At 32.3% G+C, this 65932-nt stretch overlaps 3 protein-coding genes and 2 long non-coding RNA genes across 5 annotated transcripts; 2 read left to right on the top strand and 3 right to left on the bottom strand.

The window, feature by feature from the left end:
• Positions 1-8037: 8037 nt before the first annotated feature.
• Positions 8038-15661, bottom strand: LOC150038289 (uncharacterized). The gene is made up of 2 exons (XR_016528589.1): positions 8406-15661; positions 8038-8276 (listed from the first exon to the last, which is right to left on the bottom strand). It is a non-coding gene; the product is annotated as an uncharacterized LOC150038289 (long non-coding RNA).
• Positions 15662-20282: 4621 nt separating this feature from the next.
• On the top strand, positions 20283-23631 carry LOC120083574 (ATP sulfurylase 1, chloroplastic-like). Its single transcript, XM_039039398.2, has 5 exons — positions 20283-21160; positions 21781-22186; positions 22277-22537; positions 22626-22712; positions 23116-23631. Exons 1-5 carry the CDS (start codon positions 20655-20657, stop codon positions 23257-23259), a joined length of 1404 nt encoding a protein of 467 aa, XP_038895326.1. The 5' UTR covers positions 20283-20654; the 3' UTR covers positions 23260-23631.
• Positions 23114-28781, bottom strand: LOC150038288 (uncharacterized). The gene is made up of 3 exons (XR_016528586.1): positions 28645-28781; positions 28456-28575; positions 23114-24963 (listed from the first exon to the last, which is right to left on the bottom strand). It is a non-coding gene; the product is annotated as an uncharacterized LOC150038288 (long non-coding RNA).
• LOC120072973 (uncharacterized) lies at positions 24970-29097 on the top strand. The gene is made up of 6 exons (XM_090312221.1): positions 24970-25811; positions 25914-25973; positions 26052-26210; positions 26300-26488; positions 26608-26694; positions 26752-29097. Exons 2-6 carry the CDS (start codon positions 25931-25933, stop codon positions 28731-28733), a joined length of 2460 nt encoding a protein of 819 aa, XP_090168347.1. The 5' UTR covers positions 24970-25811; positions 25914-25930; the 3' UTR covers positions 28734-29097.
• Positions 29098-54287: 25190 nt separating this feature from the next.
• CML11 (calmodulin-like 11) lies at positions 54288-57600 on the bottom strand. Its single transcript, XM_039046363.2, has 4 exons — positions 55819-57600; positions 55574-55731; positions 55401-55481; positions 54288-54614 (listed from the first exon to the last, which is right to left on the bottom strand). The coding sequence occupies exons 1-4, from the start codon at positions 55892-55894 to the stop codon at positions 54477-54479; spliced, it is 453 nt and encodes a 150-aa protein (XP_038902291.1). The 5' UTR covers positions 55895-57600; the 3' UTR covers positions 54288-54476.
• Between the last annotated feature and the right edge of the window lie 8332 nt (positions 57601-65932).

Here is a 65932-nt window from a genome sequence, read left to right as displayed (position 1 = left end):
GGCCCAGCTGTACTTACGAGTGATCTGTGAAGGGTTGTCGCACTGCTCATTGGTTAAGATGGATACATATTATATCTGTGGTAAGGATAGTTTAGCTGTCGGTCTTTAGTGGAGTGCTGGCAATTAACGGATGGTGGATCCCGTGACTAAAGAGTTTAGTAAGTTACAGGTCCATGAGGTTCCTTTGGTAGCTCAATGGATTCAGTTGAGGATCAGTTCTTAGTGTTGATTTGAAATGTTCAAATTGACAAGAGGTATTTTAATTATATATGATATAATCGGTTTGATGTATGAGATACATCTAGTGGAGGATTGATGTAAATGAGATTTACATTAAGTACTATGGAATAGAAAAAGAACTATGGTTTATATGTTTCATGAGATGAAATATTAAAACTATAGGTTATAAATATAGTACGATAAGTTGGTTATCATTTATGTTTATAATAATATTAATTATTGGATAATTAATTCTTTTTATTTTAAATAACCATAGTAGTGGGTGGTTATTGGATCATGGTAACCGTGAGTTTAGAAGGAAAGTGGTTTCCTATTTTAAAAAAGAATTTTAGATAAACGATGAAAAAAGCTTTGAGTTTTCTTTCCACGCAAAAGAAACTCACGAAGTCGTCAAGTAAATTCGGATTTACTAAACGATGGTTGGGCGAGCTAAACATCGTGCAGTATTTACTAAACGATCGCATAGTTTTGCTAGACAATCGCTGGCCCAAGGTAAATGATCGTGTAGAGTCTGTAGGTGACAAACGAAGCTAAACGATCGCATAGCTTTTGCTAGACGATCACTTAGCTTTATCTAAACAATTGGACATTGACGTATACGATAGGTCTCCGCCATCTCCCACTTGCCTAGTCGTGTACGCGATCGATGTTTTCCTCCTTCTCTGCCTCATATCAAGTCCGAACAGAGCCCACCCTCTGGTTTCTCACACCGAGTATACCAAGGTCACCTTGTTGGTGGTGTCAGACTCAACTCGACACCGTCGAGGTTTTTTGGAGGCCGTTCGTGTTACGGAGTCTGTGACCAAGGAGATCATTGAGGACGCACGCAAAGTGTTCGTGCAGTGTTGCAGTCGTGTAGAACTTGCATTCGTGGTTGCTGTTGTTCGAGCGATCAGAGTGCACAACGGAGTGTAAAGACACTTCTGTCATTGTGTGTAGAGTTTTCTCTTATGCATTTGAGTTTATTCATGTTGTAATTTCTCTGTATGAATTATATAACCGCTTGTTTAAAGTCGACTGTAAATATATGTTCATTCATGATTGTAATTTGGAATAGTCTTGTTCCGCTGCTCATGGAAATCTCGCTTCCGATTTCCTTCAATTGGTATCAGAGACAGGTTCTCTAATATTCAAAATTACAGATCTGAATCGAATGCATTTTTCAGTCGCTGTGGGTTTCTGCATTTGTGGATGAAATCTCATGGACTTGTAGCTTGAAGCTCCAACGATACGTGAATAACTAACTAAACTCTTTAGTTACGGGATCCACCATCCATTAACTGCCAGGCACTCCACTAAAGACCGACAACTGAACTTTCCTTACTACAGATATACTATGTGTCCATCTTAACCAATCAATAGCGCGACAACCCTTCATAGATCGCTCGTAAGTACAGCTTGGCCAATAACCGTTATGCCCCTGTAGTTATATTTGTCTCCTTAAGTACCACTGATCCCTCTAATGAACATAAATCATAGTCCTACTATGACTGAGTAGTCTACTCTTCCAAAGAGAAGTTGTGACCACTATGTTCAAGCCCCGGAATCAGTTCTTAAGGGAGCAATCTCTCTACTTATCCCTACTTCAGGAAAGGAGGAATTTCATCTTGTGGATTGAGTTCCCAGCTCCTAGATCAGACAAGTCCCCAAAAAGGTAGGCATGTTGAATTGGCAATCTGGCCACTCTCATCCATACTAATCAAAGGACTGCCCTCAAAGGCAGGAGTTCCCAAAACACTCAGGATTGAGGTCGTGTCACCTATGGTCGTTTAGGTGAAATGTAAGTCTCTATTATCAACGACATTATATACAGAGTCTAGTCATTTCGTGGTCCAGGTATTATACAAACTCTTTGTATAGGACACCCCCGCTCCACGTCTCCACATGAATGGTCAGGATCAACCATCTGTAGTAGTTTACAACACTTGCAAACTTCTACAAAGCGGGGTGTATCCGTAGTGTCACCAGAATCAGGTATCTCACCTTAATCCTTATACCACTGACCTATTAGGTTATCACTTAAGGCATGATCCACTTGTATATCACATACATGCTTGAGTTCACATAAGATAACCAAGGAGCTTTGTTTATTGGATATGAGTAAATGCCAGAATTAAATAACAATTATTTTATTCATTGAACAATTTGTATCTTTACAAAAAAACGAGATTCCGGGAGAATTAGGACACAAATCCCAACAGACTTATGGCTTGAAACTCCAACAGTACGTGAATAGTTGACTAAACTCTTTAGCCACAAGTCTACCATCCGTTAACTACTAGACATTCCACTAAAGACTGACAGCTGCACTCTTCTTACCACAGATATATTTCTGTGTCCATTGGATATAATCAATCAACAGTACGATAACCCTTCACAAATGCTCGTAAGTACAGCTGGGCCAATTTACCATTTTGCCCCTGTAGTTACATCTAACTCCTCAAGTATCACTGGTCCCTTTAATGAACAATACAACATAGTCTTACTATATGTGGACATCTCTTGAGCCATGAGAAGGTATGTGGCGCAACATCGTTCTAGCCCCGAAATTAACCCTTAAGGGAGCAATCTATCTACTTACCCCTGCTTTGGAAAAAGATTGAATTTCATCTTGTGTAGCTGAGTTCCCAGCTCCCAAATCAGACGAATCCCCAAAGTGGTAGGTTTGAGTCGGTGGTCTGGCCACTCGCACCCGTGCAAATCAAAGGACCACCCTCAAAAGCAAGAGTTCCCAACTCACTCAGGATTGAGGTCATGTTACCTATGGTCATCCTATGAAGTGAAGTCTCTGTCATGAATGACGTTATATAACAAGACCATAATACTTCGTGATCCGGTCTTATACAAACTCCTTTGTATAGGATGCCCCTGCTCGCATGTCTCAACATGAATTATCAGGATCATACCATTTGTAGCAAGTCACAACACTTGTAACTATTCTACAAAATGGGCCGCATCCGTAGCGTTATCAGGATAAGGTTTCCCTCCTATATCCATATTCTACAGATCATTTTGGTTATCACTTAAGACATGATCCACCTATATGTCTCCACATACATGCTTAAATTACAATGACAACCAGGGATCTTAGTTTATTGATTTGTTGTAAAGCAATTAAAACATCCAATGTTCCATAGACAATAGTGAAGAAAATATCATATATTATTACATCACAAACGTTTGTTCAATACAATGTTTACAAACTACAGAATCCAACAAGAGTTTAGGACATCATTCCCAACAGAAACAAAGCTGCCTAACTGATTAAATCGTGAAAATCGCAACTGGTTTTGACTGGTTCAAATTCTGGGAATTTAGGGCTCACTAATGTGGGTGCGTCACTTTACTACTGCAGGCGCATTAGATAGAAAATTTGCAAAAACATGAAGAAAAAAAAACCTGCCAAAATTTATCAGATCAGCACTAAATCAGCAAATAACATCATTTAAGCATAGTTATTCCCCATTGCGCTCAATTTAACATATTATAACTAAATTTAGAGGAAAACACATGCGTGAATCCATTTTTTTTTTTAATAGTAAAAGTGCACAAAAATAAGCTCAAAATCATGCATTTCATGGCATGAATCACACCCTCAAACTTAAGCCTTTTCTTGTCCCCAGAAAAATATATCATAAACAACTCACATGGCCAAAATCATGCACACTTAGTTGGATAAATGCAAATATAACAACTTTCAGATGGGGTCTCCAATCTAATAACTTGCTTAACTATAAGCACTTCGGGAATCCGCACAAGTGTTTCACTTGGCTAAAGGCTCAACATCTTTCGACTATCTACCCAAACATGTCTATGAACCTAGTTACTATTCATTGAACCTGAAGGGATCGAATCCTGAGTGGAAGCATGTGAACGCCTTGCATCTCGAAAATCGATTTTTGAATAAACAAAAACAGTGTTCTAAAATAGAACCCATGAAGGATAAGTATGTTAAAAGCATGCTTTCATGAAGGAAAACTAAGAGGGAGAACTATTTCTTACCTTTAAAGATTCCCGAGTTTTTAGAAAGATCCTCTCGATTTTCCAATGAATGTCTCCTCAATTGATCTTAAACACGAACGTCCCCTCAATCGATCTTGAACACTACCACGAGAATAACCTTATTGTTATTCTTTAGAATTCCAATAGAAAGATAGGTGGAATCTAACTATTAGAAGAGGAAGAGGTATAGAGATTTCTTTGGAGAGAGTAGAGAGAATTTTCTTTCGTTGGCTAGGTTAAAATTCACCAAATGAATTCATGCCCTAAAAGGGCCATAAGGAAGAATTTATGTGGAGAAGGGTTAACCCCTTCTCCAACTTTTTCACAATTTACCCTTATGCTTAATTAATTAAATAACGTATATATTTAATTAACATAAATAAACATCGCATGTTTATGTTTATGTGCACATAAATAAACATCGTTGGTTTAAAATTCAATCAATTACGTTTTCCTCTTTAAGAATGAAAACTTCCCTATAATTTTTCCAAAGTGAAACTTCAATTTAACCAAACTTATCCCATGTTCGAAAATGTATCAACAAAAATCAAATTCTCCCTTTGCTAATTTCAGTACTTAATTTTAATGGGATGACACTCAATAAAATTTGATTTCATATTTGTATTTTATAGTTTGAATCCTTATTTGCAATTTGAGCTTATTTCATTACAATTTATTTTGTAATATCTTTACCGTATGATTTATATCTAAAAGTAATCTATTTTTTCTTTCCAAAACTTTTATCAAATTGCAATCAAACACATTGAAAATTTTGTCCATCTCACAAACATGAATTATAAATATAAAAGAATACTATGATTGCACAAAACATTTGGTCGCAAAAGAGAAAAAGGGTGATTAAAAAAGTATTTCATTAAGGCAGAAAAGTTATAGTAAATCTTTGAATTCAACAAATTGCTGCTCAAAAAACATTAAAAAATTGAAACAAAAACAATAATAAAATGGTGGCGGCTGCAGGCTATTTGATTTGTAAGCCATTAGATTCCCAAAGTTTGGCAAAATCCAAAGACTTAGCTCCAACATGCTGGCCCAATTCAAATTCATAATTAATGTGGAAATTTTGTAAAGTGACAATTGTCTAATTCCTTCATAAATTTTGGGTCTAGATTTTAAAATAATACTCTACTGTGTGAGTTATATTTTGGGTCTCAGCATAAAATTCATGGTTTTTTTCTTTGGCAGTGAACCCACAAATTTCTTAAATCAGAAGTAAGAGTTGGCCAAATACATTTTAAAGTTTGATTTATTATTAAATACTCATTTTAATTTTTGATGTTAATGTCTATTAATTAACATAAGAGTGAAATTCTTATAATTAAATTAGTCTTCACTAATTTTTTGTCCCTATTTAAATTTAATTAAAAATTTCACATCATAATTATTTTAAATTAGTTAACTTAAAACGAGATTAAAATATCAATGTTGATATTGATATCAAGATTTTTATTTTATGACATATATCGATAAAATATTGATATGAACGGATATTTTTGTAACTCAAAAAATTTAGTAAATTTGTTTTCATTAAAATTTAACTTGTTTTTACTCTCAAACTAAGTTATGGATATTATTATTAGTATTTTTGTTCATATTAGATTACATAAATACATTTTGTTATGTTGCATGAGTAAAGATATCCATAGATATTTAATATTAATGTCGTATTTTTAGATTTACGAGTATATCGACGGATATTCTCATCTTTAACCGAAAGTTAACGAGATATACAAAATTCAACATTAATAAAAACTCAAGATAAAAGTATAAAATATTGATATATAAACTCAAAACACAAAAAATGAAAACACAATATTTTGAAATTTGGAGGCAAACCAAAACCTACTTTTTTTCCTTTTAAAACAATAAAAAGTGGAAAAATTGTTCTAAAAATAAAAATAAAAATAAAAAGAGGAAAATTTAAAATTGGGTTCTCCTTGTGTTAAGGTTTGTGGAGTTTGAATTTAGGCGACAAAACGGGGAAAGTTCAACTAGACAAAATCTAATAAAGAGATCATGCTTTAGTATTATTTGGGAGATTGTGAGATTCTTTGAATTCAAAGAATAAGAAGATTCCAGGAACGTGAACTGGCATCTTTATCTAACACTTTGGCCTTATCTTCCCATTAATTAATTTTTCATTAAATTAACTTTACATTTCTTAAAAAATAAAAGATTGAATTACACTTCTCTTGTTACATCTTCATCGTCTTTATATTACACTACTAATAATTTCTCTGATTAATTTTTAGATTATGAAGTTCTTGCTTGTTTTTCAAACATACTATGTCCAATCTATAGCTTAACATCTCTCGTTATTAATGTTCGTTAGACATGTGTCATTTATCCATTTCCTCATGTATTGTTCACGTGTCTTAAAATTACACATCATTATTATCCATGTAATTCACCCCCTACTTGTCAAAGTACCTATAAATAGTAGCCTTTGGTGGATTTTGAAAGACACATCGGATAGAGGTGTTTAAAAAACCCAATGACCCAAAAAAATCGATCAACTCAACCCAATCCATGCGGTTTGTTGGGTTCAAATAAATGAAAATTTGGGTTGGGTTGGTTCATAGGCTCACCTAATATAACCCAAACTAACCCGAGCCAACCTAAATTTATTATTAACTTTAAAAAATATATTTTTATTACTTATAACACAATTATTTATACATATATTGATTTTAATTTTATTTAATTCCAATATTTTTTGAATAATTTGTTTTTCAACAACTCTTAAAAGTAGCTTTTTTGTACTTTAGAAAGAAAATTTTCACTATATAAATTGAAATTGAGTTGTTAATCTTAATTCAATATATGAAAATAATTAAATTATATTTTTACATATTTACATTTTACTTCTTTTTAGAACAAAATTTTAAATAAATGACCCGATTAACCCGAACCAACTCAACCCAAATATTTCATGGTTGGGTTGGGTTGGGTTCATTTTTTAATAACCATTATTTGGGTTAAAAAATTTACAATCCGAACAATTGGGTTAGGTCTAAAAAATCTTTCAACCCAACCCAACCCAACCCAACCCAACCCATGAACACCCCTAACATCAGAGAAAATAGAGAAATTCATTTTTTGATATTTTATTTATTTATTGTTATTTATTTATTTTATGTATTCATATATTATATTATATTTATTTTAATATTTATTTATTTTATTATATATTATTATCATATTATATTTTCTTCATATATGTGTCTTATTGTGCGCCGTTGCGCTCCTCAAATTCACAATACATTATCAGTACGAGCTTCTATCGTTTTCCTCGCTAAATGTATGTCCTAAAAGTATGTCGGTTCGTCTCTCTTCGTTATAATTAATAAATTTAAAGTTATTTTGCATATCTAATATCTATTAAATTTCTAATATAAATATAATATTTTATGATAGTGTTGTCATGACAAATCTTATAAAATTAGAATTTGCCGCCCTTGATACTAAAGATAGTAATTATTTGTCATGAGTACTTGATGCTGAAATCCACCTGGATGCTATGAATCTTGGAGAGATTATTAAGGAAGAAAATACGACATCCACTCAGAACAAAGTAAAAGCTATGATCTTCCTTTGTTATCATCTCCACTAGGGATTGAAAATGAAATTTCTTACAATAAAAGATCCCGTATCTTGTGAAAAAATTTGAAAGAGAGGCATGATCATAAAAAAATAGTTATTCTTCCTGAAGCTCGTTATGAGTGGATGCACTTGAGGCTACAAGATTTCAAATCAACAAGTGATTACAAGTCCACATTATTTAAAATCAGTTCAAAACTGTTGTTGAACGAAGAGAAAATTACTGATGTTGATATGTTAGAGAAGATATTTTCTAACCTTCATGTCTCGAATATGCTCATACAATAACAATATTAAGAGAAAGGTTTTAAACAACATTCTAAACTAATTTCATATCTTCTCGTGACATAACAAGTTATTAATAAAAAATCATGAATCTCGACCAATCGGGACAACGTCATTCCTTGAAGTGAATGCTGTAAATTTTATGTTAGAGTTAGCAAACACATAGCGGAAGAAAAATGGATCATTAAGCATTATAATTCATTAATTTTGACTTTAAATTAAACATGCTCATAAACTAATAAGAGGGTTTCATGACATACCTTTGAAGAAACACTTGAATCTCAATTCCAACTGCAAATCTTCTCCAAATCAGCTTGTGAACCACTTCAAGACCTTCCCTACTATCTTCTTGGTGCCTTAGATTGAGTTGTGAGACTCAAAATAAGCTTGAATTGAGGGGAAAATGGAGAAGAGGTTATGGTTTATCAGCTGAAGACTCTTCTTCAACCTTTGAAGTTTTTTCAGCTTAATCCACTCAAATGCATGCCCAATTCCACTAAGATTCTTCAGTATTTATTACATGACTTTCATGCACAAAGAATTGTTGCATGAATTACAGCTCATGCTTGGTTTAATGACTGAAAAATATGGTGGAGTGTGCGTGAGCTAGTCGAATAGAAAGTGGAAAAATCCCACTTTTTGGGATTTTCCATTTTATATTCTTTTCATTTTTTGTAATTGATTTCTAATATCAATTTTAATTTTCAAAAATGAAATCTTTATTAATTTTACAAAATTAATTCAATAATTATTTTTCTAATAAAATTAATAATAAATAAATAATTAAATAATTTAATTAATTCAATACCACACTAATTCCACCATCATGAATCCCTACTCACAAATTTAATATTAAAATCATATTTAAATATTAATTGATTCTCCAATTTCGTTTAATTCCAAAGTTAACACGTAATCATATAATTACTAATTCTCTTAATTCGAATTTGAACATTTCAAATCAATTTATCACGCTACTCTAAGGCTATCCATTTTTGATCTAGTAGGGAGACCTCATGGACCTACAGATCATTGTGCTTTAACGATCCGAAATTAATTGGCTAAACTCTTTACACCAAATTAACCCTCATTCGTTAACTACTGGGTCACTCCACTAAAGCCCAGAGTTGCATTCCCTCACTGTACATATATTATGTCCACTCGATATAACCATGATTAGTAAGTTAACCCTCCACAGGTTGTTCGTAATAACGGCTGGGTCAAATGATTGTTTTACCCCCGAGATTACCTCTTGTTCCTTAAGTCCTACCGATCGTCTAATGAACAATTGGTTTGTGATCCGATCAACAAATTGAGTCTCTCTCGGGCCAATGAGAGGTTGTGGCCCCTTGTTCAAGACCCGAAGTCAGCACTTAAGGAAACAACCTCTCTACTATCTCTGAAAGCGGGTAGGAGTGAATTCCATCTTGCACCCTATATTCCCAGCTATCTACCCGGTCTTACCCCTAAAATGGAGGTTTATTGAGCCAACCCTCACCTATGCAAATCTAAGGATAATCCTGAATAAACAGGAGTTCATAGTTAGCTCAGGATTAAAGTCAAGTTACCTAGGTCATTGCTTTGAAATAGTTAATTTTAAAACGTTAACAATGTTATAAAGTAAGAGTAACTTATTTCGTGGTCCAATCTTGTGCAAACTTATTGCACAGGACACCCCCATTCCTCATGCCATGACATGTACGAATTAGGATGACTTCGTCTGTAGCACTTTACAACTCCTTGTAACAACTGCAGAGTGAGCCACATCCAATAGTGTTACTAGAATAAGACACCCAACCTTATTCTTATACTATAGATCATTTATACTATTTACTCTAACCTGATCCACTTTTATGTCTCCGCATAAAGTTCAAGTACTCATGTAATAGTCATGAATCTTTCAGTTTATTGGATTTATTTCTAAAACGAAATAAACAATTCATATATTCAATAACAACTTATTGAATTTTCAGAATAAGTTTTATTGCTTACAAACCATGAGATTTAGGACATAAAACCCAACATTTTAATAATAATCGTGGTTGAGGTCGTGGTCATGGTTGAGGTTATGACTGTAGCAGAGGAAAAAATAATTATTATTTTCGTGGTGGTTGTTCTAATCATTCAAATTTCAAAAGCTCCACAAAATAAAAGTTCAAAAAGTGTGACTGGACATTGGTCACGTACCTTTCGTACGTCAAAATACTTAGCTGATCTCTATCAAGCATCCTTGACGGAAAAAGAGAAAAATATGAAAGCAAATTTTGTACACCAAGATAATGACATATTTGACTCATCCCATATGAAAAATTTGTATGTAGCAGACTTCTTTGAATCTTCTGAAGATAACATCGATAGAATTGATGAAATATCAAGTGTTTCTTTTGACTTTGAAAATATCTAGACTTGAGTTTTTTTTTTTTTTTTTTTTTTAATTTTTTATTATTCATCTCCATATTTTTTTTCTCTTATTAGATGTTAACCTTTGTATATTCCAAATGTTGTTTTTCTTATTGTAATATTTTCTTTTAGTGAAGAAACGTGAATCATTTTCATATGTTGATTGACTAAAAAATGAGTAAAGAATATCTATATCTGGCTGACAGTGCAACTACACATATAATACTTACATGTAGAAAATATTTTCCAAATTGATAATGCTGGTAGTAAAAGTCAATACAATATTAGATTATGCAAACCTAATTGAATGGTTTAGAAAAGCAAATATTATTTTGCATAGAGGAACAAAATTTATAATTGACAATGCATTGTTCTCGAGTCAATCAAAGAGAAATCTACTTAGTTTTAAAGATATATGTTGTAGTGGTTATATATTGAGACTGATGGAAAGAATAATATTGAGTATATTTATATCATATCTACAATCTCACATAAAAAACATATACTGGAAAAGTTGCCTACTTTATCTTCTGGATTATATTATACTCATATACAAGTAATTGAAACAAATGCAACAATGAACCTGAAGTTCATGAATCCAAACATATTTACAATTTAGCACGATAGATTAGGTCATCCAAGGTCTATAATGATGAGAAGAATTATTGAGAATTCAAATGGACATCCATTTAAGAGCCAAAAGATTCTTCAATCTAATGAATTATCATGTGATGATTACTCTCAAGGCAAATTAATCATTATACTATCACCAGTCAAAGTGGGGGACTGAATCACCTACATTTTTAAAACGAATTCATGGTGATATATGTGAACCTATTAACCCACCAAGTGGATCATTTAGATATTTTACAGTATTAATAGACGCATCCAGTAGATGGTCACATGTGTGCTTATTATCAAGTCAAAATCTTACATTTGCAAGATTACTTGCTCAAATAATTAAGTTAAGAGGATAATTTTTTGATTATACAATTAAGACCATTCATCTTGATAATGCTATTGAATTATATCCCAAACTTTTGATAATTATTATATGTCAATTAGAATAAGTGTTGAACATCCTGTAGCTCATGTTCATACACAAAATTTTTTAGCAGAATCATCCATAAAATGTTTGTAGTTAATTGCTAGACTATTGCTTATGAGAGCTAAGCTTTCTACATCTATATGGAGACATGTTATTTTGCATGCAGCGTCACTTGTAAGCATTATTCCAGTATCTTATCATAAGTACTTTTCGTTACAATTAGCTTATGACGATGAGTCAATTTCCCATCTGAGATTTTTTTGATGTGTAGATATTTTCCAATTGCTCCACCACAACATACTAAGATGAGTCCTCAAAGGAGGTTAGAAATATATATTGGATATGATTCCTCATCAATTATCAAATATCTTGAACCTCTAACGGGTGATGTATTTACTGCATGATTTGCTGATTGTCATTTTAATGAGACAAATGTTCTAACATTAGGGGGAGGAATTAAGAAGTTGGAAAAGGAAATTACATGGAATACATCATTATTGTGTCATTTAGATCACAGTATAGACCAATATGAACTTGAAATTCAGAAATTAATTCATTTTCAAAATATAACAAATCAATTACTAGATGCATTTATAAATACAAAGAAAGTAACTAAGTCACATATACCAGCTGCAAATGTTCTATAGAAAATTAATATCCCAACACAACAAATTGATAGACCAATAGGTTCCAAAGCTAATAATTCTCGAAAAAGAAAAATAATTAATGTCATGAAGACTTGGTTGAATATGTAAATACCCATGAAGAAATTCATGACATGACTAATGAGGAAGGTGGAATACATGAAGATAATAATGAGATTTCAATAAACTATGTCATGACAGAAAAAAGATGAAACCAAACTCAGACAACATTTTTGCGTATAATGTTGCTCTTGATATTATATCTGAAAAATGAGGATTCTGAACCAAAATCTGTTGAAGAATTTCGACATAGAAAAGATTGGCTTTAGTGGAAAGAAGCAATCGAGACAAAATTAAACTCACTTTTAAAACGTTGGGTTTTTGGACCAGTAGTCTGAACATAAGAAGGTGTCAAACCTGTGGGATACAAATGGGTATTTGTGTGGAAAAGAAATGAAAAGAATGAGGTCAAAAGCTATAAAGCAAGACTAGTTGCACAAGGTTTTTCACAAAGATCTGATATTGATAATGAAAAGACGTATTCCTCGGTGGTTGAATATTTAATTGGTCTGACTATGTATGAAAGTTTGAATATGCATCTTATGGATGTACTCACTGCATATTGATATGGATATCTTGATAATGATATTTATATGAAAATCTCAAAAGGATTTAAGATATCTGAAACATATAAATCAAATTTCCGATAATGATATTCAATAAAGTTACAGAGATCGCTCTATGGATTGAAACATGCAGAACAAATGTGGTACAATTTCCTGAGTGGATATTTGTTGAAAGAAAGATATCAAAACAATCCAATATGTCCATGTGTTTTTATAAAGAAATCATAGTCAGGATTTGCTATTATAACTGTATGTTGACGACTTAAATATAACTGGGACTCCTGAAGAGCTTTCAAAGGCAATAGAATATTTTAAGAAAGAATTTGAGATGAAAGATCTCGAAAAAACAAATTTTTTCATTGGCACAAATTGAGCATTTAGTAGATGACATATTTGTTCATCAGTCAACTTATACAAGAAAATTTTTGAAAAGATTTTATATGAACAAAGCACATCCATTGAACATTTCAATGGAAGTTCGTATACTAGATGTGAAGAAAGATATACTTCGACCACGAGATGATAATGAAGAACTTCTTGGTCTAAAAGTACCATATCTTAGTACAATTGGTGCATTTATATATCTTACTAATAATACAAGACCAAATATTACATTTTCAGTAAATTAATTAGCAAATAATAGTTCTTTTCCAACAAAAAGACATTGGAACAGAATTAAGCATATACTCCTGAGTGGATATTTGTTGAAAGAAAGATATCAAAACAATCCAATATGTCCATGTTTTTTTATAAAGAAATCATAGTCATGATTTGCTATTATAACTGTATATATTGATGACTTAAATATAACTGGGACTCCTGAAGAGTTTTCAAAGGCAATAGAATGTCTTACAAAAGAATTTGAGATGAAAGATCTCAGAAAAATAAAATTTTGCATTGGTGCAAATTAGATGACATATTTGTTCATCAGTCAACTTATACAAGAAATTTTTTTAAAAGATTTTATATGAACAAAGCACATCCATTGAATATTTCAATGGAAGTTCGATCACTAGATGTGAAGAAAGATATACTTCAACCTCGAGATGATAATGAAGAACTTCTTGGTCTTAAAGTACCATATTTTAGTACAATTGGTGCACTTATATATCTTGATAATAATACAAGACCAAATATTACATTTTCAGTAAATTTATTAGCAAAATATAGTTCTTTTCCAACATAAAGACATTGGAACAGAATTAAGCATATACTCTGTTATCTTCGAGGAACGATCAACATGGGTTTGTTTTATTCAAATAAATGATATTTTGATCTAATTGGTTATGCAAATTCTAGATATTTATTTGATCCACACAAAGCTAGATATCAAACAGGTTATCTGTTCACATGTGGAAGTACTGCTATATCATGACAATTGGTGAAACAGACCATAACAACCACTTTCTCAAATCATGTTGAAATTCTTGTAATTCACGAGGCTAATCGAGAATGTGTATTGTTAAGATCAATGACTCAACACAAGTTGTGATTGGTTGGATTCGTGTGTGGTAGTATGATCGATATGCCAATCCCAGTGAAACACCAACCATGCCCCTTCCCTTTCTCCGATCATAAAGCCCCCTGATCCCTTTGCCTTGCTCCATTTTCCTTTGATGATTGAAAGTAGCAAGCCACTCCACTACTAGTTAGTACAGAGGTTCATGGACCATGTGGTTTGTCTTCTAGTAAAAATCTCCCAACGATAATATATGAAGACAACACAATGTACATATCCTAAATCAAAGGAGGATATATTAAAGAAGATAAAACAAAACATATTTCACCGAAGCTTTTCTACACTCGTGATCTTGAAGAAAATGACAACACCACTGTACAACAAATTTGTTCGAAAGATAACTTGACAAACTTATTTACAAAGGCATTACCTACCGCAACTTTTAAAAAATCGGTGCACAACATTAGAGTGTGGCGACTCAGAGATCTCAAGTGAAGTTTCTATGAGGGGAGTAAATATAATTTTTAAGATTATCATATTATATGAAATATATACTCTTTTTTCTTCACTATGATTTTTTTTCCATATATAATGGGCATCTGAGAGGAGTATTATAAATATGTTAAATTAGGTATAATATAGATCCCCATTATTAGTATCCATTGGCAATGTGTCACTTATCCATTACCCCATGTGTTGTCCATGTAAGATTGTATCAGCAATAATGGAAGCACAGGGATCATCTAAGCATCTAAATTCACTAATTTTAGCAAAATAAAAAGCATGCTTTTGTAGAAACAAGTGAGTTTCAAGACATATCTCTTATAGAACTTCTTCAAATCTCCTTCATTAGCTGCTATCTTCTCCAAATCTTGTTGTAGACCAACTCAAGATCTTCCCCACTTGGTGCTCTAGATTGAGTTGTAAGACTCAAAACAAGCTTGAATCAAGGGAAGAAGGAGAAATGCTCACTACAGAAAAATAGCTGAAGAACTTTTTCTTCAAATCGAATTTTCTCTCAAAATCTCTATAGATTGCATGCCCAATTTTCACTCCAATCTTTTCATTATATTGCAGATCAACATGTAAAGAAAAGAGTTACATGAGTTACAACTCATGCTAGGAGAAGACAAAGCCAAAGCAAATGCTTCATGTGTGAACAACTACAAAGATGGATAATGGAAAAACTCCTTTTTCCATTTAGTGTTTTGTTTGTGGCTTTTTTTTTTTTTTTTTTTTTTTTTTTTTTTTTTTTTTTTTTTCTCTTTTCAATTTTATCATAAAATAAAAATTTTGATTTAAAAAAATCTATTTTGATTTAAAAAAAGAAAAAAAATAATTAATTTCATAAATTAATTATTAAATAGAACTTAATTAATTCAATATCAAATATTAAATTAATTTTAACACATATCTATCTTTATATATTTAAATCGTATTTAAATATATATAAATTCTCCATTTCCGTTTAATACTCAAATTAAACATGTAATTATATCTCATATAATTATTAATTCCCTTAATTCTAATTTGAACGATTCAAATTAACTTATCACGCTATTCTAGAACTAGTCCGTTATGAGCTAGTAAGGGACCCCATGAATCTACAGATCATGGGCTCTAACAATCCGAGATTAATTGGCTAAAGTCATTAACCAAATTAATCTCCATTCGTTAACTAATGGGTTACTCCACTAGCCCATAGTTGCACTCCCCTCACTGTAAATATATTATGTCCACATGATTTAACCATAATCAACAAGTCGATCCTTCATAGGTTGTTCGTAATAACAGCTAGGTCTAATATCTGTTTTACCCCTGAGATTACGTCTTATTCCTCAAGTCCCTACTAATCCTCTAATGAACAACTGGTTTGTAATCCAATCACTAAACCAAATTCTCTCAGTCCAGTGAGAGGGTGATGAGAGGGTGAGACTCTTGTTCAAAACCTGGATTCAGTACTTGAGAGAACAATCTTTCTCCTATCCCTAAATCGGGTAGGCATGAACTCCATCTTGCACCCTATGTCTTCAGCTATCTATCCAGTCTTACCCTTGAGATAGGAGTCTTATTGAGCCAACCCTTAACTATGCAAATCTAAGGGCAATCCCGAATAAACAGGAGTTTATAGTTAGCTCAGGATTAAGATCGAGTTACCTAAGTTATCTAGGTGAAATAGTCAGTCTTAAACAGTAAACAACATTATAAAGTAAGAGTGACTTATTTTTTGGTCCTGATCTTATGCAAACTCTTTGCATAGGACGCCCCCACTCCTCATGTCATAACATGTACAAATTAGGAACACATCGTATGTAGCACTTTACAACTCTTTGTAACAACTACAGAGTAGGCCGCATGCAATGGTGTTACCAGAATAAGGTACCCAATCTCATTCATATACCATAGATCATTTTGACTATTTACTTGAATCTGATCCACTCTTATATCTCCACATAAAGTTCAAGTACTCATACAATAGTCATGAGTCTTAGTTTATTGGATTTAGTCTTTCATACAATTTATGAGGTCAATAACAAGTATATTGATAATAGAAAGTGTTTATTATTTTACAAACTGCAAGTTTTTAGGACATAAAACCCAACAATGCACGTGTCTCAAGATTGTATACGATTAGATAAATAGCTGTATTTGGTAGGTTTTGAAAGATACGCATATTGGTGATCAATCCAAACAGATTGGAGAAAGTAGAGAAATTCATTCTTTGTTATTTTATTTACTTTTTGTTATATATTATATATTATATTATTTCTTTTAATATTTATTTATTATTATATATAATTATTATGTTATATTTTTCCTATATTTATATTCTTGTTGTGTATCATTGTACTCCTCAAATTCACAACATTTTAAAAATTTTCTTCGATACTCTCTTAATCTCCATCTTCTCAGTTACTTAAATTTATGATCTGACACTCTACATTTTCATTAGCTAAATGAATAAATAAAGGGCTAAAATTCATTTCTCTTCCAAATTACATGGACAATCTAAGTGGACTTTACATGAGAAAGAAAAGGGGGAACTTCCCTAGAGAGTTCCAACATGAGACAGATTCCCATTAATTAATTCCGAACAATCAAATTAAGGTTCATATTTTCTTAAACAAGGAAACAATGTTGGAGCTCTCTCCCTCCTCAAATTGTTTGTTTGGTCATCTTTAGAAATGTTTGTGAGTTGAATTGAATTGGATTAAACAACTTTTTAAATCCAACTTAAATAATTCTTATTAAAAAATAAATCCAACTATAAAATATGTTGGTTGATTTGATTTGGATTATTCGAGTTATTTATTTTTTTGTTTATCTATTCTTTTAAAAAAAAGTAAAATGAAAATACATAAAAATCTGATTTAATTATTTTCATATATTAAATTAATATTACTAATTTAATTTCAATTTATATTATGAAAATTTTAATGAAAATTTTATTTTCAAAGTACTAGGAAACTATTTTTACGAGTTGTTGGAGAATAAATTATACAAATAATAATGAAACTAAATAAAACTAAAATCAATATATATGTAAATAATTGTATTATAAGTAAAAAAAAAATATATTTTAAAGTTAATAATAAGTTGGGGTTGGTTCGGGTTAATTTGAGTTATATTACGTGAACTCATTGACCAACCAAACCCATAAAGTTTTCATTTATTTGAACTCAATCCAATCCAAAAGACAACACGAATTGAGTTAAGTTGATTAGTTTTTTCGGTTTGTCAGAGTTTTTTGAACACCTTCAGTCATTTTTTCTAATTTTTCTACAGCTTTATTTCCTGAAGCAGTGAACAACAAATTTGATATAATAGATTGGAATAACACTAACATACCTCTCTTGGCACCAAGGTGGTTGGAGACGACTCAGCAAATAAAACCGAAAAAAGGAAAAAGAGGGGTTTAATTATTCACAATTAAAAGAAAAACTTACCAAACAAAAAATTTCCATAAAAGTTGGAAGTCTTCAAAATGTCGAGAAAAAGGGGGAAAAATGAGCTAAACCCGACAACATATGGCGATCACGATTTATGCCAAATCCTATCCGTCCAACACTTCCTCTTTCACAAAACTTCATTGAGAGAGCATTGAAGGAGGGAGGGAAGGAAAAAGAGAGGATTTGAAAAAGTGTTGACGAAAGAGAGGAGAGAGATGGAAGAAGGAAGAGGGTGAGTAACATTTTTTATCCAGAGGCTTTTTAATGGTAAGGCTATGTTTTAAAGTATTATCCAACGAGTTACAAATTTTAAGGATACTTTCCTTACTCTAACCTTTTTTTGCAAAAATTTTAATAAATAGAGTTCTTTCTAATTACTTACAAACCTTTTTATTATTATCATTATGAAGAGGTTATAGTCTTCCATTTGATTTTGTGTCTAATTTAAATAGTATTTAACTACTTTAAATTTCAATTTATGTCTAGGTTTCTCTAAACTTTTAATCATGTATCTAATAGATTTTGACATATTCAACATCTTTTTAAAAATTAATAAATTTATTGTACATAATGATAATATTAAATTGTGTCTAATACATCATCAAATTTTTAATTTTGAGTCTTTTTAAAATTGATTTGATCATTAATTTTTTTTTTAAAAAAAACATAATAGTCCAAATCAAAATTTAAAGACTTGTTAAATGTAACATTAAACACCTTTGCTATAAAAATAGGATAAGGGGAAAGAGAAAGATTGCTAAAAACAAAAAAATGAGAACTGATTGTTGTTGGTGGCTTAGATTTTTAGAAAAACATGTTTCATGGATTGAACTTATGGTTATATTGATTGATACAAATGTGGTTTGATTTCTAGTAATTGATTCTCTTATTCTCTCAGTTGAATGTATACGCTTGAACACATGATGTTCATGAAGTGAAGTCCTGGAAGAATATTTATATCTTCAGAAGACTTATATCTTCAAACAGTATTCAACTTTAAGAGTTAGGAAGTTTTCTCATTATTAGGAATATTCTCTCTAAGTTTTCTGGATCTAAAATTTCTAAATTTTTCAAATAAAAGGAAATTTCTCTAACTATAAAATTCTCAAGTAACTTTAGGAAATTAGATTTGGTTAGTTCATGGACTTGACTTTTGGACCTAACTAATGGGATTTAGGCTTTAGTTGGTCTTTAAGTCAAATTAAATATATATAATTTTTGGCTCAATTGAACTTGAACCCATATATTAATACCAAATTAGACAATTATTTTATTTGATCCAACCGTCACGACGAAAACAAGCAACGTGGATTTGTCAACCTATGTCTTTAATTTTAATTTGGAACAAATAATTAATCTCAAATTCAATCATTTGTAATTTCATCATTAACTTGATAAATGAGGTTGCGATCTACAATTGGTCTACCATTTTTCAACCAACAATTGTCTAGCAGAAACAGAAAGACACAAAGACAGATTCTGTAATTTTCATGTGCTACAAAACTGCACACCATACACACAGTGGACAAATACTAACCATATTACATATAATATATGGACTTCTATGGGAACTTCAAAATAATTGGAAATTAGTTTTCAAATTTATTCATTTTTCTTCAATGATTTTTAGTAAGGTAAAAATATATGATTTTACCTCATAAATTTATGCATTTTACAATTTAATCTAAAATATTAACATAACTACCAAAGTTGGATTTATTTCATGTTTTAATTGAATGAATTGGCGATACTGATAATTCTGTTCCCCACTCGTAAAATCAAAATCTATCGGATTCACACAATAACCCATTTCCTAAAAATACTGTTGACATTAAATAACAAGCCCATACTTGAAAGAACTTTTTGTTCTTGAATTCCATCTCGTCTATTTTTCGAACATCTACTTCTTTTTTTTTTTTCTCCTCTCTTTTTCAAAAATTATATATCTTTCCACCCGAAAAATAAACATTACTACTTCATTAATGTGTGACCTATGGGTCCCAAATGGCAGGTTAAGAATTTAAAAACTCAAAGACCAATATGGGAATTCAAAAACTAAATAATGACGGGAAAAAGGTGTCCAGGTTCATCCTCCCAACCAAAGGAGAAAAAATTATTCAATAGCCTCTCGAACACAAGGAATCTTCATTCCACCTCCAATTTTCTTTTATCTTTTGTAAGTTGCATCATTATAAATTTATATCCCATCCCACTATCTCAAAAAAAGTTGCAAAATCCCCCTCTGATTCCCCTTTTGTTCCTTTTTTTCTCTCCCACTTTTTGCCTGGCCTCTCGGATTAATCCTCTCACATTTCATCCTCTTCCCTAATTTCGGCTTAATTTTCCCTTAATCTCACTTTGAAGCCTTGGTCTCCATCTCAGATGGCGTCCATGGCGACCCGTTTCACTAAAACCCCATCCCCATTTCATTCTATTCAAAGAACTTCTTACACCCATTTGGGCGCTCCAATTAAAGTCTCCATTGCTAGCTCCAAGTCGAAGAAGAGCCATTTTCGGCTCCGGGTTTCGGCCGGTTTGATCGAACCGGACGGCGGAAGGCTGGTGGAGCTTCTGGTTGAGGAACCCCTGAGGGCTCTGAAGAAGAAGGAAGCTTTATCCTTGCCGAGGATCGAGCTTTCTAGCATCGATATTCAATGGGCTCATGTGCTCAGCGAAGGATGGGCCAGTCCTCTTACCGGATTCATGAGAGAATCCGAGTTCCTCCAAACGCTTCATTTCAATTCGCTCAGACTTCCAGATGGGTCTGTGGCGAACATGTCAGTGCCCATTGTTCTGGCCATTGACGATGCCCAAAAGCACCGCATCGGGGACTCCACCAGTGTGGCTCTCTTTGACGCCAACAACAACCCCATCGCTATTCTCAAAGAGTAAGATTTTTCTCTCACTTCTCTTTTGCTTTTCATTTCTGCAAACTTTTGTGGGTCTGACGAATCTGTGTATATTAGTAAAACCATTGGGTGGCTTTGTTCCTTATGAATCTATCTCTGCGCTATCGCTATGTATTGTTCGAGGAATTCTCTCTCTTCTTTTTTGTCTGCAAAAGAAAACAGTACATGCTAAAATTTTTACTTGAAGTCTCTTGCCTTTTTCCTTTTGGTTTCTATTTCCTTTGAAGGTCAATTCTGTAACTAGTTGAGCAAGATCTCCTACCAGAAGGACAGCCTAGCTAGTTGAATTAAATTTGCTTTTCTACATAGGACTTCAATCTCACCTCTTTATTGCTTTCGCTTCTGATTTTCGCTCGTTGTTTGGTTAATAATTATCCCTGTTTAGAATTGGATTTCACATCTTTGATCTCTTAGGGTCATATCGTTGATGGCATGATGAAGATTTTGTATAACATTTACTTTCTTGGAGACAGATTGTTATATAACCCATTTAACTAATTCATGCTATGCTAAGTGTCTAATAGTAGCAGTAACTTCCCTGTTGAAATCATTTCAAACCGTCTAATATAGTCTTTTAATTTATTGTTGGGATGTATCAGTATTGAGATCTACAAGCACCCTAAAGAAGAAAGGATAGCTAGAACCTGGGGCACCACTGCTCCGGGGCTTCCTTACGTTGATCAAGCTATAACCAATGCTGGTAATTGGCTGATAGGAGGTGACTTAGAGGTTATAGAGCCAATCAAGTACCATGATGGCCTTGACCGTTTCCGACAGTCACCTGCAGAACTACGGGAGGAATTTACCCGGAGAAATGCAGATGCAGTGTTTGCATTTCAACTTCGAAATCCAGTACATAACGGGCATGCATTACTAATGACTGATACCCGCCGTCGACTGCTCGAGATGGGATACAAGAACCCCATTTTGTTGCTTCATCCTTTGGGTGGCTACACCAAGGCAGATGATGTTCCACTTAGTTGGCGAATGAAACAACATGAGAAGGTACCTAATTGTAATCCATATCTTTCCGACTCTGTTTGCTGATTGGATATGGGAAGCTTTAAAATTTAAGAACTGCATCTATTCTACCAGGTGCTCGAGGATGGTGTTCTTGATCCAGAGACAACAGTCGTCTCCATATTTCCATCTCCAATGCACTATGCAGGGCCAACTGAGGTGCAGTGGCATGCAAAGGCGAGAATTAATGCAGGAGCCAACTTTTACATTGTTGGACGCGACCCAGCTGGAATGGGTCATCCTACTGAGAAAAGGGATTTGTATGATGCTGACCATGGGAAGAAAGTTTTGAGCATGGCACCTGGACTAGAGCGGCTTAACATCCTTCCTTTCAGAGTAAGCTTATTGAATGTCATGCTATCAAACTTGGAATTGAACTCACTTAGGTAGAGAGAGTTACTCATCTATTTTTTTACCCATTCAGGTTGCTGCTTATGATAAAACTCAGGGCAAGATGGCCTTCTTCGACCCCTCTAGAGCTCAGGATTTCCTCTTCATATCCGGAACCAAGGTAATTGCCTGCTAATATAATAAATTCTACTCATTGCCACTTTTGACGTTTTAATCTCGAAGGTCAACTATCCAATTAAATATCAATGAAACGCGTGATATGATATTATGAATATCATGATGACGCAAATGTTGGCAACCAGTGTCACCTTGGTATTCTTACATGGCAACCACCGAATAAGGAAAATTTTTAGTACTGCCGAAGTACCATACTTTTTTTTTTTTTTTTTACTAGAAATTTATCTTGTAAATATTCCTTTAATGCCAATGGACCCCAGAATTGGTGCCACATCTCTAGCCATTTGACTAGAGAATTAGGAATGAGGACTAAATTTATACAACAGCACCATATCTATTGTGATTTATTGTATAATGAAAAAAAAAACTATGTTTGGATGATGCAGATGAGAACACTAGCAAAAAATAAAGAGAATCCACCAGAAGGGTTTATGTGCCCAGGTGGATGGAAGGTGTTGGTTGAATATTATGATAGTTTGGTACCTGCAAGCAGTGGCAGACTTCCTGAACCTGAAGCTGTTCTGGCGTAGGCTTTTAGAGGCTGCTGTGTCAGAGAAGTATTACAACTTTTGGATATACAGTGCCTGTGATGAATAAAATCATGAGGTGATGGTACAGAAGCATTGCATAACTTGCCTCTCTCTGTAAATTAGATGCACTCATCGCATCTTTGGATTTGGTACAACACAGCATATTGTGTAATAGTGTGCTTTATGTTCAATTCTATGAAGGAGATGAGTTTACTGAATGTCATCATCATTATATTATTCTGATAGAAACCTTTTACAGGTTTTGTTTCAAGTAGTGATAGTCTGATAGGGACAAGTGAGCATTGTTATTGTATGGGTACACTAAAAGTTAATGGATAATTACATGATTATGGTCATGGTTATGGGATGTAATTGATGTGCCAATGGAAATCAGTGGACGGAAATTTTAGGGTCTGATTTCAATTAGATTATACAATTTCGTTTTACAAATTTAATTAGCAAAACTTCTCCCTGTTTTGCAATTGCAATTGCAAGTGATTTAGTTTTTGAAAGTTTATAAACAGATTGACATATTTGATCACATGTTTTGACTGGTTTTTGGCTTTTCAAAATAAAGTTTATAAATATATTTCGACATAAAAAAAAGTGATCTTTAAAATTTGGTTAAGAATTTGCTCTCAATCTCGAGTTTAGTCACTTTTAAGTATTTAAATTAGATTTAGAATTTAATTTTAATCCATCATTTTTAGTCACTTATTAAGTATTTAACTTAACCTCGAATTTAGTTTTTTAAGACTTCTCTGAAAGTCACTAATAAATTGAGTTTCATCAGTATTTTTTTTTTCCACGTAGAAGGCAAGTGTGAAGTTTTATTAAAGTTGAATTTAAAAATTAGAAGACCAGTAATGAAGGTTGACAAAAGTTTGAATTAAGATTACATTAAGAGGATAGATTCAAGTTTAAAGATTGAAACCAGAACGCAAAAAGTTTGTTAGATTGTTTGAGAAGAAAAAAACAACGGAACAAGTTACGTCAGGTTTTGATAGATCAAATACGAATAATTGACTAACCATTTCATTTTTATAATTATTAAGATCCCGTTGGATAATCATTTAGTTTTTTTTTTAAAAAAATTAAACTTATAGACTCTACTTCTACATCTAAATTTCTTCCTTTGTTATCTACTTTTTTATCAATGATTTAAAAACTAAAAAAAAAAATGAAAACAAAAAGAAATAAATTTTTAAAAATTTGTTTTTTATTTTTAGAATTCCGTTAAGAATCCAACAATTGTAACTAAGAAAAATGTAATTCAATGTAAGAAATTGAGAAGAAATAGGTTGATTTTCAAAAACAAAAAACAAAAAACAAAATGATTATTAAACGAAGTCTAAATTATCCGAAATGACTGATCTAGGAGTACGAAAACTCCATTGTAACATAAACAAATGGGAAAATATATGTCCCAATGAATATAATCATTTCCTTTATCAATTGTTTGCCGGAAAAGCTGATTGGTGGATATCCCCCACCGTTTTTCTTTTGATTTTGTTAACGAGGGAAAAGCAGAACAGGCCAATTATTTAACTTTTAAAGCTGTAATAGACAGGTAGAGAACTTCATACCAACTTACTAAGATATAATGAACTCGGCCTCCCAAATAAAAGAGTTCAGCCACCTTGCATCAACCACAAAAATTAAAGCTCAAGAAACCTTGATTAATCGGCCCACCTGTTCAAAAACCTCCAACAGAGAATGATTATATCAGTTCGCAATGGTAATTGAAGCTCTAACTTTAATCAAAGTGACTCATAACATATTAGTCAGTAATCAAAAGTCCATCTGAACCATTCTTTATATATGATGTGATATTGTTTCTTTAAGTCTAAGGCTACATAGTTTTCTTTTTTAATTCTATCCAAAACAAGTTTCTAACTAATGAAAATGTCGTTCTTATTTTGATATTAAGGATTCTTCTCCCTTCTAATCATTATAGGACTTTCTATCTCTAAACAAAGTAGAGGACTGCAGTTCATTTACAGATGTCTTATCAAAATGATGGACAATACAATAATATAGCAATTGGAGTTCCAGTTAGCCGACCCATTCACTCTAAAAAGAGAGAAAATGATGAAAAGTACATGTGGGGAATTTAATTTGTTAATGAAAAACGGAACAAGAAGACGCTTTAACCTACAAATGGCAGCTCCAGTTATGTCCAGTTTGGATGTAACCCCACTTTAAGGTTGCCACTGCCCCAGTCTTTTCCAACAAACAATACTTAAAAACAGTCAAGAAATTTCAGTTGCAAAAGCACAATCATGATGACAGACCGTTCATGTGCTCATCTGAGTGGCAGACTGTTGAACTTTATGTGCGAAACAAAATCTTGAAAGCTATAAAGCTGACGATATATGAGTAGTTGAGTACTAGTGTCAGAGAGGAATGAGAGATTGAAGAGTTTGGCTGACAGATTACTCATTTAAGGCTTATGTTCTAAGCAATATTTCTGAATTTGTTTAATCTTGTGTCAACAATCTAGCTGTCTACAACATATCAAGCTGTCAAATATCATCACCATCATCACAATGGTAAGGAAGTTTGAGTATAGAAGAACCCCCTTTTAATTCAGATTTTATTCAAGCTTGTGCAGTTATTCAATTGTGAGTGTTTATTAAACCTCTTGATAGCAGGATTTGTTGAGTTGAATATGGGAAATGAGATGGGAAACAATAACACGTCTGAGTTTAGAGGTAATTTCGAAGTCTGATTAGCTAGGTAAAGACTAGTTTATTACATGCATAATCGTATTTTGCTTTCTTTTGGTTCAGAGGAAGAAAAGGCAAAATCTGAAGGTCCAGAAAAATCATTACCAGAAGGCGGGGCAAATGAAGTCGAAGCGGATGAAGTTGCAGGCTGCCTCCAAAAAGAGGCGAGGCCGAGTTCTGGTGAGGCAGATAGAGAAAATGGAGATCATGTCACAGAAAAAGGTATGGAAAGAGTATGAGCATCTCTGATGTAGACAAATTCTAGTATTGTAGTTTCTTATTCAGCCTACTTTCCCTACATATTTATGCAGAGGAAAAAAATAAAGCATGTAATATAGAAGAGTTTCAAATGGTTCCTAAGAGATTACCTGACCGAACTAAAGAGGATAATGAAGTCGACATCAAGTGTAAAGAATATAAAGAAATGGAGTTCGACTCGGAAGAGAATAGATCCAATGGAAATGAGCACGAGCATGAAAAGCAGGCTTCAAATCAGAAAGGTCAGCAGGAGTGTCAATCTCTTTAATTTAGTATTTACTATAAAATTTCAATTCCATATAGAACTAGAAAATTTTTATAGCATATAAACAATAGTTCTGTCTGCTCTAAATTGAAACAGAGGAACAAGGGGAGAGAGGTTCCAATTTGAACACAGCAGTACTTTCATTAGGTGAGCCGGGACTTGAGAAGATTACAGATTTCAAAGGTAATCAGCATGAATTGCTAGCCGAATCATTGATAGAAGACAGCAACAAATCCCCAGAAGAATGCAAGGACGCTTTGGAATTGAGCTTGAACCATTCAGCAGATTGTGCCATGGCAGATTCAGAAGAAAATACCAATATGGATCAAGTTATTGATACTGACCGAGATACTGATAGGGAAAATGATGGAGAGAAGAGAAAAGGTTCCAACTTCGACATGATAACATATGCATCAGAAGATGAAAAATCTGCAAAGAGATCAGATTTTGATAATGATCAAGTTATTGATAATCATCGAGATACAGACAAGGAAAATGACGGAGAGAGGGGAAAGGGTTCAAACCTCAGCACGACTACACATGAATCAAAAGATCCAAAATCTGAAATGAGTTCAGAATTCGATACTGTTCAAGTTATTGATACTGATGTAGATGCATATAAAGAAAATGATGAAGAGAGGAGAAAAGGTTCCAACTTCAACACCACAAATGCATCAGAAGGTCCAAAATCTGAAAAGACTTCAGATATGGATACTGATCAAGTTGTTCATACTGATCGAGACACAGATAAGGAAAACGATGATGAGAAGGGCAACGGCTCCAATTCTGACACGTTAATACATGCATCAAAAGATCCAAATTCTGAAAATAGTCCAGATCTTAAGTCTATGCAGCATGAGTCATCTGAAACCAACGCTAAATCATTGACAGGATCAAGTGATGATGGAGACACAGATATGGAGAAGAAAAAAGGTGATCTAGTAGAGCCAAGGCCATGCCATGGATATACAATACCAGCTGCCAAAAATGTTGATACTAAAGATGAAGGAACTGCGATCGATTTGATATGTCATAATTCTTCATGTTCACTAGCAGAAGAGAGTTTGGTGATAGAATCACCAAAGTCATTCATGCAAGTTCCTGAGGTTGAAGAAAGATGCACGGTTTTGAAAGAAGAATTCCAATTAAGAGAAGAGCATTTGGGAACTGAAACAGTCGTTCAAGACAATATTCCAACTCAATCTAAGATTTCAAATGGGGTCCAAGGGGAATTTAACACGATTGGGTCACATTCCGAGAACAGTGCAGAAAAAACTGAAGTTTTTCCTGAATTTGTTGCCAAGTCCAAGAATGAGAAGGAGGCTCCTGGAGAGGATTGCGAGGATTCAGATGGAGAATATCTAGAAATTTCTGAACAAGGTACGGATATTTCAAATTTATCTATTGGAGATTACAAGCATAAGCATGAGGATAAGGGAGAGACGACGGAAGTTTCAACAAACAATGGACATGAAGGGGAAAGACGAGAACCAGATCATGAAAGCCTATTTGAACCTGTTTTAGGGTTTCAACATCAAATCCAGCAAAAGGAAACTTCAATCACATTTCAAACTGCAGAAAGTACAGCTCAATCAATCTCAGCACCGAGACAAGAAACCTGTACAGTAACTGAAAAATCCAAGTACAATCCCTCGGATTCCCCAAGTTATATCCAAACAGCTTCAGCAACACTCACAGAAACTAAACCATCGACAAATCCGATGGACGAACAGAGTTTTACGGCACTTCCATTCTCCACATTCGGAGGAGAAGATCAAGAATCTCCAGGAAGAACAAGCAACGAATCAACTTCCGAAAATTCAATTGGTCATATCGAGATGCGTAAATCGCCTAGCTTCAATATAGATATCCAAAGCGAAGGAAGGGAAGGAGAAACAGAGAAAACTCCATTGCTATACCAAATTAAGACAATCGAAGACTTACCAAATCTGCAGGAGATTAGCTTCCCAAATCCAATGGAGAAACGAGTTGTGAAGTTAGGAAGAAGCGATTCAGAGAATTCGAGACCTTCTTTCCCAGGGTTTGCGAAGGAAAGAGAAGAACCTGGTATGGAATTCAAAGCAATCGATCAAAACAACTTCGCCACCGATAATAAGGCAGCAAAAGACTTACCACCGCCATCGCCGATCCGTAAAGGGAAGCGCAGAACGAAATCCCTAATTTTTGGGACCTGCATCTGCTGTGCTACAGCGATCAATTGAAGGAATTTTGTCGAGATCATTAACATCCGCATTGGAGTTTCAGAGTGGTTTTCTTTCAATAATTTTTCTTTCTTTTTTTTTTTTTTTTTTTTTTTTTTTTTTTTTTCCAATTTCAGCTGCGTTTCCAGATCGAAGAACGCCATGGTCGGCTTGAAGTTGAACTCGCTGTTCACCTTCGAAAAGAAAAAGATCGTTGCACTTGATGTTCATATGAATTTCTTTTCTTCCCGCCAGAATACACGTGATCCAGTGATTTAAACTTAACCCCATTTATGTGTTTGATTTGTTTGCCAGTGGAATTTGTTTTGGGAAGGGATTTGTAATTTATTATATATACAAAATTTAAATATCTTTAAATTTTATATATATGTGTGTATATTTTTCTTTATATTTATATTTATATAATCTGTCACTAAATTTATACCTCTTTTTTATCTCATAAATTAATCAATTTAGATTATTAGTTGGAAATTTCTTTGAGAATCGTGTTCACGCATTTATTTTAATCGTCCATTTTGTAAAATTGACATTTGAAAAGTATACACACGTTTGAAAATTAATGTATAGATGATTTTCAAAGATAATCGTATTTAAAAGTCTAAATATATTAGCTTATAGAAATTTATAGGTTGACTCAAATTATAAGTTTCACTTTCACACCACATTAGTCAAATGAAATTTATAGAATGGTGTCAATTGATATACTTAAAAAAGAAAAGTTAATGTATAGATGTATAGATAAAGTAAATTGATAAACTTAAAAAAACTTAATGTATAGATGATTTTCAAAGATAATCATATTAAAAAGTTTAAATTTATTAGCTTATAGAAATTTATAAGTTAACTCAAATTATAAGTTTCACACCATATTAGTCAAATAAACTTTATAGAATGGTGTAAATTGATAAACTTAAAAAAAGTTTAGAGTCTAAATTGATTTACTAGTTAAAGGTTTTAATTGATAAAATTCAAATATTTCCTTATTATTTTAGGTGTTTATCTAGGCGAATTACAATGGGTATCAAATTATAAATGGGATTTAGTAACTATCTCTTAAATTTTTGAAAATTTTCAAATATGGAAAAATGTTGAAAATAAAATTATGATCCCACCAACCTGATTTTAAAAAGTTTTATTCCAAAATTATCCTTCCATTAGAAATAGGGTCTATTACCCCCCTTTCACCCTAAACCCCATTCTCAGTTGTCTTTTCTCGCTATCACATTTATGTCTCCGAGTCGTTCGACCAATCTAGGGTGCATGCCTTCGTCATTCTATCGCTCGTCCATTGATTGTCAGCCACGTCGTTTGCTGGTCATCGGTTGTCACTATTGATAAGTCACCTCTCACTACAAAAATTTTCAATATTTCTGACGAAGAAACAAGCATCGGCGTATCCTACTTCCGGCGACAGTGCAACAACGGTGTCGGGAGAAAAAACTATCCCAACGGGTCCTATACGGTCGTCAGGATAACACATCTATCCCAATAGTCTAATAACCAACTGTCGAGTGTATTCAGCTATACCGATGGTATCATGATCGTTGGGCAATGTTTCTGTTATTTTGACTGTCAAAACAAAAGTCCCTTTCCCCGACGGTTCTGCACTGTCGGGATATAACAAAATAGAAAAATGGAAGAAAATATGGGATATTATTAAATTATCCCGACGGTGATCGAGCAATGTTGGGAGTAGTTTATTTTTAAAAAATAAAAAATATAAATGAAATGATTTATTTGGAATTTGTCATGATTTGCCCGACGGTATTTGAGTGACCACCGGGCTTTGTGGAGTTAGTCCGACGGTATGCGGAGTCGGCCTAGGGGTATTTAATTTAAAATTAGGTGGGAATTTGTGAAGTTATGTCAACGGTCGTGTTAAAAGACCATCGGGCCTTGTGGAGTTAGCTCAACGGTACACGAAGGATCGTCAGCCTATGTGTATTAGTGGGAATTTATGAAGTTATACCGACGGTCATGTCAGAATACCGTCAGGCCTTGTCGAGTTAGCTCAACGGTACACAAAGGACCGTCGACCTATGGGTATTGGATTAAATATTGTGGGAATTTTGAAGTTACGCCGACGGTTGTGCCAGAACACCGTCGGCAGAACTTGATGTTAGCCCGACGGTTTACATGGGACTGTCGGGAGTGGGTAACTTCCCTGACGGTTATTTATCCACTGTCGGGATAAGTACATTTAAACCTCTCGGGTTGCCTCTTCTTCCTCTATTTTTCTTTCTCTCCTGTCAATCTCTGAAACCATTTTTGCGCTCACCGTCCGATCGCTCTCCGTCCAGTCACCGTCTGGTCGCTCTCTCCTCTTCTTCCTTTATTTTTTGCTCGTCGTCTAGTCGCCGTCACCTCTGCTTTAATTTTTAGTAACATTTTTTCCCATCCCACTATTTTCTTAGCTTGATTACAAAATTTCTTTGGAACATTTTATATTGCAACAAATTCGTTTGTGTAGCTTTGTGATTAATACTATTAGTTTTTTTGGCCATAGATTAATTGTTAACTCCTTAATACATAAGTTAAGTTGTTTTAATATATAGGTTGTTAAAAGGAGCTTTTTTTGGCTAATAAAATTATTTGTGTAGCTTTGTGCTTAATACTTTTAGTTTTTTTCTTAGAAAAAGTTCCATATTTATAGTTGTGGTTAGACTCAATAAATTGATAAGTTGGAATCAAATTTGTTGAACTTAAAATAATATAATAGCACACACAAAGAAACATTACCAATTTGATTGTTTTGATAGAAATTTGATTGATGCTTAAGATATTTGGCGATAAATTTGAAATATAAAAGAATCTTATATTTCAAGTTTAATTCTTGAATTTGTATGGTCTATTTATTTACTTAAAGAATCTTATATTTCAAGTTTAATTCTTGAATTTGTATGGTCTATTTATTTACTTAAAGAATCTTATATTTCAAGTTTAATCTTTCCATGCTTAAGATACTTTAGAAAGTTTAATTCTTGAATTTGTTTTACAAGATTTGAAAGATTTGGTATGTTGGTTTGATTTATGAATTTAAAATGTTTTGTAGGAAGGATGTAGGTTTATATTTTTTTTTTTCTTTAAGGAGGGATGTGGTTGAGGGGTGATTTACGTGAATGGTTTATGTCAATTATTTTACAGGATTTGAAGTGTAATTGAGGGGTGGAAATGTGTGATAAAATCTAATCTCTAGCTTGTGTCACCACTAAATTCGATAGAGTGTTCAATTGGATTACAAGGGATTGTCAATCCCTTAAAGGAAAACTTTATTTTCAAGGATGATTTGGGAAATTCACCAAAAAAAAAAAAAAAAAAGAACAAGAAGTATATGTTCTAATATAACTAGTTGTCTAAATCATACAGGTTCAACTTATCGCATATATTATTGAGTATGTAGAAGGAGTATATTGATTCCTTGAAGTTGCAAAACTTCTTGTTAATAACTCGGGAAAAACAAGATGTCCATGTAGAAGATGTATGAATGCAAGGTGGGAGCTAATAGATGGAGTTGAATGACAATAGATGGAGTTGAACGACATTTATTCATTAATGGAATTTTTCCATCGTATCATCAATGGATATATCATGGAGACCCAGTCGACTTGTCTAGGGAATACGGGAGTCAAACATCTCGATCGACACACGATGATGGATTAAGTATGATAGAGATGAATGTTATAGATGAAGAAAATGAAATTTTGAATTTTATAAATGATCTACAGTGTCCAATTGCTTATGTAAATGAAGAAGAAAATGAGGATGAGATGCACACCAATGCCCAAGAAAGAGATGACAATAAATGAAGACTTAATAAATGATAAGCTTCTTTGAAGACTTAATAAATGATAAGCTTCTTTGAAGACTTAATAAATGAAGCACGCAACCAGTTGTACCCTAGTTGTACAACTTTCTCGTCATTATTGTTCTTGGTGAAGTTGATGCATATTAAGGTTCTTAGCAGTTGGACTAACTAGGTCGTTTGATTTGGGACTTGAATTGTTAAAAGAAGCATTTCCCGTTGGAGCATCTATACTTAATTCATTTTATGAAACTAAAAGAAAATTGCATGACTTAGGACTAGGTTACAAGTGTATTCATGCTTGCAAATACGATTGCATCCTATATTAGAAAGAATTTGTTGATTTGCAACAGTGACCAGTATGTGGTGAATCTCGTTACGAAGTTAAATCTGGAAAAATTAAAAAGATTCCACATCTGGAAAAATTAAAAAGATTCCACATAAAATTTTATGACATTTTCCTTTAATACCAAGATTGAAGCGATTGTTTGCATCTAAGCATATTGCACCTGAAATGAGGTGACATAAAGATAAACATGTTGTGTTGGTTTGTTTAAGTAAATGTAGATATAAGTTTAAGTAAATGTTATGTGTTGGTTTGTTTGGTTTTTTAAGTTAATATAGATATATCTTGGTTTCAAATTGAAATATGCATATCTATATTTAAGTACAAGTATGTTTAAGTTTAAGTTATGATTAAATTTAAGTTGTGGTTTAAGTTCTATATTGAGTTTGAGATTGAAATATGCAAGTTTGAGTTGGTCTATTTCAATTCATTAAAGTTCTTAGTTGTGTTTTGAATTCTATATTCATTTTGAGATTGATATATAGTATATTGAGCATTAAACTTATTTAAATTTGTATTTTGTAGGTATCTAGAGATTTTGTAGGTATCTGGAAATTTGTATTTTGTAGCATTAAACTTATTTAAATTTGTAGGTATCTAGAGGTAAGTTGGTTTGTTTAAGTAAATATAAATATGTCTTGGTTTCAAATTGAAATATACATAACTATTTAAGTACAAGTATGTTTAAGTTTAAGTTATGATTAAATTTAAGTTGGGTTTTAAGTTCTATATTGAGTTTGAGATTGAAATATGCAAGTTTGAATTCATTAATGTTCTTAGTTGAGTTTTAAATTCTATATTCATTTTGAGAATGATATATAGTATATTGAGCATTAAACTTATTTAAATTTGTATTTTGTAGGTATCTGGAGATTTTTGTTGAAGATGCATCTCCCGGCAAACGTATTTGGGTTGTAGATGTTAATGTTATTTTGGATTTAGGAATTGTGGATTAAGGTTGTAGATGCATCTCTCACTATGTACTTTGTTATCATGTAATATTTTTTTGGATTAAGAAATTGTGAATGTTATGGTTTGGATTAAGGAATTCTTGATGTTATAGTAACTCTTGGATTAAGGTTGTAGATTTAAACGTGTATTCTATATATTTACTTGATTTTGACAATCTTATTTTAGTTTGATTGATATTTGTAAGATTTAAACAGGTATGACATTTAGAAAAAAACAAATCTAAAAACAGAAAATAAATAAACAGATTCAAATAGGTATGACATGTTAAATATATAGTCCCGATGCTAAAAATATCTCCTGACGGTCCTAGGGATCGAGAAAAGAAATCCCGATGGTGACTAGTCACCGTCGGGTTTTAAAAGATATCTCGATGGTGGCTAGAGACTGTCGGGGTAAAGGACCATAGCCCGACGGTACTCTAACCGTTGGGCAATATTAATATCTCTTGATGGTACATAGTCACCGTCGGGTGAAAGTAAAATCGCCCGAAGGCACCTACATCGTCGAGCTATATTAAATTATGTCGATGGCTTCTATCCCGACGGTGGACCATCGGGGGTTGTCCCTTTCTCCCGGAGGTTTTCTTTAGGGTTAGGAGAAAAGCCCCAGATAATTCTTTTCCTCCATGGCACGATTTCCATACTGTCGGGGAAGGTTTCCTGGCGGAGTTTTCCCGATGCTATTGCCGACAACTTCCTGACCATCGGGAAAACCTTTCCCGACGGCCTTTTTAGCTTATGCCCATGACTTTCACCGTCGGAAAAGACCCAAATTCTTGTATTGTCTGCAAGTTTTTTTCTCTCTCTCTAAACTTTAGTTTCAGTCATTGTTACTATCGTTTCATCTGCTGTCAAGGATGTAATCGATACAACCACCGTCATTAAGGCGTTTTACGCAACATCCTATTTGAGATCAAAGAGTTTGTTTGATTGTTTCCTTAAATTCATCCTTGGTTGAAGATTCTTCTTAATTTGTTGACTCATCAAAATTTCTTCTTATTAATTGTTTTTATTTTGGTTGAGCAAGGAAGAATGGAAAGTGAAGTAAGATTTAAAACCTCAATCTTCTCTAATTTTTGTTCAATTTTTAGCTTTAAGAGAAACCGGATAGAAAATCGGAGATAAGGTATCGTACTTTGTCAAGTAATTGATACATATATGACCATTCTAATTTACCTTTATTGCATGCATATATCTCTCGTCCTGTTCTTCCATTAAAGTCACATAGAGCTTGAAACTCTTACTCTCTCTTCCTTCTTCAAATTGATTACTAAAGCAACACAGTAGGTGACAAACGTGGTTGAATGATATCCATTATTTGTTCATCTATCAAGCCATCACAAAGAAGATTAGGCATTCTTGGGCTTTTTTGCTTTATAGCCCATTAAGTTCAACATTACCCATATGATTTAATACTGTCTTAAATTAGTTTATCAATCCATATTAACTTTCCTAGCTCTCTGACTATCTACCTTGTTGTGCCACTATTTATATACTATTTTATATTTATTCGATTGGTGGATTGATGAATGTTTAAAATTTAAGTGTTTAATGGAGTTTCTCTCGTAGGTATATCAGCAATATGTTACATTCACATACCAATCAATTTTTAAGTCTATCGATAGTATATCAACGATATAAAATTGCAATCAAATAACAAACAGTAACAAATAGTAATCATATAAAAATCATGATCAAAATAACATTTAATATTGTTAATGTTGGGGATTGTGCCCTAAATCTCGTGGTTTATAATGTATAAACGAAATTTATTTATTTAATAAAATAAGGAGTTATTTTATTTGACATTTAGACTTGTATAACTCAATCCAATAAACTAAGATCTGAGGTTTATTTTATGTAATTTAAACATGTATGTGGTAGACATAAAAGTGGATCATATTTAATTAATAACCTAGTATATAATATATGAATAAGGTTGGATGCCTTATTCTAGAAACACTACGGATACGTCCCACTTTGTAAATGTTACAAAAGTTGTAAAGTATTACAAATGATGTGATCCTAATCATTCTTGTGGAAACATGTGGGTGGGTGTATCCTATACAAAGAGTTTGTATAGGACCGAACCGTGAAATGATTAGTCTCTCTTTATAACATCGTTAATTGAAGAGATTAACATTTCATAAGATGATCATAGGCGACTCGACCTTAATCCTGAGTGAGTTATGAACTCCTGTCTATAAGAACCGCTCTTTGATCTGTATCGTTGAGAGTGATCAGTATCGCCGACCCAATATGCCTACTATTTTGAGGATTTAACCGAGTAGGGAGCTAGGAACATAACTACACAATATGGAATTCACTCATCCTTGTATTTAGGGTAAGTAGATGAATAATTCATCTACTTACCCTAAAGACGGGAATGAGTGAATTCTTCCCTTAAAGGTTGATTCCGGATCTTAAACAATGAGGCTTCTGAAGGAACGGTGAAGTTTCATAGCGGAAGCGGGGATTAACCCAATTTTCAATTTTTACAGAACAACAAAATTATAGAACACAAACATTATGCATTAATAAAAAAAATACAGCATGTTATAGATAAAGATGAAGAAGAATACATACCTTTGAAGATCACAACAATCTTCACGATATTCCTCATTTCCTGTCATGATCAACCACGATCCAAGAAGTCAAGACACCACCACAATATCATCCTCTGTATTCTCTTTAAGGTAGGGTGAGAATATGCAATAAGTGTGAGCTTTGCAGATTTTTGGAAAAGGGAGAGAGTTTGAGAGAAGAGAGATTCTTTTTTCTTAGGGAATAGGACCAAAAGCCTTTTCACCATTCTTCTCTGTGAAGAAGATGGAACAAAAAAAAAAAAAACAACTTATGCGTGAAAACCCCTTCCACCAACAACCCACTCTCTACGTGAGATCGAGAGAGAATTAAGGGGAGAGAAGTTATTTCCCTCCATTCAAATTTAAAATTAAAATTAAATTAAATTAGTTTTAATTTATATATATAACTATATATCATATCATATATAACACATAACCTATAGTTTATATTCTATCAAATACAATAAAAGTTATAGTTTTAATTCTCTCATTAATTTGTGGTATTTAATGTGAATCACATTTATACTAAATTTAATTATATGAATCCAATCTATATAATTAATATTTGAATCATATTCAAATATTTATTTCATCTCAAATAAACTTTATATTATAATGTATTAAATACATTATATTAATTATATCACAATAGAATTAATTTAATTATATTACATATAATTAATTCTCTCAATTAATTTGAATGCAAATTAATCTAAAATTAATTCTCAATAATCCTGTTGAGCTCCAAGGGGGACCTTATGGACCTATAGATTGAAACTCTAATGGTACTTGATAATTTATTAAACTCTTTAATTAAATTACCCAACATCCATTAATTGTTGATCGCTCTACTAAAGACCGACAACTGCATTATTCGCACTACAAATATATTTATGTGTCCATTGGACATAACCAGTTAACAGCGCGATGACCCTTCATGAATTGATCGTAAGTACATCTGGGTCAAAATTACCGTTTTGCCCTTGTAGTTACATGTAACTCCTTACGTACCACTAATCCCTCTAATGAACAATAAGTCATACTTCAACTATGACCAAACCCCTCTCAGACCTAGAGATGGTGTGGCGTCACATTATTCAAGCCTCAGAATCAATCCAGGAGCAATTTATCTACTTATCCAGACGTTAGAGAATGAGTGAATTATGTCTTGTGTAGTTGTGTTCCCAACTCCCCAATCAGATGAATCTAAAAAATGGTAGGCTTATTGAGTTGGCAATCTGGCCATTCTCACCAATACAAATCAAAGGACCACTTTCATAGGCAGGAGTTCACAACTCACTCGGGATTTAGATCATGTCACCTATGGTCATCCTGGTCAAATGTAAGTCTCTATTATGAACGATGTTATATAATGAGACTATTCATTTCGTGGTCTGGTCTTACATAAACTCCTTTCTATAAAATACCCCCGCTCAAATGTCTCAATATAAATGATTAGGATCTGATTATTTATAGCACTTTACAACAATTGTAACATCTACGAAGCAGGTCGTATTTGTAGTGTCACCAGGATAACGTGCCCAACCTTATCCATCTACTACAGACCATTTAGGTTATCACTTAAACATGATCCACCTGTGTATCTCTATATACTTGTTTAAGTTACAGAAGATAACCTTGGATAGGTTATTCGTTTGTGGGTTAATGCTACTAAATGTCGAATAAAACATCTCATAGTTTCTTAAATAAATAAAATGTTTGTATATTACAATTATAAACTACAGGACCCACGAGATTTAGAGCATCAACCCCAATGGCTTCATTCTTCCACTGGCCTGAGAGGGATTTAGTTTATAGTTGGACTATAAATCGATTGTTCATTAGAGGGATCAATGACACTTAAGAAGTTAGATGTAATTATAGAGGTAAAACGGTAATTTGACTCAGTTGTAATTACGAGTGATTCGTCAAGGGTCGACTTTATTTTGATAGGTTATATTCATAGACACTGAAATATATCTACAGTGCGAGCAGTTGTGGGTCTTTAGTGGAGTGACATGCAATTAATGAATGTTGATTAATTTAATTAAAAAGTTTATTTAATTAATTTTGTATCATTCGAGCTTCTAATCTTTAGGTCCATTAGGTCCCCTTGCTAGCTCACTAAGGATAAAACAAAAATCATTTAGTTTTGGATTAATTTGAATTGTTCGAATAAGGGAATTAATTGTATGAAATACAATTATTATAGATATATTATAATATAAGGTTAAATAAACTTTATTATATGAGAGACATAAATATTTGAATAAGATTCAAATATTATTATATGAATGAGATTCACATAAAACTATAGATAAAAAATTAATATGAATGAGATGCATATTAAAACTATAGCTTATAATTAATACGGATGAGATTCATATTAAAACTATAGATTATAAGAGAGGATTGTATTTGAATATGATTCAAATATAAGTTAACTTAACTTATCGATTGATTAAATATCAATTATTTATTTAGTTATTTAGTTATATATTAAATTAGATTTAATACATAAACTAAATACATAAACTAAATAAATTAGACTTAACTTCTTCTCTCTCGGGCTTAATTGTTGAATTACAGAGAAGAAAGACATATGTTGTTCTTATGGAAACACTCACTCTCATCTCTCACACAATAAAGACATCTCTCTCAAAAGGAACTTTACAAAAAAAAAAAAAAAAAATCTTTCTATTAAGTTGCTCTTCCCTTCTCCAAAAGTGAGATCTTACCATCTCAATTCCTGTCAGAGATTGACAATGAAGCTCAAGTGGTAGTGTCCAGTTCGTGACTGTACGTAGGCATTCGTGGTTGTTCAAGAGATTATGGAGAAGAAATTGTTGAAGAAAAAATTTCAAGAGTAATGTCTCTTTTTCCTCTTTAACGCATGCTATAATCTAGATTGTTTATCCTATTTTTGTTTTTTTCTCTATTTTTTCATGTTTTCTAAAATGAAATTCAAAGGCATATGTGTTTATGCACTTATGCTGAGGAATTCGATTCCTTCAGTTAGAAATCGTCATCATATAGTAATCAGATAACAATTAGTATCAGATAGTAATCATACAATAATCAAATAACAAAGTAGTGATTTTGAATAATTTTTTTTTTTATCTATTTAAAAAGTAGTCATTAGATAAACAACATTAAATAATATAATTATGAATTTATGGCTCCATAAACATATTCGGTAGTAATTAGACAGAAATTAGATAATGATTGGTATTATGGATAATTAGTATCAGATAGTAATTAAACAACAAACGGTACCATTAACAATCATATTACAAACAATATCAAAGCACAATTAAACAAGAATTAGACAATAAATCACTATCATTAGCAATCAATATTACTAGGAACTAGTATCAAATAATAGTTAGATAGTAATTAGATAGCAATTGGTATTATTAATAATCATCATCAAATAGTAATTAGACAACAATCAAATAACAATCAATAAATAGTAATCAATTAATAATCAAATAGCAATCGATATCATTGTCAATTAGTATCATATTGTAATTAGACAACAATCAGATAGATATCAGATAACAATCAATATCAAATATCAATTTAACAATATGATAGTAAATTATCAAATATCAATGAGATAGTAATCAAACAACAATTAAACAACGATCAGTAGGTAATAAAAATTTGCCCATATTAGATAAACTATGACAAGTAAAAACTTACAGTCCCATGACAAACAAGCATTCCTTCCATAGCTAACATAAAACTAAACTTCCATGCTTAAACTATTGAAGGAAGAGAAGAAGAATCAATCAAAATGATTATCTAGTCCCTATAAAAATGGAAGAAATGAAAAGTGAAAAACGGAGCTAAAATGGCAAAATATGTAAAAGTAAAATAGAAGAAGAACTAAAGTTCAAGTAGTCAAAAGTATAGTAAAAATTAGATAATGATTAATATACAGATAGTAATCAAACAACAATCAGATATCAACCTATATCATTAGCAATCAATGTCAAATAAAAATAAGATAGCAATCAAATTTCATACGGTCAATGAATCAGTGAGAGCATTTTTTACTTTTCAGTTTCAATGCCTCATTTAAATTGAGTTGGGATGACTGATTTTGCAAAATTTATATTGTATGGATATGAGTCTAATTTTTATTACTTATTTTGATATGCTTGCAAATGGTTCTTTATTTTACAATTATATTTTACAATTAGCTATTGGAGAAGTATATAATATCACTAGAGATATCCATTTAACTTCCTAAACCCTAATGGGACGGAATCCTCGAATACACGGGAAATGGAAGAGGAATTCCAAGTTCATTCCAAGTTCACATTGTCTTGTCTCTCCTCAAGTCTTCATTGTCTTTTCTTCCAACTTCCAAGCTCGGTGTCCGTTTCTTTCAAGTGACTACCTGCCCCACCTGTGAACCTCTCTAAATATCATGGTGGTAGAGAGAATACCAACAAATACCAACATGATTTTTTTAATAAACTATCGAGTAAAATAGTTATTTTAAGATTTTATGAACTAAAATAGTATAAACTTAAAAAAGTTCCAAAATTAAAATGAATATTTTTAAAATTGAAGGTCTAAAATATAACAAAACTTTTTAAGACTAAAATGTTAATTTTAGATTAATTATTTAATAAACTATGTATAATTTATTGAATCTATTGGTACTAAAGCCCTCGAATGATATTCTCATTACTGAACTACTCACCAAGAATTTGCCTCTTCGTCAAGGTATTTTCAAACACAAAACAGCTCAACAACTTCTATATTCATCAACCCACTGCATAGTCATTATACTAATTATCTAACATTTCATCCAACATCATCAGTCCAAAGTATAATTCAAATGGTTAACATTTATATTTTCCTCCATGTATAATTTTTTATAAAATATTTTAAAAGGAAAAAAAAATAATTATGGTGTATAATTCTCAATGTGATTATTCACATACATTGGCTATTTTAAATTAGTTTATATAGCAATAGAGCATTATATGGTTCACCCTAACCCATATTTAAGTAGATCACTAAATTCCACCAAAGTTCACCTAATCAAAGTTTAAATTTCACTTTTGCATCAAAGACAAAAAACCTTAAAGAATTCACACATATAATAGACAAAAATCTAAGGTAGTTTTTTTTTCTTTTTTCCCAATTACAACATCTAAGAGTTTTGAATCTTTTGATTTTTTGGTCAATAAAAAAATATGTTCATATTAGCTCGTAGCTACAATTTAGTAATTAAGCGTTCTTTTATGTGCTTATTTTTTTCGTCATCTTGGATCAAATTATTTAGTAGTGTATGTAGAAAATTTGTTGGGAACAATCTTTTTGAATGAAACACTTTTAGAATCCTTTTTTGATTAAATGTTACAAAATAGCTTATTATAGGTTGTCAAACAAAACAACGTTAAAACTAATTTTTTTTTTTTTTTTTTAATTTTAGATGATGAAATGAATCTCAACTGCTATAAATTATACCTACCGTCAATTTGTGTGTATATATATATATACTGCCAATTTGTTGAAATGATTTTTAAATACAAAAATTTGTGACTTTAATTATTTGGTAAACGCATATACGAAATTAAATATAAAAATAGTTTAGAATTGTGAATAGAAGTTTTGGACAAAAATAGTTTATCAATAAAAGTTAAATTAAAATTTTGGAGGAGAACATGGTAAAAAGAAATTAAATAAAATGGTCTCTATCTATAAACACGCGTTTTATATATATATATATATATATTAAGTTTTGAAGATCATCGAATAATCAAGATAGTCTAAACCTTATCTCATCCTCTATCTTACCATTCAACCACATGAAACATGCTAACACAGTGATATAAGATATAAGAGTTATATTATCAATTATAAAGTCATACTTTCAAATTGAGAAAATTAAAAGGATATTGTCCATTTAGAAACTATTTAGGAAAATATTGTTGTTTTTAAACTATTTATAAAAATATATATTTTTTTCTTAAATAAGTCGAGGGTTGAAAATTCGACCTAGATAGGTCGAATTTTGAACCATCGACCTCCTTTCACTTGTACGTCGAACTTTGAACTCTCGATCTTGCCCTTCCTAACATTATTATTGAGTCTGTTTAATTATCATTCCGGAGACCTTTCTCTATCAAAAGATCGTATTTTTAATTTTCAGAATAATTTTTACGGATTCTGTCATCCCAGCAAGTCTGACTAAATAACGAGCTAATGAATCTCCTTATTTTTGCCACTGAACTTCCCAATCAAATTCGAGAGCGAGATTATGAGAGAGAGCGAGATTTTGAAAGAGCGAGATTTTGAGAGCGAGAGCGAGATTTTGAGCGTGAGCGAGAGTGAGAGCAAAATAGTGAGATTTTGATAGAGAGCAAGTATACCGTACAAATTTCCCCTTTTTTTTCCTTTTTAATTATTACACATTCCACCTTCTTCTTTCTATTTTTTTTTTAATTTTCCATTTTATTAAAAAAATTCTAAAAATATTTTATTATTTAATTTAAACTCTAAAAAAATTAATTAAAAAAATAATAACTCATAAAAAAAAAAAAAATGTAACTTAAATATCTCATTTATATAAAAATAATTACAAAAATCAATGTGTCCCACAAGGCGGACGTCGTCGATTTCGAGCTGGTTGTCATCGTCGACTTCGAACTTAAGGTTGCTCGGGTTCTTCTTGATGTTGCTCTGGTACCTCTGAAAGCGCTTCATAATATAAATATTCATTATGTTTTCCACGACCCCAACCATGTTCATGCACGTATGAAGACGAAGGACCAACCTCTGAGTCATAATATCTTGAACCAAATGCTGGCATCATCATCATCGGACTAACATAATTAGTTTGACTCTACGTCTGCGTCATAGGAGGCAACTCTTCCACATTATGTGCAACCTCATCAAACTCATCCTCTTCCTGAACAGGTCCTCTACGTCTGGGAGCTGGTGGAAGAACAATATGTATATCGTACATATAATGAATTTCCTCCATATAGCTTTGTTGTCACTACATATAGCAAGAACCTGGTTTGGATCATTTGCAACCTCATGGAGTCTACTGTTGTTCGATCTCTATGAATTATAAAACAATTAGACAATATTTAAAATAAATTTAAATTAAAAAATAGATAATATTCATTCATTTACTAGATGACCCACAGTTGCTTCCTGACGAGTGATGTAGAGCCTTGTGATATTATTATACCAATGGATATATTCTAGAGTGATATCTGTGTCAAACTGTTCAAGAGAAACCCCCTACTGCAATAAACCTTGCACGATAGTGTCATCGCACTACCAAATGTGCAACTTTTTCGGACCAATCTCCAGTCCTTAGGTCAATATCATGCAGTACGGGTTCAGTATTACCAGGCGATGGGACATCCTGTTGAAAACCGAATTGTCTTATCACCCTGTCAGGAAGATGCCACTCACCAATGTGAAAACATATGAGAGGACTCATCGTCCGCCATATGTTTTGACCATTCGTACAAAAATTAGGCAAAGTATGCACAATAATTTTGTACGGCTCCTAAATAACCTGAAACACAAAATATTATATTAGAGAATATTAAAGACAAATACAATAAAAATGTGAATAAAATAATCAATTAGGTTTAGTGTAATGTACCTGTTCAGGTTGAAGCAGATCAAACATGTATCTATACTGATTGACTACATGTGTGATTGTCCTAGTCACAAAAATTTTTGTCTCTCCACCTAAATTTTTAAATTGATAATTTAGAATTTAAATTAACTAGATCAGTGATATAAAAATTAAATTAAATTAAAACAACATACCGAGAATCGTAGGCTCATCCAACTAACTGAGCGTCATTAATATGATGTAGCTGTGGAGCAATTGTTGGAAATCGCTCCCAAGCCCATAGTTGCAAAAGTATGAGAGGCCCAGCTATCTCTCGAACCTCAGGTCTTATTGCTTTGCATAGTTGTCTATACAACCATGCCAAGCATGCTTCACCCCACGAATACCGCCCCGCATCATGGAGGTTAGCTAACAGTGGCAGGAACATCAAGTGAACAAAATGACTTGATTTATTTGAAAACAGACTTCCACCCATCATTTGTAGTATATATGCTCGCGCATATCTTATGACGGTTTCCTTGTCTGCATCATATGTGAGCTCACAAAATTGTGTTCCTAACCATATTAAACTTAACCTCGATCCTTTAATCTTGTCGGCAGGTGGGGTCGCACCGAGGTATAGTTGACAAACTTCTAACCAATCATCGTACATCACTCCGGTGACTAGCTCATCGTCAACAGGTAACCCCAACAACACTTCTATGTCTTGTAGAGTGATAGTGCACTCTCCAACAGACATATAGAATGTATGCGTCTCGGGCCTCCATCTCTCGACCAAGGCTGTAATCAGATGCCAGTCCAACTAAATAAATTATGCCTCTCGACGTCTGCGAGATATTTCTCCAGTAGTACGATCTCGCCATACAACATATGATCGATGAATGGATTGGTCGTACAAAACATCGGGATCAACAGGTCCTGGGTTTATCTAGACGCTCCAATGCATCCCTTATTTCTGCTCTTCTTTTCTTGAAACACGCATTTGAAAAATGTTATCTGAGCAAGAGCATTTATAAGCAACATTCGTGCTTCTTTGAAGTCTCCATTTATGCACTCTGATAGATTTGTCGTCATCCACCCATATCTAAATCCTCCATTATGTGCTTGAATCCATTGCTCTAACTAATGTTGTCAAAAAAACTTAGACAGCTCCGATTTATTCCTTTGATATCTTCAATTGCTTTGTTGAACTTTTGAATTTGAACTGACACCCGACACGATAAACTTAATTTTTCAATGAATTAAATTTATACTTTTTATTGAAGTTGCTGACGATATGTCGTAAGCATAAACGATGGTGACATTTCGGTCTTGTCCAACCATTTGCTGGGTTGTTCACTGCTGCAATTATACCAGCATGTCAATTTGAAATTAAACACACTTCTTCGTGTGTTACAATTTCTCTCAGGTGTTTCATACTTAGTGACCTCGAACAAGCCATCATACCGAGCGATACTATTCATGTAACAAGTGGCAAGCATTCGGCATTCCATGCTCGCATTTTATGGCCGTTTACTCACATTTTAACATGAACTACGAAGATTTTATTGAGGACTACTACAAATTGTCAATGTATGCTGAATGTTACTCTCCTCAATTTCGACCTGTACCGCATGAAGATTACTGGATCACGAACCCTAATATGCCTATCTTACATCCTGATCCATCGTTGTTGATAAGACCTGGTAGACCGAAAAGTTCACGTTATCACAACGAGATGGATTGGACAGAACCAACCACTCGACAACGATGTGGATTTTGTAACCAGTTAGGACATAATCGAAGGAAGTGTCCTTCGTTAATAAGACGGGCTCCAGATAGTTAGGGATTGAATAATAAATAATTTTTTTTATTATATATTCATTTTATTGTATATTCAATTTTTTTATTATAATTTATTGTCTATTCAATTTTTTTATAATAATCTACTGTATATTCAAATTTTTTTTTTTGTAATCAATAAAGTTTTACATTATAATAATCTAATATATTCATTTTATAGTAAAATAATCTAATATATTCAATTTATTCAATTTATTGTCTAATGATTATTCAATTATAATATAATAATCTAATATATTCAATTTGTTGTCTAATGATTATTCAATTATAGTATAATAGTCTAATATATTCAATTTGTTGTCTAATGATTATTCAATTTATAGTATAATAATCAATATATTCAATTTATTGTCTAATGATTATTCAATTATAGTATAATAATCTAATATATTCAATTACAGTCTAATAATTATTCAATTATAGTATGATTATTAGCTCTTTTTTCTCTTTTTTTTATATATATTTCTATGGAAAGTTCAAATAAAGTGAAGACTCTCGCTCTCTCAGTATCGCTCTCTCCTAATCTCGCTCTCTCTTTCTCCTAAGATCTCGCTCTCTCTCAATATCTCGCTCTTTCTGTTATTGTTGTTATTTTTCCATTAATGATTACTAGCTTTCATTTCTTCTCGAACAATCACAAACACTTTTTTTTATTATGGATCTACTACCAGAAACTCAGTGCGTAATCTTAGCATTCAATGTGTATTTCTGAATAATCTCATTTTTCAATTATTCAACCATTTCATTTTACCAAGTTCAATTTTAGTCAGATTAGTCAATATAAACTAAATCTCGCTCTCTCTTAAAATCCGGTTCAATATCTCGCTCTCTCCTACTATCTCGCTTTGAATCTTGCTCTCTCCTTAATCTGCTTCAGCCCAATTATCTCCTTAATCGCTTTGAAGTTTCGACATGTGTGTAACCTTCGACAACCTAATATACAAAATTTTGTTCGTAGACAAAGCTAATTCGGAATTGTCTTTCATTCCAAGGCATAACTTGTATCCATGCGCTTCATATTCGCCTGGAGTTCGCTCTCAGAAATATAGTCATCCCCACCCCCTCACGTCAATCCCACAAGCCTCCGTCTAATTCGAAATGATAACAAAATGCATATGTTGTTAGAAGTAGCTCGAGTACACAGATACATTTAGTATACCATCTCATTACTTTATTTCCTCTATGAGGGAAAAAGAGAAGTAATAAACCTGCCATCTCGAGGGTGGATGTGTGTCGAAACTTCAACCTTCGACAACCTAAGCGAGATTCGTGAGATTTTCCTTGTCGATGGTTGAAGTTTCGGCTTATGTATTGTTTCCAAGTTTTTCTTTGTTCGTCGAGTTCTCAACGTTCGACCTCCACATTAGTCGAGTTCTCAATGTTCAACCTCTAGCCTCGAACTCCCAAAACAACAAATTTCTCTAATAAGTTTCAAAACAACAATATTTCTCTAATAAGTTTTGAAAACAATAATATTAATATTAAAAATCCTTTCAAATTCACCTATCCCAAATTATTATATTGAAAAATATAGATGCTACAGTCATCCAAATGTACTTTTAAGTTTAACGCACTATTTTTCAAATAGTTAAATTTTGTTTTAATTTTGTACATTGTCAAATAAGTTCATGAATTTCAATTTCACCTCATTATTTTTAATTTTTGTTTTTGTTGCAAGTCATATATTATATAAAATTTTATTTTATTTTTTATATATATGTCAATATTCTTTTTTTAAAAAAATTATTGAATATGAAAAATATTTACGCTAAATTGAATGTTCAAAATCTATTAAACTTTGAGACCTTTAAAGTATAAACTTAAAAGTTCATAACAAAATTGATAGCTACCATGGAAGTCTTCACATGTTCCCTATGTGAATCCAGCGTAATACTATCGACAAGGGATGTCCACTTTTAATGATTGGTGTTCTGAGACGATTCCAACAATTACCCCACCCTAAGTGAGTAAGGTAACTTCTACATGTTTTTTTTCCTCTTGTAGAAGACCTATTGTTAAACTATATGGGTAGCATGCACGTCCAAGGGTGTCCCAAAATTCCTCCATCGAATTGTAGTACATAATCATCTCCAAAAATCTCGGTTAGAGTAGGGAATATGCCAAACGTGAATACCACCGGAAGCCACTCACAGAAAACCTGGTGAAGAGACCCCTTTTTGAGTGAAATAAATACCACAACTAACTTAAATCCAATTTTAAATGTACATTTTGGTATACTTATTGGTGATGTAATCCGAAAGTAAAAGAAAACAATGAGAGCAATCAAACTATTATTTATACTTATTGGTTCATTTTATTTTCTAGCAATATCAAATAAAAATAAAATTAGTTGGTACTGTTGGGAATAACATTGGGTCTTTGGCTCATAGCAAAAGGCAAGTGATTATGAGAAAAAGGAGGTAGAAGCTTGTAGAACATTGAAAGATCTTGCCTAACCAGATGAGTATATATATATAGGCTTGCAAGAGAGCTTCCAATTTATAGTTGTTGTAGAAATAGGAACGTTCTCTGTACACACGCATTGCTGCCACTGTTTGTTTGGTTAGACGGGTTCGGATAGTCGTGTTTGCAGGTAAGAAAAAACTTTTTACTATACTACCTTTCTCTTCATTTTTTTAACAAAAAGGTTTACCGTCTTATTATCATTTATTTGTAAAAATGTTTTACTAAATTTAGTAGATCTGAATTCATTATCGGAATTGATTCTCAAATCTAAAAAAAAAAATATTTTTCTTCTTCTTGGTCCTGTAGTATTTTTCAGAATACAAAGAAAGCATAATCCTTGTTCATTATGTTCTTTGCTTTTCGTGGGTGTTTCTGAGCTATTGTTCGATTAATTCCAATTTGTTCTCTAACAAGTGCACGCCATAGATTGGGTGTTGTGTAAACCTTGGGGAGCAACCGGCTTCTTGCGAATTGGCACTGAGGTCACATCATTCTTGATTTTTAGGCAGTTGGTTCCTCCACGACACAATCTTCATCTAGAATATCAAGTACTAAAGTAAATATAGCTCAATTAACGTACGGGAGTATTATTAACCACGAGGTCGATAGTTCAAATTCTCTACCCTTATTGTACTTTAATTTTGTTAAAAAAATGATTGGTTCTATTTGGATGAATTTTGTCATTTTCAATAATTTAATTCGGTTTTTTTAACGGGTTTAATTAGTTGCTCCTTTCTGGTTATATCTAGGTTTTTGGCGATCAATTGTTATTTATTATTAGGTTCAAATCTTATTTTGGTCCTTAAACTTTAAAAAACGTTCGTTTTAGTCCTAAACTTTTAAAGAGTATTTATTTTGGTATCTACTATTAAAATTATGTTAACTCTTCAGCGGAAATGTGAAGGAGCTTGTATTTCTAGATGACTAGGCTCTAGATGTATTAGGCAAGATGAAGGTCAAGTAAAATGGCAAAAACCAACACCCTAAAATACTAAACGACCAAAACTTTGAACTAAAAATATCTTTTAAATTCTCCTGCTTTGCCACCTTATTCAAAAACCAACACCTCGTCATTTTGTTAAAAAGTTAACAAAATTGTAATATATTAGGGACCAAAATAAGCATTTTTTAAAAGTTCAGGGACTCAAACAATCATTTTTAAAAGTTTATGGGCCAAAATAAAACAATATTCAAAGTTTGTGGACTAAAATGAACATTTTAAAAAATTTACGGATTAAAATATAACTGAAAGTTCATGGACCAAAATAAGATTTAAACCTTATTATTATTATTATTATTATTATTATTATTATTAAATATACATACTGATGGGACCTTTAATATTAATATTATTATTTTCAAAACTTATTAGAGAAATATTGTTGTTTTGGGAGTTCGAGACTAGAGGTCGAACGTTGAGAACTCGACTAATGTGGAGGTCGAACGTTGAGAACTCGACGAACAAAGAAAAACTTGGAAACAATACATAGGCCGAAACTTCAACCCTCGACAAGGGAAATCTCGCGAATCTCGCTTAGGTTGTCGAAGGTTGAAGTTTCGACACGGATACCCTCAAGATTGCAGGTTTATTACTTTTCTTTTTCCCTTATAGAGGAAATAAAGTAATGAGATGGTATACTATATGTATATGTGTACTCGAGCTGCTTCTAACAACCTATGCATTTTGTTATCATTTCGAATTAGACGGAGGCTTGTGGATTGACATGAGGGGGGGGATGGCTATATTTCTGGGAGCGAACTCTAGGCGAATATGAAGTGCATTGATACAAGTTATGCCTTTAATGAAAGACAATTCCGAATTAGCTTTGTCTACGAACAAAATTTTGTATATTAGGTTGTTGAAGGTTACACACATATCGAAACTTCAAAGCGTTTAAGGAGATAAGTGGGCTGAAGCAGATTAAGGAGAGAGCGAGATTCAATGCGAGATTTTAGGAGAGAGCGAGATTTAAAGCGAGAATGTTGGAGAGCGCGAGATTTAGTTTATTTGACTAATCTGACTAACATTGAACTTAGTAAAATGAAATGGTTGAATAATTGAAAATGAGATTATTCAGGAATACACATTGAATGCTAAGATTACGCATTGAGTTTCTGGTAGTAGATCCATAATCAAAAAAGTGTTTGTGATTGTTCCAGAAGAAATGAAAGCTAGTAATCATTAATGGAAAAATAACAACAATACCAGAGAGAGCGAGATATTGAGAAAGAGCGAGAGTGAGAGAGCGAGATCTTAGGAGAAAGCGAGAGCGAGATCTTAGGAGAGAGTGAGAGTGAGAAAGCGAGATCTTAGGAGAGAGCAAAGCGAGATCTTAGGAGAGAGCGAGAGTGAGAGAGCGACATCTTAGTAGAGAGCGAGATCTTAGGAGAGAGAAAGATTGAGAGAGCGAGATCTTAGGAGAGAGCGAGAGTCATCACTTTATTTGAACTTTCCATAGAAATATATATAAAAAAAGAGAAAAAGAGCTAATAATCATACTATAATTGAATAATCATTAGACAACAAATTGAATATATTAGATTATTATACTATAATTGAATAATCATTAGACAACAAATTGAATATATTAGATTATTATACTATAATTGAATAATCATTAGACAATAAATTGAATAAATTGAATATATTAGATTATTATACTATAAATTGAATATATTAGATTGTGATAATATAAAACTTTATTGATTACAAAAAAAAAAAAAATTGAATATACAGTAGATTATTATAAAAAAAACAAATTATAATAAAAAAAATGAAGATACAATAAAATAAATATATAATAAAAAAATTATTTATTATTAAATCCTTAACTATTTGGAGTCCGTCTTAATAACGAAGGACACTTCCTTCGATTATGTCCTAACTGATTACAAAATCCACATCGTTGTCGAGTGGCTGGTTCTGTCCAATCCATTTCGTTGTGATAACGTGAACTTTTCGATCTACCAGATCTTCTCAACAAAGATGGATCAGGATGTAAGACGGGCATATTAGGATGCATGATCTAGTAATCTTCATGCGGTATAGGTTGAAATTGAGGAGAGTAACAGTCAGCATACGTTGACAATTTGTAGTAATCCTCAATAAAATCTTCGTAGTTCATGTTAAAATGTGAGCAAACGGCCATAAAATGCGAGCATGGAATGTTGAATGTTTGCCACTTGTTACATGAACAGTACACTATCATTTTTTAAGATATAGAAGTGTACATTATCACTCTACAAATTGTCAACATATGTTGAATGTTACTCTCCTCAATAATCTAATCACAGCCTTGGTCGAGAGATGGAGGCCCAAAACACATACATTCCATATGTCTGTTGGAGAGTGCACTATCATTCTACAAGACATAGAAGTGTTGTTGGGGTTATTTGTTGACGGTGAGCCGGTCACCGGAGGGATGTACGATGATTGGTTAGAAGTTTGTCAACTGTACCTTGGTGCGACCCCACCTGCTGACAAGATTAAAGGATCGAGGTTAAGTTTAATATGGTTAGGAACACAATTTCGTGAACTCACAGATGATGCAGACGAGAAAACCATCATAAGATATGCGCGAGCATATATACTACAAATGATGGGTGGAAGTCTGTTTTCAGATAAATCAAGTCATTTTGTTCACTTGATGTTCCTGCGACTGTTAGCTAACCTCCATGATGTGAGGCGGTATTCGTGGGGTGGAGCATGCTTGGCATGGTTGTATAGACAACTATGCAAAGCAACAAGACCTGAGGTTCGAGAGATAATTGGGCCTCTCATACTTTTGCAACTATGGGCTTGGGAGCGATTTCCAACAATGGCTCCACAGCTACATCATGTTAATGACACTCAGTTAGTTGGAGTCTGCGGTTCTCGGTATGTTTGATCTGCTTCAACCTGAACAAGTACATTACACTAAACCTAATTGATTATTTTATTCACATTTTTATTGTATTTATCTTTAATATTCTCTAATGTAATATTTTGTGTTTCAGGTTATTTAGGAGCCGTACAAAATTATTGTGCATACTTTACCTAATTTTTGTACGAATGGTCAAAACATATGACGGACGATGAGTCCTCTCATATGTTTTCACATTGGTGAGTGGCATCTTCCTGACAGGGTGATGAGACAAATCGGTTTTCAGCAGGATGTCCCATCGCCTTGTAATACTGAACCTGTACTGCATGATATTGACCTAAGGACTGGAGATTGGTCTGAAAAAGTTGCACATTTGGTAGTGCGATGACACTATCGTGCAAGGTTTATTGCAATGGAGTTTCTCTTGAACAGTTTGACACAAATGTCAGTCCAGAATATATTCATTGGTATAATAATATCACAAGGCGCTACGTCACTCGTCCGGGAGCAGCTGTGGGTCATCTAGTAAATGAATGAATATTATCTATTTTTTTAATTTAAATTTATTTTAAATATTGTCTAATTGTTTTATAATTCATAGAGATCGAACAACAGTAAACTCCGTGAGATTGCGATTGATCCGAACTAGGTTCTTGCTATATGTAGTGACAACCAAAGCTATATGGAGGAAATTCATTATATGTACGATATATCTATTATTCCTCCACCAGCTCCTAGACGTAGAGGACCTGTTCGGGAAAAGGACGAGTTTGATGAGGTTGCACATAATGTGGAAGAGTTGCCCCCTATGACGCAGACACAGAGTCAAACTAATTATATTAGTCCGATGATGATGATGCCAGCATTTGGTTCAAGACATTATGACTCAGAGGCTGGTCCTTCGTCTTCATACATGCATGGACATGGTCGGGATCGTGGAGAGCATAATGAATATTTATATTATGAAGCGCCTGCAGAGGTATCAGAGCAACATCAAGAAGAACCTGGGCAACCTCAAGTTCAAAGTCGACGACGAAAACCAGCTCGAAATCGACGACGTCTGCCTCGTGGGACACATTGTTTTTTGTAATTATTTTTATATAAATGAGATATTTAATTTACATTTTTTATTTTTATGATTTTTTTTTTTAATTTATTCTTTTTAGAGTTTAAATAAAATAATAAAATATTTTTAGAAATTGTTTTTATAAAATGAAAAATTAAAAAAAAAAAAGAAAAAGAAAAAGAAAGAATTAGAATGAAGAATGTGGAATGTGTAATAATTAAAAGGAAAAAAAGGGGAAAATTTGTACGGTATTCTCGCTCTCTATCAAAATCTCGCTATTTCGCTCTCGCTCTCGCTCAAAATCTTGCTCTCTCAAAATCTCGCTCTCTCTCATAATCTCGCTCTCGAATTTGATTGGGAAGTTCAGTGTTTAGAAGGAGATTCATTAGCTCGTTATTTAGTCAGACTTGCTGAGATGACAGAATCCGTAAAAATTATTCAACAAGCTTTGGAAGGAATCCTAGGGGAACCTTATGAAAATTTAGAAATACGATCTTTTGATAGAGGAAGGTCTTCGGAATGATAATTAAACAGATTCAATAATAATGTTAGGAAGGGCAAGGTCAAGGGTTCAAAGTTCGACGTACAAATGAAAGGAAGTTCTAGGTCGAATTTTGAACCCTCGACTTATTTTTTTTAAGAAAAAAAACAATATTTTTACAAATAGTTTGAAAACAACAATATTTTCCAAAATAGTTTCTAAAAGGACAATATCTTTTTAATTTTTTCCATACTGATGATGATGATTAATTCAAACCCCAATAGATTATTTTTATTTTTTATGATTAATTTTGTTAGTACATTTAATTGGCATAGAGTTGTGTCTTCAAGTCACATATATAAATCTATGTTTTTTCAGTAAAGAATAGATGATTTAAGTTGAACAAAAATGCAGTATAAAAAAAATAAGAATTGTAGACAAAAATAAAATAAATGTCATTAAAATTAAAAGGGATTTTAAGCAAGATATTTCAGAATAAGAGCCTAAAGAGATGAACAGTAAGAAATTGTTACTAGGAATAAAGAGGTGCTTACATTAATGAACAAGTGGAAGTGGGGCTAAAAGGGGAAAAAAAAACTACAAATTAATAATTACGTAAAAAGCAGGAAATAAATGAAATTATATGAAAATAAATGAAATTAAGTAATCGCCCTTTTTTGGGGTCCACTTGACGCTATCATCCAACGGCCATCATCATCTTGACGAATTCTTCGAAATTGACTTGACCATCACCGTCTAGATCGGCTTCTTTGATCATCTGCTCCACTTCGTCATCTGTAAGTTTCTCCCCGAGGTTGATCATCACGTGCCTCAGCTGCACATTATTTTTTTTAAAAATATCATCAGTTTTTTTTCAGCCGTTAGATTCTCCGCAGCCCCAAAAGTCAACGAATAATCACACCATTTATTTTTTATTACCAATATTCCTTAATCCAGTGCGGAGAGGTACATGGTACAGCGTACCACACATACGGTACATTGTACTCCCATCTCACGTATCTTTTCCCAATTTATCATTAAGAAAATTAGTTGTATCATTTATTAGTCGTCATATACATTTATTGAGTTTATTTAAAAAAAACTAAAAAAGCAAAGGTGGAACACACATGGTTAAATTATATATATATATATATATATATATATATATATATATATATATATATATATATAAATACTCCCGTTTATTTTAATAAAATACTCTTATTATTTCAAAAAATTTACAAACATAGTTTGTAAACATTTATAAAAGGTTTCTATGAAATTCTCAAACATTTATGAAAAGTCAATTAAATATTGCAAAATTGTTTAAACAATAAACATATTTTTTAAAAAAATAAAGGTTGAAGTTGAAATTGTTTATATATACATAAATTTAGACAATTATTATTTTGGTCTTGAAAGAAATCTCAATATAAACTTTTTATAAAACGGTTTTTTTTTTTTTTTTTTTTTTAATAAAACCCTCAATAGATCTCGAATGAATTTTAAAAATATCTATCAAACAAATTTATAAAAAAATTAAAGAAGTTCAAAGTTGTAATTTAACTTTAAAAAACAGCAAAAAGAATATAGATTAATGGATAAATAAATAAATAAGTACCTCGGTAGCTGAGATGTATCCATTTTGATCTTTGTCGAACACTTTGAAAGCCTCTTTCAGCTCTTCTTCCGCATCAGTTTCCTGTAATTAAAAAGAAAAAGAAAAGTCAATATTCAAACGTTTTGACTCTTGAAACGACATGTCGTGGTGGGGTTTTCTTCGTTAGTGTTTACCTTAATTTTCTTGGCCATCAAATTGAGAAACTCGGTAAATTCGATAGTTCCATTGCCGTCGACGTCGACTTCCTTGATCATGTCCTGAAGCTCCTCCTCCGTCGGATTCTGATCCAACGATCGGATCACCGTCGCCAATTCCTCAATAGTAATGCACCCTAAAATCACAGTTCAAAGTTTTTTTAAAAAAATAAAAAATTCAAAACACTCTGTAAACGAAAAGGAATGAAAACAGGGGAGCTCACCATCGCCGTCCTTGTCGAACAGACAAAAGGCTTCCTTAAACTCCACGATCTGTTCTTCACTCAGTACTTCCGTCATTTTTTTCTCTCTTCAGAAAATTTTCTCGGGAAACAAACAGAAAGAGAGACAGAGAGAGAGAGGGAGAGAGAGAGAGAAATAGAAAGGATACAGAGGAGGGTTGGGAATGCGGAATCTGAGCTGGGGTTTATGTAGAATACCAAGGATGTGAAATGAGAAAATTATAATTTAATTTTTATAAAAAGAAAAAATAAATTAAAAAATAAATAAAACATTCCAAAAAAAGCTAATATTAAGAGTCAAATTTAGCTTCGTTAATAGAGAAGAATTCACTAAAGTCATCACCACCTTTACAAAAAGGAAAATTTTAAATTACTTCTTTCTTTATAATCAAAATAAATACCTAATTGCTCGTTAAAATAATATAAATATTACCACGTATTTATTTTCAAGATTTTCCAGCAGTTTCTATGCTACATTTATGATAAAAAAAAAAAATTTATTTTATGTTTGGGAGTTCAAAGTGACTTTTGAAGGTAGTCTAACTAGGGATGCTTTCTCTTACAATCACTTAACTATTGTTAAAATTGTTTTCTCAAAGAAAAAAAAAAAAAGGAAAAAAAAAAAACCCTGTTGTTAAAATTAACTACTAAGTCCAATATCATAAACATTTCGAAAATTGTTATTAATGAAGAAAGACATGTTCAATTTTATAAAGGTCACATCAAATTTAATTCAAAACGAGTGACCTAATTCAAAATTAAACATCTAAGTTAAATGAAAAGTTTAATTTGTAAATTTTTACAATTAAGCATAGTAGAATTTAAGCTTTTAATTATGTTTAATAGGCTTTTAAACATTTAAATTTATATTGTTTGATTTTTTTTTTTTTTTAAATGTTCAATAGACCGAAAATAAAATTTAGAGATATTAGATAGAGTCCTTATTACACAAAATCTTAAAAGTTTACTAAAGTTGTTGTCAAACCAATATTTTGAGCCATGATATATATTGAAATTCTATCTACCAAAATAAAACCTAAACAAAATCATACATCCTTCGTTATTTGAAATGGAGGAAGAAACCATTGGACCCCTGACAAATTAAAACATGAGGAATAATTAATTATAAAAAATACTCTTGAAATTTATCACTTTAAAACTACTTATTGTTTTTCTAAAAATTATCATATTAATGCAGACTTAGATTGAATTTGGGATAGAAATTTTAAATGAATAGAAATTACGACCTACAAGAAGTGTGTCGTTCATGACCTAAACCGATGTTGTAGTGTTTGGATATTAATTTTCATTTAGAGTCACGTAGACACTATTCTATGTCTCAATTTTTGTCAATTATTTTTATAGATTCATACTCCAAGGACACTTTTGAAAGATTTATGATATATCAAGGATAATAGTTCAATCTTTGAAAAAATAGGGGTGATTTTCTAAACAAATAAACAAATTTAGGAGTATTTTCTTATAAGGTTGAATTGCAAAATCTAGTCCACATACTTTGTGTTTTTGTCATCCTTCCACTTTCTAAATTACAAATTTAGTTCCTAAACTTTCTAATTTTAAAAAATTCATAGATATACTAGACACAAATTTTAAAGTGTAGACTTCTATCGAACATAAAATTTTAATTTATACCTAATAAATCAATTAACTTTTAAACCTCTCAGATTTTTTTGAAAATTATATTACTGACATATTAGATATAAAATAAAAAAATATAGAAATTTATGAAAGAATTCCAAGATATACTTGTTTATAATATAGAGGGTTAATATAATGAAATGGTGGAGGGAAGAATTAGGAATAAGATAATAATAAGATTGGGGAAGAAAAATGACAGCTGTGAGGGCTGAAGGAAAGGGGACAAATGGAAAGGGAAGCATTGAAAAATGAGAGAAAAAATTGTGTATTGGAAGATGTGTAGTGTGCAGTAGAATCCTTCAACCCCACCCAGCACGCTGCATTGCCTTTCCCTTGCCCTTCCCCTCCGTTGCTTCATTCATACACCTATTTTATTTCTTATATCTCATACCAAACCAATCCGAATAATTTAGTACTCCAAAAATATTTTCTATATTAGGATAATATTAAAATCTTTTTATTTATTGTGTATTGTATTAATATGTCTTTTTAAAATAATAAAAGAAATAAGACCCACTTACATCTATTTTATCCTCGTTTCATTTCTCGTTTAACTTTAACTATATGTTTTTATTGAATTAATTTATTACAATTTCAAGTAATTAAAAAGTCACTCCAAACAGACATTTAAGTTAAATTTATAAGTTTTTTAACATCTATTTGTACCACAAACATTTTAATCACTAATATAAACAATAGGTCAGTTGAGATATGTTGATTTTTTTGGCTATTTTTTAAATTTAAAATTTTTTAAGTTATTAAATATAAAATTGCTAGTTTAAAATAATGTTCATTAATAATGTTTGGACGTGTGTATAAAAAAGGTCAAAATGAGGCATTTATTTAAAGATGTAATAATATATAACTTTTTAGGAGTACACAAAATATATAAATAGGACTATGAAAGGGGTCAAAGTTAATGAATTAAAATTTTAATTGAATATTATATATATATTTTTTTTTTATATACTTTTATTGGGTTGGAAATATTACCATTTGAAAGGTTCAACTTGCCTTTATTTCAAGGGTGGTACGATTAGACTTATTCAAAAACAAATATTTCTTTTAATATTTGATTGGGCTTTTTATAATAAGGAAAAAAGAAACACTCAAATGAAAATAAAGTAGTTAAAAGATTATATAAATTTTGATTTAGAAGTGCATGACTTTGTGGATATGAACTCAAGAAGAAAGGACAATGAAGTAATTGTTGGTAAAAACCAAGCATGTGGAGATTGTTCATTTCACAAAACACATAGGAATCCATTTAGATTCGTGGACTTCAAAAATAATTATTCTTTTCTTAATAAAGAGAACTTGAATTATACGTGTATTTATTATGGATAATCACAAGCCTATACTACACACTTTTGGGTTTGTTTATTTTGAAAATCTCACTATATCTAGCATATCTATGTCATTTAATTTTCTTTCATTTTCATATATAAAAACAAACCCTCCTATAAATTAATACATTTCAATTGATTCTTAATCATCTCATTCGTTGTTTGAGCTCTTAAGTTATGATAAATTTAATCAATCTATATTTTAACACTCTTTTTATCTGTATATTGAAATTTTGTAAGTAGAAAGTCAAATACAAGATCTACGAAAGGTGTTAAAAAAATCTAATGACCCAAAACACTTGATCGATCCAATTCAACATGTGCGATTTGGATTGAGTTATCAACTCATCTGAATTTGATTGGATTAAAATAAATGTAAATTTTATGAATTTAGTTGGTTCATAGATTTACTGAACCAACTCGAGCTTATGATTAATTTTTTTTTTATTTAATTTCATATTTTTTTTTTTTTAGATATTGTATTCTCCATCTTTGAAAAGACAATTTTCATAAAATAAATTGAATATGAGTCATTAGTCTTAATTCAATATAGGAAAATAATTCAATAAAATTCTTAAATATTAATAATTTACTTATTTTTAAACAAAAAGAAATGTCTCAAGCAGCCTAAGCCAACCCAACCCGAATGTTTCATGGTTGGGTTGGTGTGATGTTCATTATTTCATAATAGTTATTTGAGTTGAAGAAATATACAACTAAAAAAAGTTGGGGCATGTTTGGATTGACTTAAGATTATTTTTTTAAAACAAAACCATTTTTATTTAAAAAATTTTTATAAAAACTTATTAAAATACAATTGAAAAGCTATTTTGAGTGGTTGCCAAATACTCAAATTTCTTTTAAAATGACTTATATTTTGAATTAAACATATGAAAATGTATTCCAAACACATTTTTAATTGAATCTAAAAATGTATTTCAAATTAATCCAATTCAATCTATGAACGCTTCTAAAACCTACCACTCTAAAAATAATATATATGGAGATAAATTATGAAACATTTAATTATGTCTAAGAAATTAATGGAAATTAGAAAAAGAAAAACACAGAGGAAAAGATGTTTAATAAGTAGGATTCATGGAATGAACAATGAGGATGGAGAAGGAAGTATAAGGATTGGAGGAGACAGATCACAGCAGGAAGAAAATAAAATTTTGAAAAAATTAATAATAATAAATGAGGGTATGGCTGGAGACGCGGTTTCTGTGTGTAGTGTACAAAATGGGATAATTTTTTTTTATTTATTTATTTATTAAATTTTACAATTTTTTAATGTGAAGGGAGAGGAATTAACACGTGTACACGTGAGAGATTTTAGGGGTTGGCTGTTCAAAGTTTGGACTTTGATTTTTGAAGGTTCAAAAGAGCGAGATGGAGACGGAGACCCCAAAAAAATCGAACACACAATACAACAACGCGGTAATGGGAATTTAATTTCCTGTTGACTTTTAAATTCAAAAACCCTAATTTTAAGCTTTAGTTGGGACATTGACTATTTGACTCTCCCATTATTATTTGGTCTTCCACATTTTACCCCTTCAAACCTATTTCTCTTTGTACTAAATATTTCCTAGTACGACACAGAATTGAATTAGACTAAATCCGTTTATTCGATGTAACGACTGTAACGAAAACATGCAACATGATCGAAATTTGCTAACAATTTGAGATACATATCGATTTTTAATTAACTTCAAACTTTAGCGTTTGTAAGTTCGTCATTAGTTTGAGAAATGACGTGATGATTTGTGATTAGTCAAAATTTCTCATTCATCAAACTCTCTTGAAACAAACTTCTATAATGAATGTTTCTTACTCAAACCGACGTTTAATAATATTAATTGTATTCGACTGACTAACAATTAATAGGGTTAGATTTTGTTGGGTTGATTGCAGATTATAGGCCCAAGTTAAGAAAGCAAATGGAGGAAACCCAAGACGGTGACACTACAATTGGTTACAATAACTAATAAAAAAGACTATAAAAGACTTTTTATAATCTTTTTCATAAGTCCTAAAAACCCATGTATTAATTAAAAGTCTGAGACTTTTTATAGCCTTTTTGTAAAGCTATAATGGATGCTATAATAGAGTACGAAGATATAGCATATATATATGACTATGAAAACATTCAATAGCGTTAGTCATTAAAAGCTATCTTTAACATATAATAGCTTGACTCAATGCTATATTTACTATATAATAGTCTTTTCTTAATGCTTTCTTTGACCTATAGTAACCTTTTTTTAAGACTATTATATCATATATACAACTTTAATCTTATGCTATAACAAACAACATTGAAATTATGCCCATTTACATTACAAGCACTTGTTTTCAACTAAGTAAACAGATGAAATACTTCATAATGTATGCATTAAATACAATGATTTCCTTTTCATTATTGAAATTTAGTAATCAATTTATATTAGAAAATAAATAAATTATCTAATAATTACAAGAAATATATCAAGTGTAATTTGCAACTATACAACGTTCACAAAATACAAAATTTATCAAATGTTAAGGATTATAACATCATAGAATTGAGCTTTCCGTCTTTGATCTTTTCACGTGTAAAGGTATCATTTCATCTACTACATAAAAAGTGAATTAGCATCAGTTTGGCTTCCAAAACGATTTGAAAAGCGTCTAAGTATAACTTTGAATCTCAGAACTACATAAAAAGTGTATAATTGTCACTTTGACTCTCAAAACAACTTAAAAATGTGTGCTTCATTAATAATCCACAAATTTACCATAAAATATTATATTAATACACAAAATAACAAATCAGAGTTTTAACAAAAAAAATACAAATATGAACCCACTTCCAATTTAAAGAGCCTTATAGCTTTTTTTCCCGTTCGTTATTATATTACTATAGAGTAAACAAAACATACCAAATTAATAGTTGATATGAACTTTGATCTCCAAAATTTACAACTCTACTCCTTGTCCCCAAATACATTTAAACCCTTAAACAACTTAAAACAAGAGATTGATGTCTATCAAACACTTATGATCATAATACAAGAAGTATAGTCTCGATCAATAGTCGAACAATGAAGAAAGAAAAAGCCTACACACACTTAAATCAAATTGCAAGAAGAATGGAAACTAACATCAAATCTGTTCACTGCCAATTCAAGGACTGCATTTGGTTTTAGTTGATCCATTATGTTACAAGAAGAAAAATGCAAACACTTGAAACCACTTCTTTGCTTGCCTAAAGACAACAAAAATAAATTCAACTTTGACTTAGATAATGCAAGATATCTGAACAATACTTCATATATCTCATGGCAGAACAATGCTTGCTACATTACGATCCATGAAAGCTTATCCAGATTGAAATCTAAGGTATATATTGTCTAAGTATCAAGTAACACTCACCCAAAGCTATAAATTAAGAGCAATCACTTACCTCACTCTTTTGGAATTAAGACCCATTTATTTATCCTTGCCTTCTTCACTGCCCCACCAATTACATTGTTGTTACGCTTAACAAACACAAACCCCAATCGATAGAGAATTCAACAATATGCTTGAAAATAAACAGTAACCACACTAAAAGCCCATGAAAAGTTTCACATCCAAATATCAAAAAGTTAAATAGTCTAATATGCCTCATTCTGACAAACAAAACCTAAAGCTTATTCTTCAACTAAAAATAAAAATTAAATTCCCCTCACCTCTGCAAATCGGAACTAACATTACAACCAACATCTAAAAATCGAAGTTGCAGACCTCTTCTAAAAATCGAAACCAATGCCCTCGTGGTCCTCTAGAAATCAAAGCCACAACCTTATCCTCCGAAAATAGAAGTTGTTGTTGCAACCATTTTTCCTATGAAATTGAACGTGAAATCATCTTCCTATCCTTTAGATAAATCGAAAACATGATTAAAAACAAAAAGATAAATCTAATCACATCAGCTTTGTTGTAAACGTAGATTGAACCATACTTTTCACAGTAGTAGCAGTCAAAGTGGTTGGCCATGAAAGTTCAAGCGCCACACTGCAAAAAAAAAAAAAAAAAAAAAAAAATGCAGTCTTTTTCAGCTTCTTAAGCAAAAATATTATCAAACATCTTATATACGAGCGAATTTCAAAGCAATATGATTGATACATAGAACACGGGTTGTATGTCCTAAAACTCATAGTTTGTAATGTTAAACATATTCAATTATCAATAAAGATGTTATTGACGTTTATTCAATAAAACTGTTATTGAATATGTGAATTGTATTTGAAAAGTCTAAATCCAATAAACAAAAAGATCCATGACTATTACATGAGTACTTGAACTTTATGTGGAGACATAAGAGTGGATCAGGTTCAAGTAAATAGTCAAAATGGTCTATAGTATATGAATAAGGTCGGGTATCTTATTCTGGTAACACAATCGGATGCGGTCCACTCTATAGTTATTACAATTTGTTGTAAAGTGCTAAAAACGAAGTGATCCTGATTCGTTCATGTATTGTCATGAGGAGCGGGGGCGTCCTATACAATGAGTTTGCATAAGATCGGACCAAGAATTAAGTCACTCTTACTTTATCACGTTGTTTACTGTTTAAGACTGACTATTTCAAAGCGATGACCTAGATAACTTGACCTTAATCCTGAGTTAACTATGAACTCCTATTTATTCGGGATTATCCTTAAATTTGCATGGATGAGGGTTGGCTTAATAGCGTCGACTCAATAAGTCTCCCATTTCAGGGGTAAAATCAGGTAGATAGCTAGTGACATAGGGTGCAAGACGGAATTCACTTCTACCCGCTTTTAGGGATAGTAGAGAGGTTGTTCCCTTAAATATTGACTTCAGGTCTTGAACAAGGGCCCCACCCTCTCATTGGCCCGAAAGGGACTCGGTTTAGTGATTGGATCACAAACCAATTGTTCATTAGAGGATCAGTGGGACTTAAGGAGCAAGATGTAATCTCGAGGTAAAACAGCTTTAGACCCAGCCATTATTACGAACAACCTGTAAAGTGTTAACTTACTAATCATGGTTATATCGAATGGATATAATATATTCGCGGTGAAGGGAGTGCAACTATTGGGCTTTAGTGAAGAGACCCGGTAGTTAACGAATGGTGGTTAATTATGTTAAAGAGTTGAGTCAATTAATCGCGGATCGTTGCAGCCCATGATCTGTACACTAGAAGAATTTTGGACTTTAATGTCGGTTGCAACTGACACTAAAGCCCTTTAATGAAATTTGCAACCGACATTAAAGGGTTTTAATGTCGGTTGCGACTGACATTAGAGCCCTTTAATGTTGGTTGCAACTAATGCTCGAGAATCAAATGAAGCCTTTTAAACCGACATTGAAGTCCAGAATCTGTCCGTTTTATCAATTATTGTCTGTTTTTTTAAATTCCGTTGTCGAATCTATTTTTTCAGTCAAAAAGTATAACATGAAACATCATCATCGAACACTGTGGCTATAACATATTATTTATGTATGAATTGTAAATCTATTACATTTAATTCGTAAATTCTGCTATAAATTTATAATTTAAAAGGTCGTATAATAATTCAGCCCTTGAAAACACAAATTACAAGTAATACAAACATTATGATTTTACAAACATTATGAGTTTACCGTCCCTCTCCACTTAGTAAGTATGGATCCTTTCATAATTCTTCTTGAACAGACCCCCCCAGCTTCAGTAGTGTCTGGTTATAGGCATCTTTGTCTGACCACTGTTGTTCAAAGGATCACAAATAAAAAAGGTTTAAGACAAAGGATTGAAAGTGAAAATGTGATCAGAATTCATATTCAACTAAACGTGTTTATTGGGAATGTGTATAAATGGTACATTCAAGGAAAAATTCTTGTAGTGAATGTGTTGGATCTAGAGTTCCCCAAGAAAAAGCATAAAGAGGTTGTCATACCAAATCTTTACTTCTTTGTTGCACCTGCAACATGAAAACTCAATAGTTGAATAAATGAGATAATCTTCTTTTTCAAGATCTTGAAGAAGATAGGCTTGGTTACCTAGATATGAGTTACGAATAATGCAAGCCTCAGCACCGATCCATCGTTTAGTTCCTTCATCTATCCCTTAGCTCCAGCGGCCCATCGTGTAGCTCAATCGTTTAGTAAACGATCTCGCTCTCAACAATCTCGTGCATAGCCTATCGTTTAGCTACCACGCCCATTGTTTAGAACTAATGTCTTATCGTCTAACGCATCCGCATATCGCTTAACATCATCACCTATCGCTTAACATTCCGCCTATCGTGTAGCGCGTCTGCTCATCGTCTAATGCTCACGCCCATCGCGTAGTGCCATCGTGTAGTCTATCGCTAAGCGCCCACGCATCGCTTTAATGCTCAACGCTATCGTCTAGCGCTATCGTCCAGCTTCTATGCTTATCGTCTAGCACTTACACTAATCGTGTAGTACTTTGCCTATCGTATAGCTCGATCGTCTAGCGCGTCACTCCTCATCGTTTAATGTCGTGCGCATATCTAGTACACGATCATCTAGCACATGGCATAGCTCCGCACATCTGCTATATGATCGTCTACCTCACCGTTTAGCTCCCCGCATTGCTACATGATCGTCCAGCACCCGCTTACACGATCGCCTACCTCATCGTGTAGCGCCACTCACTTACTAGACGATCGTCTACCTCATCGTATAGCAATGTTCATGTGCTACACAACCGTCTACCCAGTGTCTTGAGCTCAACATTTTGCTTTCACTGCTCTTGCTCACGCATACCCAACGCATGAGCAACTATTGGAAACGCCTCTTGCCAATACCTCGGTCAATCATGCGTTCAACCTCACAAGCGCATGGTTGCTTTCTACTCATCTTATGCGTTAATGTCTCTGAACACTCAACGCATGGGTCCTTTTTGACTTTACACTTAGCCAAATTTCACCAATTAAGGCTTAACTCAAAACTACTCAACGAAAATCTATTCAACACTTAGAAATTTCCTTCTCTTTAACATAGGATTTAACTTTCACTTAGTTAATTCCTTTTATCACCTGCTTAAGTAGGGAAAATGGAAATCCAGGTTTTACATTCTGCACTAGAACTTC

The sequence above is a fragment of the Benincasa hispida genome, chromosome 1 (assembly GCF_027475165.1).
Source record: "Benincasa hispida cultivar pf3 chromosome 1, pf3_genome.v1.1, whole genome shotgun sequence".
NCBI classification, from domain to species: Eukaryota; Viridiplantae; Streptophyta; class Magnoliopsida; order Cucurbitales; family Cucurbitaceae; genus Benincasa; species Benincasa hispida.
The sequence above is the reverse complement of the archived record's forward strand: the minus strand, read 5'-3'. Positions and strand labels throughout refer to the sequence as shown.

Coding starts and splice junctions, on each gene's coding strand:
- LOC120083574 (XM_039039398.2), top strand. CDS start 20,655: ATGGCGTCCATGGCGACCCGTTTCACTAAAACCCCATCCCCATTTCAT. Junction 22,187..22,276: donor GAATGAAACAACATGAGAAG/GTACCTAATTGT, acceptor CTATTCTACCAG/GTGCTCGAGGATGGTGTTCT. Junction 22,538..22,625: donor TTAACATCCTTCCTTTCAGA/GTAAGCTTATTG, acceptor TTACCCATTCAG/GTTGCTGCTTATGATAAAAC.
- CML11 (XM_039046363.2), bottom strand. CDS start 55,894: ATGACGGAAGTACTGAGTGAAGAACAGATCGTGGAGTTTAAGGAAGCC. Junction 55,732..55,818: donor GTTCGACAAGGACGGCGATG/GTGAGCTCCCCT, acceptor CTGTGATTTTAG/GGTGCATTACTATTGAGGAA. Junction 55,482..55,573: donor TGATGGCCAAGAAAATTAAG/GTAAACACTAAC, acceptor TTTTAATTACAG/GAAACTGATGCGGAAGAAGA.
- LOC120072973 (XM_090312221.1), top strand. CDS start 25,931: ATGGGAAATGAGATGGGAAACAATAACACGTCTGAGTTTAGAG. Junction 26,211..26,299: donor AGATCATGTCACAGAAAAAG/GTATGGAAAGAG, acceptor ATATTTATGCAG/AGGAAAAAAATAAAGCATGT. Junction 26,489..26,607: donor GCAGGCTTCAAATCAGAAAG/GTCAGCAGGAGT, acceptor AAATTGAAACAG/AGGAACAAGGGGAGAGAGGT.